The sequence below is a fragment of the Lathyrus oleraceus genome, chromosome 5 (genome assembly GCF_024323335.1).
Source record: "Lathyrus oleraceus cultivar Zhongwan6 chromosome 5, CAAS_Psat_ZW6_1.0, whole genome shotgun sequence".
NCBI classification, from domain to species: domain Eukaryota; kingdom Viridiplantae; phylum Streptophyta; class Magnoliopsida; order Fabales; family Fabaceae; genus Lathyrus; species Lathyrus oleraceus.
In genome coordinates, this window is record NC_066583.1 from 163,482,844 (window position 1) to 163,554,932 (window position 72,089).

The 72,089-nt window shown below is 38.7% G+C and overlaps 3 protein-coding genes and 1 non-coding gene across 4 annotated transcripts; 2 read left to right on the top strand and 2 right to left on the bottom strand.

The window, feature by feature from the left end:
• Nucleotides 1–25,374: 25,374 nt before the first annotated feature.
• Nucleotides 25,375–27,979, bottom strand: LOC127080508 (F-box/kelch-repeat protein SKIP6). Its single transcript, XM_051020819.1, has 2 exons — nucleotides 26,748–27,979; nucleotides 25,375–25,750 (listed from the first exon to the last, which is right to left on the bottom strand). The coding sequence occupies exon 1, from the start codon at nucleotides 27,818–27,820 to the stop codon at nucleotides 26,765–26,767; it is 1,056 nt and encodes a 351-aa protein (XP_050876776.1). The 5' UTR covers nucleotides 27,821–27,979; the 3' UTR covers nucleotides 25,375–25,750; nucleotides 26,748–26,764.
• Nucleotides 27,934–28,014, top strand: TRNAL-AAG (transfer RNA leucine (anticodon AAG)). The gene has a single exon. It is a non-coding gene; the product is annotated as a tRNA-Leu (tRNA).
• Nucleotides 28,015–28,124: 110 nt separating this feature from the next.
• On the bottom strand, nucleotides 28,125–33,032 carry LOC127080507 (4-alpha-glucanotransferase, chloroplastic/amyloplastic). The gene is made up of 15 exons (XM_051020818.1): nucleotides 32,477–33,032; nucleotides 32,304–32,392; nucleotides 32,141–32,201; nucleotides 31,575–31,653; nucleotides 30,593–30,729; nucleotides 30,325–30,483; nucleotides 30,136–30,212; nucleotides 29,653–29,792; nucleotides 29,540–29,571; nucleotides 29,387–29,461; nucleotides 29,195–29,267; nucleotides 28,998–29,086; nucleotides 28,751–28,795; nucleotides 28,508–28,660; nucleotides 28,125–28,433 (listed from the first exon to the last, which is right to left on the bottom strand). The coding sequence occupies exons 1-15, from the start codon at nucleotides 32,879–32,881 to the stop codon at nucleotides 28,329–28,331; spliced, it is 1,719 nt and encodes a 572-aa protein (XP_050876775.1). The 5' UTR covers nucleotides 32,882–33,032; the 3' UTR covers nucleotides 28,125–28,328.
• A 7,869-nt stretch (nucleotides 33,033–40,901) lies between these two features.
• Nucleotides 40,902–41,965, top strand: LOC127080509 (protein MIZU-KUSSEI 1). Its single transcript, XM_051020820.1, has one exon. It carries the CDS (start codon nucleotides 41,083–41,085, stop codon nucleotides 41,854–41,856), a length of 774 nt encoding a protein of 257 aa, XP_050876777.1. The 5' UTR covers nucleotides 40,902–41,082; the 3' UTR covers nucleotides 41,857–41,965.
• The last annotated feature ends 30,124 nt before the right edge of the window (nucleotides 41,966–72,089 follow it).

A 72,089-nucleotide genomic window follows, 5' to 3' on the forward strand; every position in this document is an offset into this window, starting at 1 on the left:
CGAATGCCGCTCTCCACCCGTTCACCTGTCAGTATAAGTTCAGTGAAACCTGATGAAGAACTCCCCAGTAAGTGGCTGTAGAATGGGCCAGTCAGGGTACCCATGAACAGGTCTATTAATTCTCGGTCCGTCATAGGGGGTTTGACCCTGCCGACCAAATCTCTCCATTTCTGAGCATACTCTTTGAAGCTTTCTTTAGATCCCATGGCCATATTCTGCAACTGTAGCCGAGTAGGTGCTAATTCAGAATTGTACTGATACTGCTTATAGAAAGCTGTTGCTAAATCAGTCCAGGTGCGGATGTCAGAGCTCTCGAGCTGATAATACCATTCCAACTGTGTGCTAGACAGGCTCTCTTGGAAGAAATGGATCCATAGCTTCCTGTCAGTGGTATGCGGCTGAATCTTTCTCACATAAGCTCTCAGATGCATCTGAGGACAAGACGCACCATCGTACTTAGTGAAAGTGGGGATTTTGAATTTGCGGGGAATGGTCACATCGGAGACCAGACCCAAACTTTCGAAATCCAGACCAGGTGTCTTCTGACCCTCCATGGCTAGCATGCGTTCCTCCAGCAATTTATACTTATCATCCCTTGGAGAGTACTGTTCATTTTCATACTCTTCATCGTCATCTTCAGGGTTAGAGAAATCAGCATTCTCCTCCTCTGAATCATTTTCCGCCCCCTCTTCAGGGCCATTCGGGATTCCAAATTTGATTCCCGTAGCCTGTCCTTTACGCCTTCTGCCCGGGTTAATGAAGCTCACAGCTTTCTTGTCTTTCTTCTTTTCGACCAAAAGAGCCTTCAGTTCCTCCTGCCCCTTGGATAAGCTTAGCATCATCTCCTTGAATTGAGCATTCTGAGTCTGGAGATCTTTGACAGTTTGTTCGAGATCCATTTTTCTGTTTAAGAAGCAGACCGTGAGAATATGGTCCTTTAGAATGCCTGTTATGCAATGTTATGTTATGCTATGCAATGTATGAAATGTTTTCAAGGACTTTTGAAATTTAACTTTGCGTAAATCACCAATAAGAGAGAAATGTTTATTGCTAACTTTTTTTGATCAATGTTCATTACAAAAGGAACAATAATAAAATACAATGAAAGCTCAAGTCGCCCAGGGGCGACTTCTTTTTGGGCGAAGATATGCATTGAGTCTTCGTTCCTCATTAAGCTGACTGGTGAGCTCTAGTACTTTCTTCCTTTCTGCATTGAACTGAGCTTCGAAAGTATCTCTCTCCTCTCTCAACTGGGTCCAGGATCTTTTCAATTCCTCAACATCAGTAGGCATATCTGGATAAGGAATGATCTGGGAAGTACCTCCTTCGACCTCTGATTCAACAATCAATGGTCCGACTGCAAGATATGGCATGACAAGTTCACGAGCTCTGGCGCGTACCCATCTGAGATAAGGCTCCATAGGAATAGAATTTTTCTTTCCTAAATTGCTTCTTTTCACCATGCCCCAAGCTCGTACAAACTTTTGACGGAGATTTTGAGGGTCATTGTCATAGTCGAACACTGTATCTTGAACAATCATTTCATGTGGACCATCCCTTCGAGCATACCCAAACTGACGTAGGGCTAAGGCAGGATTATAAGTAATACCTCCTCTTATCCCCATGAGTGGTACATTAGGGAATTCTCCACAACGGTCGATGATGATAACATTTTCTTTGAGGTTAGAACACCACCGGATGTCTGAATGAAAGAGTGCCATTATCCTTTGAGACCATTTCAGATTTTGATCATTCTTCAAGACTGATTGAGGAAGGTGCGAAATAAACCACCTAGATAGTAAAGGTATGCAGCACATGAGAGTCCCTTGCCTTTTCATAGTACGAGTGTGAAGGGAATGCAAGATGTCTCCAAGCAAGGTAGGCACAGGGTTATGAGTGAGGAATATCTTAATAGCATTCACGTCTATGAATTGGTCCGGATTAGGGAATAGCACCAAACCATAGATTAGCAAAGCTAGAACGTCTTCAAAAGCATGGACATTCATAACTTTTAGGAATTCTCGGGCCTTACCTACCAGAAATTTGGCAAGTAAGCCCTTAACTCCACTCCTTGTTACCCAGTTGGTCTCAATGTCAGACTTCGTCACATGTAGAGCTGCGGCAACTTCTTCAGACTTCGGCATTTTTTCCAGACCACTGAAAGGTATTTGATCAAGGATAGGTATCCCAAGCAGCTTGGAAAACTCTTCTAATGTGGGTACCAACTGATAATCTGGGAAAGTGAAGCAATGATGCTTAGGATCGAAGAACTGGAATAGGACTCTCATCATATCTTCTTTGAAACCAGTGGTAACCAAACTGAGGAGATGACCATGTTTCTTGTTGAACTGAGCATGATCGGGGAGTTCTGACACCAAATCCTTGAGTTGAGGAGAGATCGTTACAAGATTGATCCGGATAGTCTTCCTGGAAGCCATAACCTGTTCAACAGAGCAAGGCTAAATTCCTAAGTCCTTGAAATGGTTAGTATGATGCCATGATGTTATGATGTTATGATGTTATGATGTTATGATGTTATGCAACCACAAGCATGTCACACAACAATTATTCCTAGGTTTTAAGGCTTGCATGAGTTCCATAGGTAAATACCCTCCCCACTGAAGTTTGGTTGGTTCAACCTGTCCTAGAATAGTAACCGGGTTCTAGAAGGATCTCAGATCATCGACCTTTCTTTAGGTCCACTTCAGTGCAACACCAAGTGGTTGACCGAAGCTTCCCTAAAGTCCAATCTCAAAGAGTGTAGTATCGAGTATCAACCAACCCCAGTCGGAACCGAAGCCAGTTATCTCACTACTTTCTAATGGCTAGGATGAGTCAATTAGGGTTCTAAAGGTCTGGTTAATGCTTTGATGACACCACGCGGAAGCCAAATTTTTCCTCAAGTAAACATGAGGAACATCAGGACATCCAAAGTGTCACATTAACCGTAGCCATCATTTTGACCATTCCGGTATACGCCGGATAGTCGCGATGATCTATTGCTACTTACCTAAGGTACACTAGATCCGGGTGTAGGATCTTTCACTCAAAAATACCCCTTAAAAGAAGGAACAATTGAAAACATAAATGATTTTTTAAGGTGACCTCTCTTTGTAGTCCCCAGCAGAGTCGCCAGTTCTGTCATACGGTGAACTGGACTTTTTGTTTTAAATCGCAATGTCGCGGTTAGCAAGAGTCGCCACCGACTTTTCTTTTATCCAATCAGGAAAGGTGGAAAAGAACAGGAAATACCTTAATTTAAATTCTTAGGTTCGGGAGGTACTTTATACAAAGGGAAGGTATTAGCACCCTTTGTATCCATGGTTATCCATGGGCTCTTAATTGCTCAATCATTTATGTTTTCTAGCTTGGAAAAGGTGGTTGAGAAATGTGTGAAGGATGTTTTGAAAAGGGAGAATTTAACTTTGTAATGATTCTTGCATGAATGTATACAAAGTGGTTATCTCGTTTAGTGTTTTGAAAGTAGTTTAGAAAAATATAACTCGGCAATGATCCTAGTACGGATGTATGCTAAGTGGTGACTTTCCAAAAGGATGTTTGAAAGGTGTGAGGTGTGAAAAGTATTTTTTTTAGGTTATGAATGAGCAATTAAGGTTATACCTGTCCGAGGTCTTTCCGGGCATTTCCTATCCTTATGAGGGTAAAACTGTCCTTACTATTGAGAAGTGAGTAGTTTATCCTTTGGATGTTAAAGGGTCATCGTAGGGTCATCGATTGGTCATTGAAGGCAACAGTTGTGAGGATGCCTTAGCATTCGAAGGGACTATCATCATTTAACCGTAGGCTACACCGAAGGGTCATCGAGGGACAAAATCGTATTTCCGAAGGCAACATCCGAGGGACCATGATTTATTTTATGATGATTTAATCGAAGGGCCATTGCTAAGTGTATCCCCACATTCGCGGGACATGACCGTATTACGTAATCGTAGGGTAATAAAGAGAGGTCCGGTATGGTTTATTTATAGTCCATATTTTAAGTTCATTAGGTAATTATGATGATTCCGCATTAAATCGATACATTAAAATCAATACATTAAGAACCAATACATTAAAATTGGTCAGGCAATCAATATGAATTTTCACGTTAAAGTGAAATAATTTAGAATCCATCTCCATGAAAGTCTTCCACACATAAAGTGGAGTACCTAGCCAGCCACTTCCTTGGGAATATGCGAGCTTTAACACAAATTAAACACACGGGTGAGAATACCAAGTTAAAGTGCAATTGAAAATTGCGCTACAGAATGAACACAATAGTCACAAGGCCAAATAATGCAAGATTACAGTAAGACAAACATAAAACGAAACATGAGAACAGCTACTGGTACGTTCGCCTCTGCTTCGCCTAGCGAAGGCTTAGCGAACATTCGCTCCAGGCTCGCTTAGCGATGTGCTAGCGAGCGGCCACAGATTTTGAATTTTGGCAATCGTACCGTCTCCGGAACCTTGAATTATGACATTAAATTACAGGCACAGCATGGATAGCATTCATGATGTTCAAGCACACTTAAATTTGCATGTGAAATCAGGTTACATATCAAAATTTAATCATGATGCATTATGTAGGTAACGGTTATCAATTGGAAGCATATAACAGCGATAATACGCAAACCTGTTTGCAATTGCTATGTTGAACTGATCACTCTAGGTATCGGATTGAGCTGGGCGGTGGTAGCTTCGAGGCGGGTGAGCGGCCTTCAGGGTTTCCGTCTTCCGAATTCTCTGGATCAGCAGGGTTTCTGTGTTTCTCCCTCTGGGTCTGTGTGTTATTTTCGTGGCTGAGGAGCTGGTATTTATAGTAGTAGTGGTGGTGACCTAATGGGCTTAAAATGAGGTCCAAAACTTCAGATTTTCGCAAGCTTCGCTAGGCGAAGGAATTGCTCGCCTAGCGAGCAAGCTAGTTCTGGGCTTTTTCCTGGATCTGATGCTTCGCTGGGCGAGTGTCATGATGAAATGTTCGCTAGGCGAAGGGACTGCTCGCCTAGCGAGCAAGCTATTTTGGGCCGCCTTTGGATTGGGCCTGTTGTGAGCTGGGCTTTTGTCCATTTGATATCAGTGCCTTGCAGAGCAAGTCAGATGGTCTTGAGGAATACTTTGAAATATCGACGGGCAAATTTTGGGGTATGACACCATGATGAAATGCAAATGCTAAATGACCTAAAAATGAATGCATGCATGAGGTGTAAAGCTTATGCTTCCAGGAAAAATGAAGGGTAAATTTTGGGGTATTACACCACCTTGCTTAACTTTTTATGTAAGCTTCAAATGGAAAAAGTGTCTTCATCAAAGTTGTAGCTCTTTCAAATACCTTTAAAGTGGTCACCAATATCATGTCATTTTGATTTGGAATGATAGAGTTATGCATTTTTTAAGTTTGGAAAAATCACTTGTTCAATGGTAGAGGTAAAAAATGACCTATAATGTAACCTCATATCATATGCTCATAAAAGTTGAATTTACTTTCACTCCAAACATCAAAGTTGAAGTAGACATCTTGAATTTGATTGTGAAACTTGGAAATATTTCATATAATAAAAATTGAGCAAGTTATGCCCTTGGGAAGTTGACTTTCAAATTAGGGTTTAGACAAAATGACCTATAATGTTTCAACATAGAAAATGATTTTCCAAGCAAAAGTAGCTCTAGGTCTCAACATGACAGTTGTTTGAAATGTCATTTAGAGTAACTTTGAACTTGGAATCATTTTAATATGGTGACAATTGTAGGAGATAGGGTCTAGGGAGACCCAATTTTAATTAGATGAATTCATCTGGCTAACCACCATCAACCAACTTGCTAACCTTCAAATCTCTTGACTTTATTGGCTCGTGGTAGATCATATATGAATAAGATGGTGAATTTTGAAGTGTCCCTTGAGAAATTTGATCAATTGGTGAGGAATCTTGTTGAAGAAGTTACTCAAGATACCCAAACAAACTAGGGTTTCCAAGGCAAACCAACTCCAAACTCTTGAAGAAATCTTGATCAAAATATCATGTAGAAATTATTGGGACTCATACATGATGGTCATAACCATTCTTGGATCAATTCATGGTTGTGCTCTTTGTCATGGGGGTCTCAAACCCTAGATATGAACTTGATAGATCAATCGAGATCATGCCCTACCTACAAAAGAGTTAGGTAAATGCAAAGACATATTTTTGTATTTTGGCTAGTAAATGATGATATACAATTATGATACAATCACATAGTGCTTGGTGATCTCTCCCAAAATAAACCCAATGAAAGAGGGGTAAGGAGAATGCCAAGGTATGATCCCAATGCTAATGCATATGATGAAATTGCATGAGGGATCTTAGGGTCCAAATTGGGGTCTTACAAAAGCTATAGGACGGGTGGATATCCATTAATTGAAAAGTAATTTGGAAGTCACTCGGACCTATCTTCACTGGAAGGTCTACTTCGCCGATCACAGTCTTGCAAGAACCGTCAAAAGCCTTGACGATCACACCATTATATCTCATATGAGCACCTTGGTATGACAACTTTAAGAGGGTTGACTTCGGAAGCACATTTAATGAAGAGTCGGTGTCTACCAGCACATTCGACAAAGTGTCATCTTTACAATTCATCGAAATATGTAAAGCCAAGTTATGATTTCTACCCTCCTCGGGGAGTTCTTCATCACAAAAACTCAGATTGTTACAGGAAGTGATGTTAGCTACAATATGATCAAATTGATCCACTGTAACATCATGTTCCAAATAAGCTTGCTCTAGAACTTTCTGTAGTGCTTCTCTGTGTGCCTCAGAATTCATAAGCAGAGACAACACTGAAATCTTGGAGGGGGTTTGGAGCAACTGCTCCACCACATTGAACTCGCTCTTTTTTATCAAACAAAGCACCTCATCATCATCACTAGGCTTCAAACCATTGGATTCACCAAACTGACACTTTGAAACACTAGCAGAATCTACCACAGGCGCATCAACCTTCTTGTTAACAGATATATCTTCCATGTTCTTTTGGAACACCGGCCCGAAAACTCGACCACTGCAGGTCACCTTGGTAACATCAACTATGCTCACAACAGAACGGGTCGTAGCCAAAGGAACCTCTTAACCATTCTCTATCATAGTAGCATTGTACTGATATGGAACAGCCTTATCGGATGCATACGGGACGGGGCCCGCTAACCGTATAACCAACGACGATACTGATTTGTTGCTGACGTTGTTACTATTGTTGTTGTCATACTGGATTACTATTCTCTCAGGAGTCTTGAATACTTGGACTATAACATTCACATCATCATCTATATGATGGGACTGGACAATCTGAATCAAACCTTCATTCATCAACCTTTGAATGTCTCTCTTTACAACCATACAACCTCTGGGATTGACACTACAAATTGCACAACCATCATGGTCATGTTCGCAATCGCTTATCAAACAGATATCCTTGTGCATCGCCACCAAGGACCTTCTAATAAAGTGGACATCAAATACCTTGAACTCTCCAGGACAGCTATCCACCATATTAACAGATGAATTCCCATGGGCAGGTAGTAGATTAGCTTTAACGTTCGGCGCACGGTCCTCAAAGGATACCATTCCACTTTTAACCAGCTTCTGGACATCATATTTCAGAGGGTAGAAATTCTCGATATCATGACCGGGAGCTCCTTGGTGAAAAGCACAGCAAAGTTCCGATTTATACCACCATGGAAGTGGTTCAGGGATTTGAGGTGGGTTTCTTGGTTGCAACAGGTTCTTGAGAACCAATGATGGATACAATTCTGCGTATGTCATAGGAATAGGATCAAAAGAGACCTTTTTCCTCTCAAAGTTTTGTTGTTGTTGAAGATGATTGTTGGTATTGTTGTTGTTGTAGGTGTTTGTTCGTTGTTGTGGTTGTTGTTGTTGTTGAATTGGTGTTGACTGATTGTTAGAAAATATTGGGATCACAGATGATACTTGATGATGGTGTTGACAGGGTGGTTGATTTCTTCTTACATGAGGCCTCATTTGCCTCCCAACGGACACTGCATTAGTCTCTGCTTCCTTCTTCTTACCAAAGCTATTATCATACCTCTTGCTGGATGACGCTTCCTCCTTAGATAACCGTCCCTCTCTGACACCTTCTTCTAGCCTCATCCCCATGTTTACCATCTCGGTAAAATCACTAGGGGCACTGGCAATCATCCGCTCATAATAAAATGAGCTTAGGGTCTTGAGAAAAATCTTGGTCATCTCCTTCTCTTCCAAAGGAGGGGTAATCTGAGTGGCAAGCTCTCTCCATCTCTAAGCATACTCCTTAAAGGTCTCTTTGTCTTTTTGAGACAACGACCTTAATTGATCTCTATCTGGTGCCATGTCAACATTTTATTTGTACTGTTTCACAATGCTTCATCCAAATCATTGAATGTGCGGATACTCGCACTATCCAAACCCATGTACCATCTCAACGCGACACCGGCCAGACTGTCTTGAAAATAATGGATCAATAACTGATCATTATCGGTTTGCGTAGATATCTTTCTAGCGTACATCACAAGATGACTGAGTGGACAGGTATTCCCTTTTTACTTTTCAAAGTCAGGCGTTTTGAACTTCATCGGGATTTTAACATTTGGAACCAAACAAAGTTCCGTAGCACTCTTCCCAAACAGATCTTTACCCCTCAAATTATTCAACTCCTTTCGTAGCTCAAGGGATTTATCTTTCATATCATATATCTTTTCATACACATCAAGGCCCTCAGACGACTCAGAGTGATGGATGGTGTCTTCAACACGGGGTAGAGTATGCACAACAGGTGGAGGCACAAACAGGCTAGATGCCTGCATGGAAGCGAATGTAGGCGCGAATCCTTCAGGCATGAAATTAGGTGGCATTCCCCACGGGAATCCGGTAGGCATGTTAGGCGCAAAGTAAGCAACAATTGCAGGAATGGTAGAGGTAGCAACCTCATAAATGACAGTTCTCTGAGGAGAAGGAGGATTTGCAGGCGTTGGGGAAGACTGGCTCTGAGCGGCTAGCGCTGACTTCATCATGGCAGTCAGACGGGTAATCTCATCCTTCAAGTCTCTGCTCTCTTGCTCTAGATGCTCCATAATCTTTGAGTGATTCGCACGGGTATTATATCGATGAGTCAGATTGGCTGAAGCATAGAAGAAATACCAATAAGACATCTGGCGAAAGAGAAACCTGTTATGCAAATGATGCATGAAATGCAATGCTTAATTGTTTTTATTTTCAAGGAACTTACTATATTATTTGCAAAATATATATAATAAAAATTGTAACAATTTGATTGACCATAAAAAAAATCTCTTTTATTTATATAATTGGAAGGACTACACTGAGTACAATTTCAGAAACCAAATGATAATACAAGAGAAAAGGACACCAGTCATCCTAAGGATCCCTAATAACAACATCAGAAGATCTGACCGCAGGCGCGTACTTCCTTCGAATGCGTCGGATCTTAGTCTCAAAAGAAGCCTTCATCTGAGTCTTCTCGAGGACAAGCTGATCAACAATCTTCTTCCAAGCAACGGAAGGCTGAGGCATACTAGAGGAAGATGACACCTCTGGTTCTCTCTGCCTCTTCACCACTCGGTCTTCAAGTAGCTCAATAACTATATCTTTGTCCTTAGACTCAAGCTACAACTCCTCATGCTTTCGACTCAAAGCATGGAAACGTTTTTCCCACATATTCTTCTATTGCTTCATCTTGGCGAGCGCGTCTTCCAACTCCTCTACATCTTGGTTAGGGAGAGTTAATGGCTCAACCACAACCATAGATATAGGTCTCTCACAAGGATAAGGCATCTCCAACTCCAAAGATCTCTTCTTCACCCAAAGAGTGTAAGCTTCCAAAGCTACACAATTGCACGGACCAAACTCGGATCTTCCCTTCCTATGCACATTATGCCAAGCATGCATAATCTTCTGCTTCAAATATTGGGGATCTTTACCCTCTTGATAGAAAAGACCTTCTAACAAAGTGTTATTAGGTTTGTCTCTCAAGGGGAACCCAAGTTGACGGCGAGCCAAAGCAGGGTTTTAGTTAATTCCTCCTTGTGTACCAATGCGGGGCACATTAGAGAATTCACCATAACAATCAATAATCTCCCATCTACTCAATGTAGAATCATACCAAACTATATCATCATTAGTGAGATATATACGTCTCTGAGACCACCTTAGACATTGTTTGTTCTCCACAAAAGCAAGCGTCTGAGGCAAATGCAAAATAAACCACTTGTACAGAATAGGAACACAACATACAATAGTTCCACCGCCTTTAGAATTCCTTAGATGAAAAAAGAAGTACATATCTCCTAACAGAGTAGGCACAGGATTCCCAATCAAGAAAATTCTAATGGCGTTAATATCAACAAAATCTTCAATGTTAGGGAACAAAGCCAACCCATAGATGAGCAGCACAAAGATAGCTTCAAAAGCATCCACACTATCGGCTTGAGCAAAGGCAGTAGCTTCCTTGATGAGGAACTCAGAAGTTAACCCAAACAACCCTCCTTTCTTCACCCAATGAGCCTCTATCTTAGACTTCTTCAAGTGAAGAGCTTCAACAATGATATGAGATCTGGGAATCTCCTCCAATCCACTAAAAGGTACTTTGTCAGAAACAAGTATTCCCAAGAGATGGGCATACTCCTCCAATGTAGGCACAAGCTGATAATCAATGAAAGTGAAGCAACGATAGAGAGGGTCATAGAACTGAACCAATACACTCAGAAGTCCTTCAACCACATCAGCAGATAAGATAGACAGAAGCTTCCCATGACGTTGCTTGAAGTCCAAGGGATCGAATATAAAAGATGATAGCTTCCTTAACTCTTTCAAGTCGATACATATGAAATTGTACTTCTTAGTGTTCCTTCGTCCACAATTCATGGTCTGAAAATATTTGCAAATAAGACCTCAGTTCCTTGAAATTTTCGTGTGATGAATGTTATGATGCGCATGAATGCATGAATGCAACAATCACAAATAAGGGATCACACCCAAGGCAAACAAATGTCAATGGATGAATCAAGTCATTGTCAATATCAATCATTCATTATGGTGGATTATGGTTTTCACCTTATCAACACCCAAGTTCCATTGATATTGATAAGACTTGATTGAATCAACCAAGAATCAAGGGTTTGTTATGAGTCACGAGCATGGAGTCTGGGTAAGAACCATTCCAAAGGAGTGAACTACTAAGGATAAAAACATGTAGATCATGTTCTAAAAAGGTCCCAAAGTCTTAATTCCATCTATCGAATATTACAGGTTAGGATTGTTGGTGTAAGCCCTAGAGACCAATACTTTTGGTACTTGTATCGAATTATTTATTAATAATAAAAGGCTTTTTCTTTATTATGTTTGTTTAATAAAGTCCCTAGAATAGCTAGTTCGTTTAATGTATCAAGTGTGACTTAATCATGAGATCACATTAAACATAAGGACATTATTCTTAAAGTATTTGTGGTCGAGCTTTATTGTGAAGTGCGATAATATTATAGCATTAAGACTATTATGTATATAGACTGATGATCACATATCATGGATCATGGATAAGGAGTTATCAAGTCTTAAACATAGGTATGAATATTAAGAGTAATATTTATACTGGATTGACCCGCTATGAGGATACTATATAGAATGTTATACAAAGTGTCATAAGTTATTCTCATGGTGATAATGGTGTATACCACCCTTCGACCTGAAACCACTATGGACCCTAGATGTAGAGTCGAGTGCCTTATTGTTGATCAAATATTGTCCGTAACTGGATGACCATAAAGACAGTTGATGGGTACTCCACGAAGCATGTTGAGGGACATGAGTGACCTAGATGGAATTTGTCCATCCTGCGTAACAGGATAAATGTCTATGGGCCCAATATTGAACTGGACAAGGATGACACGGTCTATGTCTTGTGTTCAATATAGACATAAGGGCAAAAGGGTAATTGTACATATAAGTATTATCACAAAAGGATTTGTCAGATCACATGACATTTTCGTGTCTTGGGTAGCAGTGATGTGTTGTTAGATACCGCTCACTGTTTATTATGTTACATACGTGATTTAATATAATTGTCAATGCCGCAAAAACCTACAGGATCACACACAAAAGGACGGATTGATGAGAGATAGAGTAACTAAGGAACACCGTAAGGTACGGTGCACTTAAGTGAATTGTAGAACATCGTAAGGTACGATGTACTTAAGAAGAATACGAAATATGGTAAGGTACCACGCGCTTAAGTGATTTTGGCATATTATAAGATATGGGCCACATACACTTAAGTGGGCTTTTTAGCTTGCAGCCTGCACAAGTGGTTCTATAAATAGAACCCTTGTGCAGAAGCATTTGTGCAGTTGCAATTTTGTTTCTCTCTCTCACTCACTCAAAGCCTTCATTCGTAGCAGCTAGCACTAAGATTGAAGGAATCTGTTCATGTGGACTGAGTAGAGGCGTTGTCATCGTTCAACGTTCGTGATCGCTCCGTAAATCTGCATCAAAGGTTACAATTGCCACAAGAGGTAACGATTCTATCACTGATCATGCCCATTCGTAAGGATCACTAAAGGAGAAAATTTTAAATTCCGCTGCATTTTGGATCGCTCTTCTCCTTCAAGGATGATTGACTCATCAACCCATAATATTCTCAAGAGAAACGCGTCTGAGTGTAGTATCGTGTAACAACTGTTATCAAGTTTACACTTGAACAGTCTCCTCACTACGTCCTAAATAGGCCAAGAAGGGTTAAATATTCTACGTTCCTCAGCTTCTCGGACCCCAAATAAGAGATATTAATGTCTAACCACATATAACTTGTGTGACATTTCTAACTCCAAAAGGGTCTCCACTGAGTAGATAAGTCTCAAGCCAACTTGTTAAGGACTACTCCACACAAGTCGAACATGACTATACCATCCTCTTATCTTAATTGCACTCAAGTTCGGGTTAGAACTTATCTCACCACTCAGAGATCACCAAGCACAACAAGCAGATTATATCATACAAACAAATATACAAACATCAAATATACAATTATATACACATAAAAAGTAGACTAAACCCACTGGAGACTCCTCCCCAGTAGAGTCGCCACTTAATTTATGTAGTAGTAAATTCATGACCATCAAGCTATGGATAAGTTAGACGTCAATAAAACCAGAGTCGCCACCGCGCTTTTATTATTTCCAAGGGAAAGGGGAAAAGTACGAACAAAATCCAAAAATAAGAAGTTTTCAAATCAAAACTAATAAAATGCCAGAGATTACAGGTAAGGGGGTTGGTTACACAGAGGGAAGGTGTTAGCACCCAAAGTGTCTTAGGTACTCCTAGGGAGCCCTTTTTTGTGTGCATATGGGTTTTTGTACAAATGATGTTTGCAATAAATAGAATGAGGGGGATGAGAAAAAAATCATTAATTATATTTTTGTGTTTGACAATACCTTCGGACTTGTGCCTACGTACCAATATAAAAATGAGAGATCAAAACCCCATAGTTCGTGGTATCAATTTCAAAGTGGATGCATTGCTTTTAACAAAAAAATTAAGTTTGACAAAGGCACAAAAGGCCTAAAAATGGTTTGAATGTGTGTTAGTTCTTTTTTACTTTTGAAAATTTTAAGTCAAGTATAGTTAAGTTTATTTACAAGTTTATTTAAGAAAAAAGTTTGAAAATGCAATGACATAAGGCCAAAGTTTCTAATTTGCAAAATGGTCTAAGCTTAGAAACAAACACAACCAAAGAAGATTTTAAAAGGAGATAGAAATTTAAAATTAAAGAAGTGGGGAGGAGATGAAGAGACTAATCCTAAGCAAAAATTTAAAAGTTGAGAGTTGAAAAGATCTGACCAATGGGCTGCAATCCAATAGACAAGAATGTCATATAGAAACCCCAAATTCCCTTGGACTTTAGAATCAAGCAATATCAATAAACAAGTAGCAAGGTTAAGATCAAGGCATCAAATAAAGATGGTCACATCCAAACTTAGCAACCCCATGATCTTCTTCAAAATTCCATGTATCAGATGACTTCAAAGATGACATTAGACACATGTTCAAAATAATAGCTTCAATATGATTATGTTGCAGATGAACTTAAATGGATCTTCAATATTATATCAGATGAATGTTCACTTCACAAGCACTTGATTTCATGAAAGTTGGCATTGGTCAAGGCCTTTGCATAGGGAGCGTTACCTAAATTCTAAATCCAATAGTCTCAAATCAAACCAACAGTCCACACAAGATGTTTTTAGGGTTTTTGTTCTTATTATGTACATTAAGGTCAAAAGACCAAACAAACAAACAAGTATACACAAATACCATATATCACAAAATATGGCCCAAGTGGGCAAAGGGAAAATAGCACTAAAGTAAACAAATTGAATGGTATGAATAATGACAAATGAATTAAAAGCTTAAAAATTAAAGTGCATAAAAGTAAATGACTTGAAATTAAATGTTAGTTGTTAGTTGATTAGAAGTTAGTATTGCTTTTGCTTTGTTTTGTTTAAGTCATTCTTTGGAGAACACTCAACCCACTTACCACAAGCATGAATCCTTGAACCAAGACATCTTCCAAAGGAAGGAAAAAAAGGCCAAGTTTCCACATAATACCATGAAAGAGGGGAGACTTACAATCTCACTAACTAGAATGTTATGCCTTTTTATGTCAAAAATTTAGCGCTATGTTAAGCAATCATAATTGGACTTATGTAGAAGTCACAACTATTTGAGGTCGGGCAATAGAATTTTGGTGTTAATGCATGTCAGAGACATAGTATAGTGGACTATGATCATGAAACATACCACACACAAAAAGAATATGCAAAGAGGTAGACCTAATCTCATTCATACTCATGTTGATTTTGCAATCAACTAGTCTTAGGATATAGAGATATCATAGGTCCATGACATGGATGAATAAAGAAGAGGAATGAGATGAAGAGGGAGGGGGAATGGATTCAACACAAATTGGTCAAATGAGGATTTTTACCAAATTAAGATCATTCATTCATTTTGGGAGATGGAATGTATATTCCATCAATCCCTTAAATCCAATGATCTTAACCTAACAAAGTCAAATCAACCTTGACCAAGGCCTAACAAGACAAGTCACACTCACAAAGTCAATTAAAATGGCTCTACACAATTAATTTGACATTTAAACAATTAAAAATAATAAAAACATGCATTAAATTAAATAATGGTTGGTTAATTTCCTAAAACCTCATCAATACACCAAAGAAATGGCCATGAGATTTATCATATGTCAAACAAGGTCAAAGGACCTTGGAGAAAAAAATTCATAATTTTTGGAAACTTAAAAGTATTTTTAAATAATTAAAAAATATTCACAAAATCAATTAAATCATGAAAAATATTAATAATGATCCAAACAATAATTTTAATTCAGAAAATGAAATAGGATTTTATTTTAAAAAATTTGGTGAAATTCTCATATTTTTTGGATCAAAATTAAAATTAATATGAATTAATGAAAATAAAGGAAATAAAATGAAATTCAAGTATTCAGAAAAAACGTGGACCACTTGATCTCCCTCATTAATTGAGGTGGCAGATCAAGTGGATCCAAACATGTGTTCCACCATGTACACGAGTCAGTGCACCACACAAATGGTATTTAAAACTAACGCTCATGATTAAAACATAATGGAATGATCATGTGGCTCTGGATAGTCCAGCTCATCACCGACGCAAAACACCGGTCATCTTCTCAGGCGACCTTGGCTGGACTGGTCCACTCATCACCATCACAAAAATGAAAAAGAAAGACATGATTTTAAAGTAAAAATGGCACTGATCACGAATCTGGCCTCAATTCATCCTAACTCCAAGTATATTGAGAGATACATGGAGTTGAAATTTGAGGTACATGAACTGAGTTGCTTCGATTTGACCTCAAAGCAACTCAATCTTCTTGCCTACATTGGTAGGATCCAAGAGAATTGAGAGAAAATCGAAGAAAAGAAAAAATCTGGAAAATACCTTCAATGTTGTGCAGAACTTGATTGCTCTTGCTTTGGTTCTTGCTTGATCTCACTCAGGAAGCTTGCAGAAGTGGTTTAGAATTGAACAAAAGCTTTGGATCCCTGGAGTTTTGAATCTCAAAACAGTGAGATTCATACTCATTTTTCAAAGAAAATTCTCAGGTTTCTCCTTTCAAATGTGAGGGTTTGAGGTATTGGAGCAAATTTGGCGCGTACGGGTCCTTAATTCTGAAGCTAGATGCCTCTATTTATAGTTGCAGCTTGTGATATTTGCACCTTCAAATTCAATTTCCAAATTTGGAAATGGATGATGCATGCTTGCATGGGCATGTACAGGCCCATGAAGTCACTCAATTAGGTCCATAATCAAGTGCAAATGAGTCTGAATGTGAATTAGAATGTAAGGAAAATGTGTACAGCTATTTGAAGTTTGATCTTTGCCAAATGATGATGCCCTGTTCAAGCCATGCGCAGACCCTTCAAACCTTGTCCAAAATGGATGAAATTGGACTCTTTGGAAAGGTTAGATCAAGAGGAACAAATCTTATGTTGAACACTTTGCCATTTTAAGCTTGTATCATGATGAATTTTGAAGTGGAAGTTTGGAAATTTTAACATATCAAAAAAAATTCTAAGTGTCAAGCAATATGTTCACTTAATCCACTTTGGCTAACTTTTTATGTGAGCTTCAAATGAGAAAAGTGTCTTTATCAAAGTTGTATCTCTTTCAAAGTCCTTCAAAATGGTTATGCATTTTTAAAGTTGGGGAAATCACTAGTTCAATGGCCTTGGTCCAAAATGACCTATAATGTATCCTCATATCAAATGCTCATAAAAGTTGAATTAGCTCTTACCCCAAATATAAACATTGAAGTAGACACCTTGAATTTGATTGTGCAACTTGGAAATATTTTATCTCCTAAAAATTAAGCAAGTTATGGCCTTGGGAAGTTGACCTCCAAATTAGGGTTTAGACAAAATGACCTATAATCTTTCACCATAAAAAATGATTTTCCAAGAAAAACTAGCTCTAGACCTCAATATGAAAGTTGTTTGGAATGTCATTTAGAGTAACTTTGCTCTTGAAATAATTTTCATATGATAAAAATTGTAGGAGATAGGGTCTAGGGGACCCCAGTTTTGATCAGATGAAATCCTCTAGTTAACCGCCATCAACCAACTTGCTAACTTTCAATTCTCTTGACTTTTGGGACTCATGGGAGATCATATAGGCATAATATGATGAAATTTTAAGTATCCCTTGAAACCTTTGATCAAATGTTGAAGAATCTTGGTGAAGAAGTTACACAAGATACCCAGATGAACTAGGGTTTCCACTGCAAACCAATTCCAAACTCTTGATGAATTCTTGATCAAAATAACATGTGAAGCTCATGGGGATCCATATATGATTCCTAGCGCCATTGTAGATCATTTCTTTATTGAGCTCCTTGTATTAAGGGTCTTAAACCCTAGATATGAACTTGATGAATCAAAGGTGATCATATGCCCTACCTACAAAAGAGTTAGACAAATACAAAGACATATTTTTGGTATTTTGGTTAGTAAATGATAAAAATACAAAGTATGTTACAATCACATGGTGCTTGGTGATCTCTCCCAATACAAACCCAATGAATGAGGGGTAAGGAGGATACCAAGATGTGATCCCAATGCCAATGCATAAGATGGTATAGCATGAGGGATATTAGGGTCAAAATTGGGGTCTTACACACATGCTAAAGAAATCCGCTATGATGACATGCTACTCATGGTCAATACTCAGTCGAAGAATGAACAAACAAATATGTGGTATCTGGATTCAGGATGCAACAACCACATGACTGGTAATAAAAATTGGTTCACCAAGTTAGATAAATCGATAAAGAAAGCGATCAGAGTTTCAGATGGCATGTAAGTCACATCAAGTGTGAAAGGAAACATAGTTGTGGTTAGAGATGGCTAGATGGCCAATATTACTGATGTATTGTATGTATCTTTAATGACAAGTAATTTGATCAGCAAAGGTCAATTACTTGCAAAAGGGTATAACATGAAGTTAGAAGAAAATCATATGAAGGTGTATAATATTGATGGAAGGATGATCCTGAAAGCACCATTGGCATATAACAAAACCTTCGAGATTGAGATCGACATGGTTGATCATCAATGTCTTGCTTTGGCTTCTCTAGAAGACAAGAATTGACTATGACATCATAGGTATGGACATCTAAACTTCATAGGTCTAGGTATGCTTAACCTGAAGAATATGATGTATGGCTTACCTCAAGTGAAAGAACCAAGTCAGGCTAGGAAAGCATTCAAACATGATTTGTCTATGAAGTTGAAACAAAAGTTAGAGCTTGTTCACTATGATGCATGTGGACCTTTTGAAATAAGATAGGATGGAGGTAACTGCTATTTTCTAACCTTCATATATGAATTCACCAGATATATGTGGATTTATCTTATTGGAAAGAAGAGTGGGGTATCCACACAATTTAAGAAGGATAAATTGCATGTCGAGAAACAAAATGAATGAAAGTTAAATAAACTGAGAACTGATGATGGAGGTGAATACACCTCTATGGAATTTGAAAGATTTTGAAATGAGGAAGGTACAGGGCATGAGGTCATAGCACCCTATACACCTCAGCATAGTGGTATAGCTGACAGAATAAATAGAAGCATATTGAACATGATTAGGAGTATGTTGAAAGCTAAAGAAATGCCAGTGAGATTTTAGGGTGAAGCAACTTCGACATCAGTATATATTCTAAACAGATGTCAGACTAAGAAGATAATCGACAAGACACCTTATGAGGCTTGGACAGGACTAAAGTTAAATGTTAGTCATCTTAGAGTATTTAGATCAGTATGTTTCAGGCATGTACCTGATAAATTGAGGAAGAATGTAGATGATTGAAGTCAAACCATAGTGCTCATAAGTTATCATTTGATTGGTGCGTACAAATTGTATTCACCAAATGATGATAAATTAGTCATCAGTAGGGATGTTCTGGTGGATAAAAGCAAAGGGTTGAATTAGGCTCGGGGGTCAGTTCGACATGAGCAAGATACAGTCACAAATGTGCTTGAAAAATACCAACAAAATGAAGCCACAACCACTCGAAATGAAGAACCCCCCCCCCCCCTTGAGCGGAATGTTAGAAGATCTTCAAGAACGAGAACTAAGTCGACAAGTCTAGTTGGATGTGAAAGATTTCCATATCAAGCATTCGATGCAGATGGTGACTGTAACACCCGTTTTATTTAAATTATTTAATTTAATTTAATTTATGCTTTATTTATTTAATTAAATGAATTTTCTTTGCATTGGATTGATAATTTGGTGTTTTGACATGTTTATGATATGTTAGGGTTGGTAGAAAGTTGTTAGCTATATAGTTAAATAATTAGTTAATTAAATAATATTAAAATTAAATAGACATGTGAATTTTTGGTGGAAAATAATAACTAAGAAGGAATAAGGGAAGTGGTGAGAATTAGGAGATGAGTTGGGCCATAGTGTAATTAGTATGAAATAAAATTAAGTTTTCTAATAAAAAAGGATAAGAAATGTAAGAGTTGTCAGTATGTATCTTTTTGGAGAGAAAAGGCAAGAGAGGCAGCCTAGGGCTTAAGGAAGATGAAGATGCCTCCATTGCTGTAGAGTTTAGAGTTGCTGCTGGAAATCCAAGGTAAGAAGGATTACTCTAAATATGGTTTCAATTGCATGATGGGTAGGGAGAAGGCCTTAATCTCCAATAGGTTTTCCCTATTTTCTTCCATTGTTAAATATTTGACGATAGGGATGAAATTATTGTGATAATATGATGTAATTGTTATAATTATTCTGAAATTCATGTACAAAATTACCATGAAAGTTAGGTGTTTGAAATCATAATAGTGCTATGAGTTGTTTTCATATGTTTGGCATGAGTATGTTGAATAAATTGTTAAAAATTGTGATTAATTGATCAACTTGGGTAATAATTGACTAGTATGTGAGATTGTGATCATAACATGTTGTTTCCATGTTGTTTATGGTCGATTGGAGGGTCTGGAGCGAAAATAATCAGAGTTCTGAACTGAACTCCATAGTAGAAAACAAATTATGCTTTTGTCAATAGGATGATGGACGTCATCTACGTGATGGCCTGGTTGTCATGTGCTTTAGGACGCTGACGGGTGTCACTTGTCTGACAGGGAGACCGTCATGGTCTCCAAGCAAACATGGAGCCTTATCGGTCGTCACAGGGGTGACGGTTGAGGGAAAAGGGTGGTGACAGGCATCACCCATCATTGTGCCAGTGGACGTGTTTTGGGCTACTGAGTTGGATTTTTGATGTGGTTTTGTAGTGTGATTGATGTTTGGTTGTTGTTTGGTGTGTTTTGATGAATATTGGTTGATTAATTGAATTTTTTTGGTTAATTTAATGGTTTTACCTTGTGTTGATGATAAGATAAAAATGTAAGGATCATATAATTGAAATTGTGGTGAGTAGTCCAACTATGGGGATTACTTTGATGTTGATGTTGATATTTACATTTAGATGTGGAACTTTAAATATGTTGTTGAGTTATTACAATTGTGGATTATATAGTACATGCATCATATGTTGTCGCTGTTGTTAAATAGGCGAGTCACGAGTTTAGATGTTAGGACTAGTGATTTGTCCCAAGCTCAGATGTTGGGGTTTGGAACTCAGATGTTAGGGCTCGGGGTTCGGATGTTGGGACTCAGTTCGTATGAAGAACCTTTATTGAGTTGGTACCACATGCATGAGTTGAGTCGTTGTTGCATTGTATTACATGGAGTTTGTGCATATGAGTTGTTTTAGGTGTTGTTGAGTAAATATTGTAATAATGTATGTAATTGGAACATATGGGAGTTGGTTGTTTGTCGTTAGGTTACCCTTGCATTCTCTTGCACCATTATATATTTTGAGCGTATGTTAAGCTCCTTTGTTTTGTTGTGGTGTTCTCTACTCCTTCTTGGGTTAAACACAAGCAGGTAGATGAGTAGCTACTTTAGAGCTGAAGGATGGTGTTTTTAGATTATCGTTGCTTTGATCTGTAACACTAGGTGAACGAATGTTATGTTTTGTTTTATTTTGAGTTACTATTATGAGATTAAATGCTATAACTTATGGGTTTTTAGTTGCTTTGATGTTGATTGCATATTGCCATGATTGAGTTTAATTTTAAACAAAAGTTTTGTTTGAACTTATTTGATTGAGTAATTATTTTAATGGTTAATTTTGTTGCGATGTGGCTAAGTAAAGGCAAGCATGTGATGACGGGTGTTTTAAATTAAATGCTTTTTATTAATAAGTGTTGTAGAGCAGGTTGAATTCGGTGATTGCGTGACATCCTAAATGAAATGGTTGTTATAATTGATTTATTCCTCATAATTTCGAGTGTGGGGTTTTAGGGTGTTACATAGTGGTAACAAAGTAGGTCGGTCCATCCGACCACGTTTTTGTAATGTGGTTTGTCCCCTAGTATGTGGCATGTGTGTGAACAATGTTGATGCATTGTTTCTTCTAATGTTTGTTTGCTGGTATGCATAAATATGGTTGGTGGAAGAAACGACTGAGCTATTGTTAATGCTCTAGAGGCGATGGCTCAGGCACTACAGGGCCAGCAGAATCAGGTTGGCGATGAATTTTGTGGATTGGGGAAGTTTCAAAGGAACAATTTGCCTACATTCAAGGGAAGATGTGATCCATATGGTGCACAGACATGGCTTAGAGAGATTGAGAAAAAAAATTGAGTAATGGCTAACTCTAAATTTCAAAAGGTGTAGTTTGGTACTCATATGTTGTCAAAGGAGGCTGAAGACTGGTGGAATAATGTGTGTCAGAGACTGGAGGTTGTGGGTGCGGAGATTACTTGGGATGTGTTCAGAACTAATTTCCTAGAGAAGTACTTTCCATAGGATATACGCAGTAAAAAAGAGATCTAATTCTTGAGCTGAAACAATGGAATTCGATAGTTCCTGAATATACTACTAAGTTTGAAGAGCTAATGAAGTTTTGTCCACTCTATAATAATGTGCTTATTGAGGGATCAAAATGTATCAAGTTTGAGAGTGGGTTACGTCCCGAGATCAAGCAAGGTATTTGGTATCAAGAGATCCGCCAAATTTTTATATTGGTAAATAAGTGTTGAATATATGATGAGGATAACAGAGTCTGGTTTGCTCACTATAAGAGTCTTAGTGAGAAGAAAGGGAAAAATCAGAATTATGGGAAACCGCATAGTGTTCCAACTGACAAAGGGGAGCAGAAGGCTGCAGGTGGGAAAGAGCGAAATGGGGGAGGGAAGCGAGTGTCAGAGTAGTTGCTTTAGAGATGAAGAATGGTGTTTGAGGTTATTCTTATTTTCCAATTTTATGCGTTTTTAGATTATCGTTGCTCTGATCTGTAATGCTGAGTGGACGAACGTTATGTTTTGTTTTTATTATGAGTTATTGTTGTGAGATTAAATGCTATAACTTTTGGTTTTTTAGTTGCTTTGATGTTGAAGGCATATTACCCTGATTGAGTTTGATTTTAAACAAAAGTTATGTTTGAACTTATTTGATTGAGTAGTTGTTTTAATGATTAATTATGCTACAGTGAGTCTAAGTAAAGGCGAGCATGTGATGAAAAATGTTTTAAATTAAATGTTTTATATTAGTAAGTGTTGCAGATCAGGTTGAATTTGGTGATTGTGTGACATTCTAAATGAAATGGTTGTTATAATTGATTTATTCCTTATAATTTCGAGCGTGGGGTTTAGGGTGTTACAGTGACTTCATGTGAGAAGTCATGACGATGGCTGAATCATAACCAATTTATTTGGATCAAGCCATGAATGATTCAAATTGGTTGGCAGCCATGCAAGAAGAATTCATGGTCATCAAGAAGAACAAGACCTAGGAGTTTGTCGAAAAGTTAATCAAGAAGTCACTTGATGTAAAGTGGGTCTACAAGTTGAAACTAAGGTCAGATGGTGAAATTGTCAAGCATAGGGAAATACTAGTGGCAAGAGGTTTTCTACAAAAACCTTGTATTGACTTCGACGAAATTTAAGCACCTGTTGCAAGGCTGGAAACCATCAGGGTTGTTGTGTCGACTGCAACATACAAAGGATGCAAGATACATTAATTAGATGTAAAGTCAGTATTTCTGAATTGAACATTGGAAGAAGAGGTTTATGTCAGTCAACCACCACAATTTGAAATCAAAGGGCATGAGCATAAGGTGTACAGATTGAGGAAGGGTCTATATGGCTTAAAGCAAGCCCCAAGGTCTTGGAATAAGAGAATTGATAGCTTCCTGATCAAAGCAGGTTTCATAAAATGTGTCTCGAGACATTGAGTATATGTCAACAATGCAAGCAGGCTCGTCGAGTCATCTTATGCTTGTATGTGGATAACTTGTTGATTACAGGTGCAGATGAGGCAAAAATAAAAGTAGTCAAGTCTGAACTGATGTAGGAATTTGTAATGTTCGACCTAGGAAATTTCTCATATTTCTTAGAAATGGAATTTAAAGACACGTGTGAAAGAGTGTGCTTGCACCTGAAGAAGTATGCTCAAGACATCTTAAAAATGTCCAAGATGAGAAATTGTAATGCGGTTGTCACACCATTACAGACTGGAGCAAAATTGAGAAAGGATACAAATGATGAGTTTGTAAGTGCAATATTGTACTAGCAAATAATTGGATCCTTAAGGTATTTATGCAATACCATACTCGACATTTGTCAAAGTGTTGGACTATTGAGCAGATTTATGGAGAAGCCACATGAATGTCACCTCATTGCACTAAAAAGAGTGTTGAGATACATAAAGGAAACAAACAGTCATGGTGTGTTAATGCTAAGGCAGAAGAATACAAGCACATATGCAAATACACATGGCTACACTTATTCAAATTTCATGATTGGAGGTGCTCTAATCTCTTGGAGCTCAAAAAAGAAAAACATTGTGACATTATCCTCTTATGAAACTGAGTACATAATTGTATCTTATGCAACATGTCAAGCGGTATGAATAGAGATGTTGCTGGAAGAGCTCAAGATCATAGAACCTAAAAAAATGAAGTTATTTGTAAATAACAAGTCAGCAATCGACCTGACAAATCATCATGTGTGTCATGGTAGAAGTAAGCACATAGAAAAGAGGTATTATTTCCTTAGGGATCAAATAAATAAAGGAAAGTTTGAGCTTGAACATTGCAAGTCAAAATGGCAACTAACTGATATACACACCAAGCCCTTGAAGAAACTCAAGTTTTATGAGTTGAAGAGAAGCATTGGGATGAGAATCCTTGAAAACATGAGATAAGTGGTGTCTTAAAAGATAGTGATTTATGATTTTAATAGGAAAATTGTATTCAACAAAGTTATGTTCGATAGAGTCAAAGTAGTTGTAGACAGCTTAGTCGAAGATAGTAGAATATGAATTAGTTTTATTCGACAGTATTCGACTCTATCAAATGCAACATATAATTGTCAAAGTATGTAAGCATGTATTCGACATTGTAAAATATTGCAGTTAACAAATAATATGTGTGATTGCCTATATATACAGGTGACGATGTAAATCAAATAACATAACCACTTCATAATAAAATTCCCTTTTTCATAGAATTTTTTTTTCTTCTTCTTTATTCTTCTTAAAACCCCTCATTATTCCGACAATTCTTTCCACTCTTATACCTTCCACACTTGTATAACTCTGGTACTTCAATTTAAGATGTCTGAAAATATGTGAGTTAAAATGTGGATAAAGCATTGCCTTATAATTGGGTGACTTTGACATTTAGTGGTTTTGGTAACTTTAATGTATCTGAATGATGAATGAAGATTGACTCAATTGATAAGGAGTTGACTCACACCAAGAGATTATGAGTTCAACTCCTATTATCGATGTGAGAATCTCTTGGTGGATGATTTGTAAGTATCTCTATAAGCACTTTGTGAGCCTTGAGACCTACTCGCCTAAACTTTTCCCTTTTCAAAAAAATCATGGGTTCAACTTGTGTTGTCGGTGTGAGAATCTTTTGGTGGATGATCTATAAGTACCTTTATAAACACTACCAGAGCCTTGAGGCCTGCTCATCTAAACTTTTCCCTTTTCAAAAAAAAATATATCACCTCACCTAAAATTTTCCCTTTTCAAAAAAAAATACATCACCTCACCTAAACTTTTACCTTTTTAGAAAAAATATTTTTTGTGAGAGATGACATTTGATTTAGAGAGACATAGACAAAATTACAAAACACTAAAGTCATCCTTCCATGTCCTACATTGCGAACATCACTAACAAGTAAGATGAAACAAATATATAAGTCATGTGCATAACTTGCAACTGAACACACACCAGCAGTTTTGATAGATAACTCATAAGCTCACATTTCCCACGTTGTGGGAATTAGTTAAACCTCGCCATTTACTAACTATGTGCAACATATGGATTGCCAGATTGGCAAGGATACACAATGCAAATATCGGGAACACATAACTATGCAAGTGCAAAACTGTACATACAAACATTACAGCTCCTGTTTATCCATACACCAGGGGAGCAATAAATGACATCCGATCAAACTAGAAAGAATTTGCAAGACCAAGAAAAAGAAATTTAGTGTTACCACCAGGTGTTTGAGGATCTTGATCCTGCAGGACATGTAATGGTAGAAACTGGTGACCTGAAAAAAAGAAAGAAAAAAAAGAAAAAATAATTTCACCACAAGCATAACATAACACATAAATCAATACTCGTTGCCTACAAGGGAGAGGAAAAGCTAGTATAACTTCTTAAAATTAGAACAGATATCATTTGAACAGATATCAAAAATGTAATATGCAGAATCTGTTGAAGATAACTGTCGGCCATAAAGCTACACTCTCTGGTAACTAGCAAAATTCTTATTTTCAGATTCATTGAATAACTGTTTGACCCAAGATATTTAAACTGCATGACTTGTGGGATGACATGGTCTCCAATTTTCACCTCTATGTTAGAAATGTTTCTCCTTTTGTTGAACTTACATTTCATGTACTCCGTCTTCTATGAAATGTAAATTCGGCAAAAGAAGAAGTATTTCTGAATCAGATATTCAATGAACCTGAAAAAAAGAATATTTGCTTATAATAGTGATTAGAGGGTGTATATGCCAATCAGAAGTCAAACCCAATTCACTATGAAAATTTACCAAAAACATGTTTCATCATTTCCATCCTAGTCACAATAAAAGCCTTGAACTAGCTAGTAGCTACCTTTTTTTGCTATTTAATCAAGCTGAAACCTTGTCAAATTCGTGTTAACCAACATGTTTTGAAAAGGTGATCAATATTGCAATTTCAATTTTGAACCCACCCACCCCATCAAAAGAATGAAGGAATATATTGAAATTTGAAAGAAACACATATCACTCATGGTAACTCCTCAATACCAAGTCTTCATCCTGCAAAATCATAACACAACATGTCTGTTCTAATGAAATAAGCAACCCACTATGTTTTTCAACTGCCACAGGATCAGTTGCTTAATGTACAAAATTATTTAGTAACCTATGATCTCTAACCAGTGACAAGCAGAAGAAAGGTTTATAGCACCAATTGAACCATTCCAATTTGTACATTTAATTTAACTAATTCAACATGAAAGGATAATTAATGAGGAAGAAAACAAGATTTGAATACCTGGTGAGGCACAATAATCACAAGGCAACCGAAGAACAATGAACAATGGAGGATCCTTTTGGAACAGAGAGAACATTGTTCAACCAACAAACTTCACCCCACAATTCCCCATCTCTGTTCTTGTTCACATCAATCTCAGCGCACCAAATCTCCATTTCTTTCCCCTTTTCAGTCGCATTCCCTTGGCACTCCCAAACCACAACCAATTTTCCACCAACATCAGCCATTGTTGCCCCACAAAGAAACCTCGGCAAACCCTTTTCCACACCGTTCAACTCCTTCCACAACCTTTCTTTCACGTCGAAACCTTTGATTTTCCCCAAGTAATTGTAGCAATACAGAATCCCATTAACAACGCAAGCTCTTCCACGCCACCCTAGGTCAAGTTCACTCTCCACACTCTCCCACGCGCTGCTACAAGGATCAAGGGAAACACCACCGCGGTCAGCCATGGCGTAAATCTTACCGTCTACAACTGCACTGGCGTGCATCCACTTCTCGCGAATCTCCGGCGGGCTGGGAATGCCTTCCCAGCTGTTGGTAGCAGGACTAAATACCTCCGCCCAATTAGCTGACCTAGACCAATTATCAGGAACGCAACCGCCGATGACGTAAATCTTGCCGTCAACGACGCCAGCAGCGGCAAACTCACGTGAGACGCGCATGGAAGGACCGGGATGCCAACGGTGGAATCGGCAATCGAGGATCCATACATGACGGGAGGGGATATCATTGATTGAACCGCCGATGACATAGATTGCATGTCCAATGACTGCGTAGGCAGAGCCGATCGCAGGGGAAGGGAGAGGAGGAAGAGGAATGAGGTGGTGGTTGTTGTGGAGCGTGAACCATTGGAGAGTGGAGGCGCGTGTACGAATAGAGAGGTAGAGGATGTGTTGGGTGGAATGAAGGAGAGAGCGAGCGGTGAAGAAGAGTGGAGAAGAGAGGAGAGAACGGAATGATTTCGAAACAAGAGAGAGGGTTGTGTGTTGAGAGCGTGGAACACGTACGAGACAGTTCACAGCAACGTCGTCCGGTAGACACGGAATCAGGTTCAAGCTCAGGTTCTTCATACCTATCTTTTCCTTTCTCTTTCTCCTTCTGAGATGCGATAACTACATCTTTTACTTTTGTTTTACATTGTTATCACTGTATAATAATGTTTTTCGGTAAGACCAAACAACAAGTTGAGATGGCCGAGTTGGTCTAAGGCGCCAGATTAAGGTTCTGGTCCGAAAAGGCGTGGGTTCAAATCCCACTCTCAACAAAATTTTTCCACATTTTTGACATTTACACTGCAAGCCCGCCTATTTCTGCCAATAATAAAACATTTGTGCACTTTAACTGGTTTTTTATCCTCTTAATCACAACACGAAATGACACAATTATTGAATTCATAAATTTATTTGGGAATATTGATCCTCGTACAAGTCATATTACAAATGTACTATGAATTCAAAGATTTTTTGGACATTGCAGAATTGCTTTTTTAAGTGAACTGTCAGGATCCATATTTTCCAATTAAGTGCTGTTGCATGGAAAACTCTTCTTCTTTGTACACTTAAAAAGGGATTTCATATCTCAAAGCCGGCCATACAATGAAAGCATCTCTTTTAATCTGGTTGCCTCTGTATCTAACCTGTCAAAGTTCACAGAACTTGGAACCCTCCATCCCCAGTTTCCAAACTGCATAGGTCAAAATATTAACAATTGATTTTCTTAGTTACACTCAAGTAAACTATTGTCGCTAGAACTTTTACCTGAGTTGCAGGAATATTCATCCTGGCAGAACTCCCAAGTCCAAGAACATCTTGCATAGGTACTATTGCTGTTTGAGCAACGGAAGCCAGCGCTGTCTGGATTAGTGCCCAAGGAATATCATCTTGCTCGGTTAATGAAATATAACTTAATACCTGAAATATGAAAATAAAGGAGGTGATGTACTCATCCAACTTGATTAAGGAAATAACACTTCACTACCACATATCGGCTATGCCACCCACATGTGATTTCTCTTCTTGGTTTAAAGCTTCCCACCAACCCTTAATCTGTAGCAGAAACACATCTGTTGTCAAGATTTGTTATCGTTGACAGGAGAAATTATTCAAGACAGTGATAAAAGTATGGAAATAAAACAACTAACATATTATAAGCTAACATGTTAGTAGCTCGCATCTACAAAGCATGCCCATGTCCTTTCTAAGGAGATATATGAAACATCAGCAAATACAGAGTAGAATATATTCTTACCGTGTCATTGTCATGAGTCCCTGTATAGACAACTTGATTGCACTCGTGATTATGAGGCAAATGAGGGTTATCGGGACCACCTCCAAACCCTGGACAGAGTAACAATGATAATAAGAAAATGTTCAGGCTCTCATAATTGAGATCACTTTAGAGTATGATAGTTTGGATGGTAAACAAAATTAGCAATTAATCATTACCAAACTGGAGGACAGCCATTCCAGGGGCTCCAATGGATTTCCTTAGTTGCACTACATCCTCAGTGATAACTCCCTGCCGTAGATTTTAAAATACCCAAAAAATTTAAGCAGTGGCCCGGAAAGAGTTATTTATGAATTAAAAGCAAATGAAGCAATATGGTAAAACTTATAGCTTGTTTCGATAATATGTACCAAGTCTTCTGCTGTGATATTAATCCTTCCCACAGCTTTGGAAATGGCACTAAAGAAGGATGTTCCAGGTCCTACCTATGAATCATTTAAATATGAAGCTTTTAATAGTTTGATCAAATAGATCAAAGATAGAACAAAATGACAGGACCTGACCTTCCACTTTCCAACCAAAGCTATTTTAGCTTCTGCAAATTCATCCAAATTACACATGTTACACAAATATCACATCGATCAAAAAAGGTGAAATAAACTCATTGTAGACTCACCAGAGGGAACAGCCCAGTATCCAGCAAGTCCTCTAAAGTGGTCAATTCTAAATTCGTCATATATATCTTGTGCACGTCGTATGCGGCGTATCCACCATGAATACCCCTCTTTCTCCATGGCTTTCCAATCATACAGGGGGCTTTTTTCATTTAAATGTGAAAATGTTAAAAAATAAGAAATCAGTAATTTGAACGAGAGGAGCCTTCTACAATGTGTAAATGCTGAAAACCCAAGGGAAAATGCTGAAAGCGGGCTTATAGAATCAAACCAAGCAAGATAATAAAGCACAGAAAGATGAAAGGGACTAAAATGACATATCAGGGGACAGGGGAGACTCGTGCTGGTCATGATTACATAATGAGCAGATAGATACCTTTAAGGAAACAAAATCATTTTATGTTGAGATCAGGACAAGAATTGAATAAAGAACATGGAAAATTAAGACTTATGACTAAACATTTATCATGGGATTAGCTTCAAACCTTCCCCACAGCTGACCAGTTTCGCTGAATGCATCAGGAGGCACACCACTGACTAAAAGAGGAAAACCTTTCTTGTTCTGCCAGATAAATAAGTGGAGATGGTTTATTGTCAAAAGTTACAAAATACTCCAAAAAAATGGTTGGTTTAGACTTCATATTCCAGAGACACGTTTATTGGAGACAACTAACCAGTGCAAACTGGTTCTTATTTGCCCAAACATCTGCACTGTGATAACCAACATAAATGGGCATGTCTCCCATTATTCTGATTCCCCTACTCTGTGCATAGTTGCGAACCTTCTGCCATTGTCTTTGGAACAAGAATTGTTGAGCAATAAATACATTTATCTGCATGAAAGAGTATAAGTGATACATCAAGAACACTTCTTCCTATAAGCAGGGCATAAAACGAGAAATTATTAATAATTATAGCAAGCAGGATTCTTTATGATCTTACAAAATCTCGCTTTTGTTCATAAATATCTTCTAGAGCCACAAGATGACGGTTTTTTAAGGGTTCGGGCCATTCGTACCAACTGAGTGTGTTCAAGCTGTCATCAATAGCAGCAAAATAAGCTGCATCTTCAAGCCAACCTACAACGTTAAAAGATATTACTTCTTTACAAAAGAAAATTCCCAGATGAGTTGTTTGGAAAAAAAGAATGTAGGCAATGCTCAAGAGTAAAGAAATCCTACCCATTTCTCAAAAGAAATTAAAAGCTCCATTACTATGATTTTGGGTGTATAACTTAATTGTGACACAACTCACAAGTTCTAAAAATGTGTTCTTTGTACACCCTAAATTAGAGTAATGAAACCTTCATTCCTTCTGAAGAATGGAGAGGATCCCTACCCAATGTTCAGCCCGATGCATCCTCTTATGAAAGAAATGCCAAACAAATTCTCAATGTTCAAGAAGTCTTTTGTTCCCTCAGTATTTTACTCATCACAGTCACAAATCCTAATGATTCTTTTCGTCGAACCTCTGCATCACATAATCCTAGAACCCTTAAATTATCTCCACATTGCAAGCATCAGTAACAAATTCTCACACGTTTTCAATTATTAGCTTGTTTCTAGCTTGAATTGATTGTCTTGGCTCGATCATAGATCAGAAATGAAGGAGAGTTTCTAAATGTAATTGCACCGTGTTTAATTGAATTTTCCCATAAGAGAAAGTTTCTATAAATTGGTATTGTCCAATTGAATAATTTTAGATAAATGAAAAATAAATGATAGAAATGTAACAAAACATGATCAAGGATGCTTTTCAAATCCACTGTACAATGCATTCACGTGTAAAATAAATCAACTTTACAATGCATTCACATGTAAGATAAATCAACTTTATTTATAAGTTGCTGTCACTAAAGTGAAACATTGAAGCTAACATGAAACACGGGTATAAAATTAAAATAGCAACTAAATGAGTGGCTCACTTGATATGTTAGGATCCCTGCGAAAATTTTCAAGCTGTGTTTTGAGTTCCCCTTTGCTTGAAATAAGCCTCTCCGCAGCCTAGGAAAATTAACATAAAATACCATATGCACACAAGGCGTTGAAAAGTTCAATGATGTAAAGAAAATAAGGAAATGCTAGTATGATAAAAGGAAGAATCTCAAAAGACCGCCAAGAAAGTCCTAGGATCAGGCTAACCATAGAGCACTTGTGGTCTATTGCAATTCACCATTATGAAGCTAAACTTTTCCAAGAAAATAAAATCATATTTGTAGATTATTACTCAAGCAAAAACTACATGCATGTTCCTTGACAAAATTATATTGATGAAACTAGTGTGGCTGATGAAATGACTAGAAAACTGATAAAATGCTCCCTTACTAGTGACGAAATAGACCCGACAAACCTATACAAGATGGAAAGATTTCTATAAAGGATAATTATATCAACAAATTACTCAGGGATAAAAAATATTCAATTCGGTGCATGATTCAGCCAATTTTAACCCCTAATTACATTAGCAATAACCATGCTTCTAAGGTCTTACTTTAGTTATCAAAGGATCCTTAAGATTAGCAACAACCGAAAAATTCACACGCTCCGCCTCACTGCATTCATTTAATAAAAACTATAAGATGAACAAACCATGAACAACAAAAAGAAAATAGTTCAAAACTAAATCGGTTATAAATAAAACGAAAAACTCTCACATTGGTTCGGGAAGCTCGTGTTTTTCCAACAATCCATCCTCAACAAGCTCCTCAAGAGAAATCAAAAGTGTGTTACCACAATTCGCATCCTGAAAAACCAAAATTCAAAACCACATTGCCTAAAAGAGTAGAAACTCGATGATATAAAACAACTCTAGAACAAAATTAAGAACCTGGCCTGAGTAAGGAGATCCTTCTTCGTTAGCCTTTCTTCCCGGAGGCACGAGAGGAAGAACCTGCCAAAGAGAGCAACCGGTTCGGTGAAGCCAGTCAATGAAACGAAATGCCTCAATTCCAAGATCGCCGATTCCGTATGGACTTTGAAACGACGTCGGATGGAGAAGAATGCCGGCTCTTCTACGGAGGTGAAGTTCGGGTTTGGGAAGCCAGTCTCCGTAATTTGGCGGCAAATCTTCGTCGACGCTGAGATGAGATAAGGATGTGGTTGACATAGAGGAAGATGCACGAGTGAAGGAAAGTGGTGAATTGTGTTTGAATTTGAGAATGGGCGATGAGTTCCGGTGATGTAGTTGTGAGAAACGCGGTGTTGTAATGGTGAGACTGAGAGTCAAAGACATTTCTTTCTCAGCTCTGGTGAGTTGTGTTGTTTTTTAGCGAGAGACGTGGGAATGAAGAGTGGCGTGGACGCAGGAATGGAAACACGTGAGTTAAGAGAGGTGACAAATACGTGAGGTGTTTGATTCGAGAGAATCAACATACCGCTCTCTTTTCTCGCTTTCTATTCACGTCATTCATTTTGTTTTAATATTAAAGTTAATTTTTTATTAGTTTATTTAACGGTACTCCTTCCGTCTTATATTATAAGCAAATTTCACCTTTTTAGATTCATTAAATAACTAATGTATTTAATCTATATATAGACTAAATACATTAATTATTTAATGAATCTAAAAATGTGAAATTTGCTTATAATATGAGACAGAGGGATTATGTATTTTGTAGGAGAGTTACCCTCTTTTTAACTTTCATTTTTTATTTGATAAATTTGAACCTAATACATCATTCTAAAGATAGATATTGTCATGAGTCTAATGCGAGAGCCCAACCATGCATAACTCAATTGAAATGATTTAATGTATAGAGACAGAACATGTGAGATTTAATATATATTTTTATGATCTTGACTTTTTATTTCACATGTCTTGGACTATGTAACTAACTTGAGTGTTAGAGTGTTAAAACATTATAGGTTCACCTTCGTATCATCGTATCGGAGATCAATATTACCGCTTCAAGAGTCCAACATCATCAATCAACGTTAATTTTGGTTCCCACGCGGAACAATAGGGTCATATGTTGAAATCGACATCAAATTCCCGTGAAAGTCCACAATCAAACCCCAATTGATCCAAAGCCAAATCACGAAGAAATCACATTTGAATATCATCGCATTCCTAACCTTACGGCGGAATATATTTTGTCTGATTTCCCCAATCTAATTACTGATTTTGATGACTATAATTAACAAGATCTAGAAGGAAACCTTAGGACGGAGACGATTCTTTCGTTATCATTAGATTTCACTCTATGTAGAAAGGAAAACGATAGAAGATGTGGATTAGTGTTATCACGGTTGGAGGAACGAGCATTTATTATGGATTCGATATCCTTATCTTTCATAGCGATAAGTTGTATTAGTTTGAGAAACTTAATTTATACTATAAATGGGCAAGATTCATATATAACTCGAGATGAACAAGAAAGTAAATCGCATACACACTAACCAGAATAAAGGGAGAAAGTAAACCCCGTGGATCCAACAGATTTGGCGATCGTTTATGTATTAGCTGTGATTTTTTACAAGGGAAAAAATCTCAACTGCAGGTCAAAGTTAAAGATATTTTGAATTTTGATGACGTGTACGCAGTTTGAGTCTCAGGCGAAAAGAAATTGGAACTTAGTATTTTGGGGGAATATTGTGGAAACATTTCGACAGCAAAGACTCTCGACAACATCAAGTGTGTCAAAGAATCGGTCATTTGGGCACGCTGATATCACATTCAAATATAGATGACTACTTCTAAGGTCCATTCTGAAGGACATATGGAGAGAATGCAAAAGCAGAGGGCATGCAGACTGTTACGTGGCAAAAGCTGAAGATGTGAACGTTTGAAGCAGTTATTTTGCACTAGTATAAATAGGAATTTTATTTGTAGAATTTGGGGTGTTCATTTCATTAGAAAATCTCACTTGCACTCGAAGTACCAGCGTCTAGAGGAAAGAGTTATCATTGAGATAATGTATGAACCTTGAAACACCACTTTCATTTCAATGCAAAGTCTTTAAATTCAATTTATCATTCTTGCTCAGTTACTTTCATCTTTACTCAATTGCATAGTTTCTTTTTACTTTCGATTTTTACAAGTCATCTCATTTTTAATACTATCGAAATCTACATTTCTACGACCCTTTTTATCATTATTTCAACCAAGTTGAAATCAGGTTTTTCTCGATTGAAAACTATAAAACAAGGTTTTAACACTCTGTCCTAGGATTCCCTAGTTGATCCTGCAAGTAATATTTAATTAAGAGACTAGTGGTTATTTACCAATTTTCAGTGTAAACAAATTGGCACGCCTGGTGGAACATGTGCTAAAATATTTATCTTTTGCAAATTCATAGTTTTCTCTTATAAACTTATTTTATATTCATGAATTTTTCTAGGTAGTTTGCATGCGATTAAGAAGTGGAAAATCTTTGTCCAAAATGTTGTGTCCTCCCGTAGATAAGATCAATCCCCAGAATAATCCCCAAAATATAGTAGAACAACTAGCCACATCGACGGTTGAAGAACCAATTATCTCAACACCAGTTAGGACAACTGCTCTGGTGGTGTCAACGACGTCAGTCGCACCGATACCATCGCATGGGATAACACCCCCACTGTAACCAGGGAATTCCTCATCGCACATGAGGATACGTATGAGTAAGACTCGCAATCTTGTCAAGCACCCTAATAAAAAACTTATTTTTAGTCCTTTTCTTTTTCTTTTCAACTTTTAATATTAATAAGAAATCATAGACATTAAGCTAACACTCTATTCGAAAAACTACCTAGATGGTTCCCGTTGAGTATAATAAATGTGTGGAATACCTTCCCCTCGCATAACCAACTCATAAACCCGAATTTGATTGTGACAACCATTTTCTTTTTTTAGGGCTTTATCTATATTTTCCTTTTCCTTATAGAATAAATAAACTTTGGTGGATACTCTATTATTATTTCGAGCGCACGAACGGCAGAATATTTTTCGTGTTGCGACAATCCCCTCTCCCATTTTCTTTTATTGGTGGTAGTAGAAGGTTTGGCCAAGATGGTACAAAAGGCTTCTAGATTAGGATAGTTAATGGGTTTTCAAGTGAATGATTCTATTCACTTTGAAATTCTCCAATTTACGGATGATATGATAATTCTATGTGAGCCCTCGTGGAACAATTTGTAGAGCTCGAAAGGTATTTTAAGGGGATTCAAACTGGTTTCAGGTCTCTGCGTCAATCTTGCAAAGAGTGAGTTAGTTGGTTTAAATGTTAAAGATGACTTCATCCAAGTTGCGTCAGCATTTTTATTCCGCAGTATAGGTATAGTTCCTATTCTTTTCTTAGGATTCAAGTAGGAGATAATCCTAGGAGAAAGGAAGTGCGGAATCTGGTTCTGCTCAAATTGCAAAAGTGATTATCCTTGTGGCATGGCCTTCATCTATCCTTGGGTGGTATAATCATTTTGATTAATGTTGTTTTATCTAGTTTGCTTATGTACTACTTCTCGTTTTACAAGGCTCTGAAAGTGGTTTTGAAAGAGATAACAACGATTCATGGATATTTTTTGTGGGGAGGTTTTGAGGATAAGGGAAAAGTTAATTGACTCGGTTGTTCTTAAACTGTAATCCGGAGAAGGGGGTGACTTAGTTTGTAGCATAATGGAAGGTTCAATTTTGAGTTATTGAGCAAGTGGCATTAGTTTATTCTCAATGATGAAATTTCCTTCTGGTTTGATTTTTTATCTTATAGGTACAATGACTTAAAGATGAAGATTTTGGCTTCCAATGCACCGATTACTTCCAAGAATGATTCTCTGTGGTGGTAAAACATTTGCTCTATTGTTGATATGAATTGGTTTTGCTCTTCTATTCATTGTAGATTAAGGAATGACGGTCAAATTGAATTTTGGAATTTCATAATGATTGGTATGAATCCATTAAAAGTATAGTACCCTTCTTTGTTTGCAAATTCTTCAAATGTTGATTCTTCAGTAGAAAGCTCAAATGAATGGTAAGGTATTGTGTGGAAGTGGAATCTAGGACTCCAAAATGCTAATCTTAATTCAGAAAACAGAGCTCATGTATCTAACTTGATATCTATTCTTGCTTCGGTTAAACCAGTCAAATGGTGCAAGGATACATTCATTTGCTGGCGTGACAGTAGTGGTTTTTCGGTCAAAAATAGTTACAAGCCCCTTTCAGATCAGAATCGTGAGTATGATGTATATGATGACTTGAGGTTGGTTAATTTTTGCAAGGTTTGGAAGATGAAGTTGTCGAGCAAGGTTTAAGCTTCTTATTGGAAGTTGCTGCATAATCAGATTCCAATGAAGTTTCAATTAGCAAAATGGGGAATTATTCAAGGAGCGTCTAATTTGGTTTGTCCTCTTTGCTTCAATGACGATGAAGACGGTATGCATATGTTTTTAGCTTGCAAAATGAGTTTGAAAGTTTAGGATCATATATTTGATTGGCTGGGTTTTCATCGTGTTTTCGGAATGACTTTCGTCGCCTCTCATCGTGTTCTTCTATAAGTTGGTAAAAAGTAAGTTAGTGGGGAAATTGTATTCCTTCTTTTGGTGTGTTGTTTGTTGTATTTTGTGGCTTGAAGGAATTCCATTCCATTCAACGGAAGTTTATTTCTTAAGATGGATATCGTTATGTCTATTAAACGTATATCTTGAGATGGGTACCTATTTACGCTGAAAAATGATAAACAATCGATGGTCTCCAAATATATGGGTTACTTACAGAATCAACTAGTGAATCCTATGACATAGTGCCTAAGAACTTAATTATTGTTGATTTCTTTGTATCTTAAGGTTACTGGTTTCGACTAGGTCGAAGGGAATGTGTGAAAATGATACTATAATGAGTATATCGACTTCTTGCAAAAGGTATAAATAAAAAATGACAATGTTAAATGTACTTGAATAAAAGTAAAGGCTGGAAAAGAGATGAAGATGAAGAAAGAAATGCAAATTGAATAATTTAGAAAACTTTCCATTGAAGAATAAACATGGTGTTTCATGTGCGTTTACATTCTCTCAGCCATTCGCTCGTTTCTCTTAACTCTGATACTTTGAGTTTTCAGCGAGATTTTTGTAATACAATGAACACACCTAGTTCAACATAATGAACTACTATATATACAAGTGTACAATAACTACCCCTTAACGTTCCTTTCTCCCTGGTTTTCCACCTTCCAACTTCCTCCATGTGTCATCTTGAGATAAGAACCCAAGTAGTTATCAAGATTTGAACGTGACATAATCGCGCCCAAGCAACCGTTTCTTCTACCAACCTTATTCGCGACAGAACGCATGCCTAGTCGAAACAATTGTTGTCAAACTGCTTCTTTCAACAACCAAAATTTCTCTAAGTCCCAGAGCATGGTCGAACCATAACTCTTCCAAGACTTTCCCTTGTTTTTTGGGTCTTCCTCATTGGACGAAAACCCCGGCTAACAAATTATCCCCCCAAAAGGCCTCTTTTGACATTTTTAGGAGATATGGGCATTTTTTACCTAATTGTTCACCTAATGGGATGACATCATCTCACCATGACGTTTCTTTTCAACCGTCACCTCGAGACCACACTTTTCCCACTTCCCATACTTCTCATTATCACGACGCCAGATAAATAGGGTAGGGTCAACTATATGCAGTAAACCCTACCAACTACGGCTTCCATTTTGGCGACACGTCACCCCCCATTTGTACAGCCCAACAGAGGAAACTAATGAGTTTTTTTCTCACTTTTCCCTATAAATAGGTCATCTTCAACCCTTCAAACACTTTCCCCCCATTTTCTCCTCACATCTTCAACTGCGAAGAAAATCTTCAGATAACTTTCTTTACTAGAAACTTGGATTCTTGCAATGGTACCTTCTAACAAAAATGCTCCAGCAAAAGAACTTGTTCCTCAAGCTTATGCATTGGACCATGCCATTGCGGTTGAAAATCGGGAATATGTACTGGAACCGCCTAATCTTGAAGAAAAACTCAGGATCTTCAAATCCAAAGTACTTAACCTTTTTACCCTCTCTGGTAATGAACATGCTTTGATGGGTCTCATGCTTGACCCTAAAGAGGAGCTTTCTAAACGCAAAGACTTTTTCCCCTCGTATCATAAGAATAAGCCTGCGACTAGCATTAAGAAACCACTAGATTTAGAGTGTCAGACTAATGAATTGCGAGTTTTCGGCTTCGCTCCCTCGAACAACAATAGTGACTATATCTCTTGGCTGGACAAGATAGAAACCAAGATGGGCAACACTTGGAAAGAAAAGGGTATCTTTGACCTGATTCAATTGTCGAGAGTTGGCCTAACATATTGCCAGAATATGTTTGTCGCCTCAGTTTACTACTAGGAGAGTACGACCAATACTTATCAACTTCCACGTGGAATGTTAACCCCCACGCTTTTCGATGTGGCGGCCATAACTGGCCTTCGCCCGAATGAGGATGACTTCGACCCTACCAAACTTGACAACGACACCATCGACTTTGACGACAATCATGTTGGTTTCATGAATTACATCGGAGACCACTATGTTGATGGCAATCCTGAGGTGACTATCGAAGAAAACATCGCCTTTCTGGCTTTATGGTTATCCAGGTGTGTTTTATATTGCAAATCCTTGAAGGTGGTAAAAAGGTACCTAACTCTTGTCAATCAGCTGCATGAAGGCAAGAACGTCAACTTTGGCCAACTGATTTTAGGATCCTTATACACTGCACAAGGTGAAGCGACTAAGGTTTTGAGGAATATCAACCCTCAAGACAAGTTCTTGCTTACTGGACCCTTATGACTACTCCAGTTGTGGCTTACTGCCACTTCTGATGATGATGACCTAGTTATTAACGGACGAAGATGTGAAGGAATTTGACTGAACCTCCTTACTCCAACTGACAAAAGTAGAACAGACCGGGAGGCCTTCACACAATACCTGTTGATGTTTTCCAAGCTCCACAATTTTACTCCAGCCATGGCTCCCTTCGCCAAGAGGATTCATGGTCCTGAGTGGTTTACTCGACCATTCTTAGGCAATGGTGACAAAGATAAAGAAACCAAACAAATATGGTCATCTTTCATAACACCCAGACTCCTCTCCATTCGCCTTGAGTCCATCATAGAACACGTGCGGATTATTTCCTACCAACCCAATTTGGTGTCACGCTAATTCGGTATCTGCCAAACCATTCCCCGCCCTTTTTATAAGAAGAAGAATGAACTTTGTCTGAGTACCGTTATTTACTCTGAGGATGACTGACTGTAATGGTTTACTCGTCATGTTGATGGTCGACCTCATCTTAGTCCTTTAAATTCGAGCCCAACCATTATTGCACCTCCGCATTCGACACTTGGTGGAAGGATTATTACACCAAATAATTCTTGGATGTTGCTACCATAAGACAATATCTTATTGATGCTTTCGCTTCCTTGCAGAAGAAGTTCAACAAAGGTAGATCGACTCATATTAAAGAGATGAAAGTTTTCAAGAAATACTTTGAAATTGTATACGATCCAAATGATCTTAGGCAGACAATCAACGAGACAACTAAAACTCTCAAAGACAAATTGATGGCGAAGCTTCCAGATTTAAGCATTCCTACTTATGTCAAAGATAGGTATAGCTTCGCTTTCAAAGCTTATATTCCAAAATTTTCCCCTAAAATCCCAACTATCAGTACCAAACTAAGTTTAAGTGCTCTAATTCTCATTCATTGAAGGAGTGGAAATCTAATTTGTGGACTTGTTTTATCCCATAGTAAGTTTTTTTTCTTCCTTCTTATCATTTATAATTAGGACCGAGTATCCCTTATACTCATTCTATTTTTTTTTGCTTATCTAAAAAAACATTTGATTGTATTCATAGTCATTAAACATTTTATGAACCAATGAGAAAGATAGTTTACTTTTTAAAGATTTAATGAATAATAAATATATTTAGATTATATATAAATTAGATATAATTTAAAAAGTTAGCCATCTCTTATAAAAAGGACGAGAAGTAGTAAATATTTTCTCTTTTCTTTATTATATATATATATTTTTAACTTTTTTAGATTTATTTAAAAATTAACATATTGAGTCTATTTTTTTTTTTTATATATATATATTATATATATATATAATATATATATATATATATAATAATTATATATATAATATGAATTTAAAAAATAATTTTTTCTATATATAATAACAACTATAATCCACCTTAAAAACAAAACTAATATATAAGTTTTTTTTCTTCTTCTATTTAAAGCTTTTTACACAACTTGCTCAATTAAGAGCAGTTGTAAAATTAAGACAAAAATAGGTTGAAAAACAAATTAAGGTCCGAAGAACCATCTTAAGCCTCAAAAAATCAAGACAAAACGTTGAACGTTCAATTCTCAAAACTTGTTGCAACCAATTCCCTTTCTCTTGTCTCTGTTTCTCTCTTCTCTGATGGCACTGATCTTCTCTTCCCTGTTCTCAATCACCATCCAATGGGGGAGCCAAGATCTTTATCGGAAGCCTCAACATCTCAAAATTCTTCAACTTCATCAACAACAACAACAACAACATTACCATCTCCACCACCACTTCCTACGAATATCTCCCTCATTCAACCCACTCAAAAAAGAAAACAGAAACCTAGAGTCATTCGTGTCTTCCGATCCGTTTTCCGTTCGTTTCCCATCATAACACCCGCTTGCAAATTCCCAACAATCCCAACAGGACCCAATGACGCCCACCACCCCCACAAAAACATCGGTGGAAACATCGGGACAAAGGTATCTGGAACGTTATTCGGTTACCGGAAAGGACGCGTTAGTCTCTCCGTTCAAGAGAATCCAAAGTGTCTACCTTCATTGGTTGTCGAACTTTCCATGCAAACAAGCGTGTTACAGAAGGAAATGGCGGCAGGAATGGTGAGAATTGCACTGGAATGTGAAAAAAGACAAGAAAAAGACAAGACATTGTTGATTGAGGAACCGTTATGGACAATGTATTGTAATGGGAAGAAAACGGGGTATGGTGTGAAGAGAGAAGCTACAGAAGAGGATCTACATGTTATGGAACTTCTTAAAGCTATAACAATGGGTGCTGGTGTTGTTCCAATGAAAAATGAAGTTGATGATGTTGATGGAGAATTGGCTTATATGAGAGCTTCTTTTGAACATGTAATTGGGTCTAAGGATTCTGAGACTCTTTATATGTTGAGTCCTGAGGGAAATAATCCTGGGCCTGAACTTTCTATATTTTTTGTGAGGATTTAAGAATTCTTGTCTAATTGATGATGAGGATATATTGGTAACTTTAGAGGTTTGAGGATGAGTGAGTGCAAGATGACTACTTGATTAACTAGAATAAGATTATCCAAAGCTAGGGTAGTAAAATTTAATGTGTGTATTGGTGTTATTATATTTATATATGATTCGTGTTTCATCTTGCAGAGAATTGATTTGTAAATATAGTGTTTGTGTTTTACCTTGGGTTGCTCATATTTAACAACTGTCTCATCGTATGCGATGTTTCTTATAAATATTATTATAATTAGTCGCATAGTTTGTAGCTTGATATCACAATCAATTTTCGAGACATGTATCTCTCTCACAAAGGTACATCAGTCACACTAAGTCCTTGAACCATTACGCTTCTATGAAATTAAGGAAGCTTGTGCCTACCCACATTAAATCAAGAAGCTTCCAATCCACTATCATCCACCTAGTAGAGGTCACATAACAGAATGCCCCAAAATTGACTAGAAAATCCACCTCCCACGTGATCCTAAATGTCTTGCAACTGCCACAATGCAAAACTATACAAATCTCCACCTTTTCAAATTGAATGAGATTTTCAACACAAACTCTACAAATATAATATTCACCTTGTTATGAAGTCTAGGGATGCTCAATGGTTAGTTTTTTCACATAACCATTCTATAACAATAAAATCATTTATATTCATAACTAAATTTATATTCACCTTGTTTGAGAGGATTTGATCAAAGATTTACTTGTCAATTCCGGAGTGCCAAAATCCAGCCATATCGCCCGCTTTGCTGGGCCGTTATAGGTGGTGAAATTAATCAAGCTATTAAAATAAATTTCAAAATAGTTGAACATTTTTGTTTCTTTTTTTTTTTTATGCATGTTGCATTAGTGCTTCATAAGAATTGGTTATTTTATTGTCTTTATCTTCGTTGGTGTTTTGTAGTGGAAGATTTCTCGCTTCCAATTTGTTGTCATGGCTCTAGTTAGCAAAATTTTGTTTTTTAGGGTTGCTGGATCTATGCTTCCTATGGAAGTTTTAAGCAGTGCAATTGAATTTTCGTGTATTTATACTTCACTCTGTTCCACAATTTCGATATCTAGATGTTCTTTATGGATTTGAGATATTATCTGTTTCATGATTTGTTTTGGCATCTTTATGTTGGTGAGATTTTGGGTGATAGGTGATGATTGATGATAGTGTGTGTTGCCAGTTGTTAATAACTCAATTTTACAACTATATTGAACATTGATGCTTGGGTGGTTTGAAATTTGAACATTGATGATAGTGGAAGCTTTTGTTTTATATCTAAGAATTTTTTTTATCGGATGTTTATTAACACGGAGAAGATTTAACAAGGTTATGGAACAATATAATGATAGGAAGTTTAATCAAAGTTATATCCTTTTTCTCTTTGGAACTAGCCAAATAAAAAGCCACAAACACTCTTCATAAGGACTGTGTTTAGATGTTTACTTTTAACAATCCCTTAGGAATTTCATTTGGCACTATTTAAGAAAGTTTATAACATTTATCACCAAGGATTAAAAACCATTTTGGGTGATTACTTAAATCAATACACATTCATAACTATCAGTATATGCAACAGTCCTCCATAGCTGGTCTATCCTAATTTTCTGGTGATCACACTCCAAATGTGGGGCCAAGTATGTAAAGTTTAAGTCTAACAATCACATAAAAGCAGTTTTTAGGGAAAATCTTTCTAGTCTAGGAACGATTCACATTAACCACATGAGCCATTGAGTAGTTACTCGTTAACTGCTCTTTGAATACTATTAAATTTTTGAGTAGTTTAGGACATTTTGTTGAGAAAATATTTCCTGTCTTCACTTTGAGCTACACATAAATTCACTTTATTTCTTGTTTCTAATGATTTGTACAAAGATGGTTAAAACACTATTTTTTGCAACAATTAAGTTACAATTTCACAATTTTCATATTGATATACTGAATTCACTATGGTTTTACAATTTTCATATTGATGTTAACATTAAGCAACTTTGATGCTAACATCATCCAGCTTCTTTTAAGATTTGAGACTGTTTTGAATCAAAACACCTCAGAGTTGGATATATAAGCTCTAGTAGCTTCGATATTGTCTCCTGCAACTGATGATAATAGTGTCTTACGTTCTTCTACATCAGCACATACTTCGACAAATGATAAAGTAAGTTTGAATGTTTCATGCTTTACATTATAACTTTAAAGCCTTCAGATACTATTCTTATTTCAAATATATTTTATTTTGAAGGTCATGGATGATGATATCAATGAAAATTTTAAGTCATTCGAAGATGAAGAGACATAATGTGAAAATGTAGATGTTTAAGTTTGCTTTTATAGATTTCAGATGTTATTTTGATTATGAATGATGATTGATTTTAAAATATGTATATTGAAGATGTTTTGTTGAATGAGAACCATGATTGACATTATATATATAATATATATATATATATATATATATATATATATATATATATATATATATATATATATATATATAATGAATTATGTTATTTTGTTGTGTAAAATTTTTTATATTGTAACATTATTTTAAAATTATTTCTGAATCATATCAAAAAAGAAATGTGAAATGATGATTCACATTTATTACTAGGTTTATAAAAAAAATTCAAGTTTTAAAAAAAAAACATTTGTTGCAACGGATATAAAGAGTTGTCGTAGTATAGAGAGCGTTGACGTAACTTCCTTATAAGAAATTAAGATATGGCTCTATTAGAACGGTTTTTAATGAACTACGGGTCCACACCGTTGTTATATCTCGTAAAACAATTGTTCTCTAACACATGTCAACAACAACGGTTTTAATCTTAAAACATAGTTGAACCGTTGTTGTTGAAAAACGTTCTCTAAAGAATGGTCAGACAACGATTCTCAACAAGGTGTTTTCGTTGGATAAAATTACCGTTGCGAAAGGTTAAAGCAACGCCTAGGTTGGACACGGTCTGGAAACCGTTCTCATAGGAAAAGGCAACGGTTTTTCACGATTTCACAATGGTTTCCTGGCATTGTTGTAGAGTCAAAATGTTGTAGTGAGGGAAATGTCAACAACCCAAGGGCCCGACCAAAAATAAGTCTAGAATATCGATTCCACTCTTTTAGAGATATCATCCATGAATCAATTGGAGGTATTGTCCGCCTTGGATCCAAGAAGAGATACTCATTTTCATTAAGTGGAAGCTGAACGAAAACTAACCTCTCATAAAGTAAGATACAACTGAAGCACCATAACTAGCTTCAAAATTTAATACCAAATGTCAGAAGCACTCGAGATCAAGCTTCACCTCAATTTGGCCAAATGGGCCAAATTAACCAAACGGGGATCCTTAACCCCCCAAGTCACATTTACTCTTAGATTTACAAACATCTTAGAGTCATCATTCACTCCACCCCAAAGGAACATTCTTTGAACCCTAACTAGATTCTTCCAAACTTTCACATTCATTTTATAAATAAGACAAGAAGCAAATACGAATAAAATTAAACATACAATTAAGTAAGATCACTTTGGCCCCCTCGCTAACATACATATGCTTCCACAAACAGAGCCTCTTAGAAAGCAGACTAGCTAGGGGATCCCAAGTGGTTTCAAGACATATATTATCTCCCCACTAGAAACCAAGGATACGTAAATAGAAGGGATTCAAGTTTATAATGGAAAAAACACTGGTTGAATCCAAAGATACAAGATCTACATTGACCCTCTAATAGATTACTCTTAGAAAAATTAATCTGAAGGCCGGATGCCAACTTAAAACCCCTAAAGACAACCTTAATAACCCACATGTTCTCTATAGAAGGATATACCAAGATTAGTGTATCATACACATTTAAAGATGAGAGACCACTAAATTAAAAAGATTCCACCCCATGTCCAGAGAAAAGATTCAACTCATTAGTCTTACTAAACAATCCATTAAGACCCTCTGCCACTAGGAGGAAAATTGACGAAGTTAGAGGATCCCCTTATTTCAACAATACTGCAAGATCTCTTGGATTGGACAACCTCATTTCAACAATACTGCAAGATCTCTTGGATTGGACAATTATTCACCAATACTGCAAGATTTCTAACAAACACATGAGTTTCGTATAATACCTCCATGTTTGGTGAAAATATGAAGTAGAGAAATAGTCTAGAGGGTGGGGTGGGGTGGGATGAATATACCCTTATTAAAATTGCGATCGGTTTTCCAAAAATAGAATATCAGAGATTTTTTTTTAAATGCACGAAATTATTAAAGTGAAAATAGAGATCTTATGCATATATTAAAATTCAACACGTTGACAAATACACAATTCAAAAATCTTATAGACTGTTCAAAGACAATGATTAATTAATTAATTATAGATTACACGAGATATATCATGTATATTGCTTTAATCAGCACTAGAGTTATATTAGGTATCAATTCTAACAAAATCGAACCTTACGTAATAAATTGTTACCAACTAAAATATACGATAAACAACGCTAAAAATTGATAACCTAAGCATGGAATATCCTACGAAAATTAAAATGCATGAGAGAGAGGGAGAGAGAGAGAGAGAGAGAGAGAGAGAGAGGAGAAGAGAGAGAGAGAGAGAGAGAGAGAGAGAGAGCACATCAGGATATATAATGGTTCAGATATATCATCTTTGCACGAGTCTACTCCATTTTTCAATGGTTTCCCATTAGAACTTGTTTTCTTTCACTATGTTTTGACAAATACTACAAGAGTTCATACAATCAACAATCCATAATAATGCTGACAAAAATAAATCTCATATCTGAATCTTTACTTGTATACAACTTAATGCCAGATTCTTATGTGAAATCTTTACTCTATTCTTGCTTCTTGAGTCTTCCAGCTTCACTAATCTGATCACAGTCTTCTTGTGTGACAATCACCCCTTAACAACCTTAAAAGACTTTTGATTAAAGATGATATCATAACCATTATCGCTAAGTTGACTAATAGAAAATAGGTTATGCATTAGACCATCAACTAAAAAAACATTAGTAATAGAAGGAAGTTTACTGTTACCAATGGTTCTAGAGCCAATGATCTTCCCTTTCTGGTTTTCTATGAAACCAACGAAGCCTCCAGGCTTAAGTTACAAATCTTGGAACATAGACCTTTTGCATGTCATATGTCGCGAGCATCCATTGTCCAGGTACCATGTGTCATACCCCAATTTTGTCCGGGTAAGAAAAATCTTTCACCAACATTCACCACCAGATGTTATAAGGCATAAACTCTATCTTAGGGTTTCTCAGCCCTAAACTACTCCAAACTCCCCATCATTTCTAAAGACACATTCAATACTCACATGATTATTCTAAAGAAAACCTTTAGTGACATCAAATTTTCAACAAAATCTTTCAGTGGCATTTCATCTGTTAAGTTCCTTGTACATGACTCAAGAAAACATTTGTTACGTTTGTTTCTTATTGTTATTACTAAAGCATGGGATGGTATGCGCATTTTTGGACTTATTGGTTAACAAAGCCCATTTTGGGTTATCCGTAAGATCTTTTGGTTTTAAAAAAAAAGGGCCCACTCCTATCAACATATTGGAAGTTCAAAGTATGGCTCAAGTCTTTTTTTTACACATTACTAATCCAAGTCCACTTTCTTATTAGTAAGTATTAAAAGCCATGTTATTTTTTATGATCACTTGTTATTAGCCCATTTTTTTACATCCCAAATGTTTGTGCCAAGTCTTGATCCTTCATAAGTGTCTAATTTCACGTTGCATTTTTTGAAACATGTATGTGTTTGATTTAATCTAAGGTCAATTGTTGGAAGGGACTATGGTGATAGACAACGTTTTAAGGCTCATTTTGGTTAGAATTGAGATTTATGGTGTGTGTTTCATGTTGTTCCTTTAATGATTATTTAGCCACACTAAGAGCAACCAATTTAAATGTTCATTCATGTATTTAGTGTGGCCCAAACAAGTTTTCAAATAAATATTGAGATAAGATTTAAATGTTTAAAAAGATTAATTACATAAACGAATTCTAAATCTCAGATGTTACAAACAGTCCAAAAGCTAATACATTTGTCCTAAAAGTCTATGTGTTACATCTTAATATTTAAAATTGAATAAACAAAGCTGCTGCAAATCCAGCAGATTGAAAACAAAGCTTTCACAAACCATCGCCAAAACCATCCTTTAGGCCAAAGCACCCTAAAATCCCACTGCCTCATAGAGCTGGCACAACCAATCTTCTCCTCAATTAGGGTCATTTCACTTGTGTGACCTGCAAAGAAATCAACTTAAGTCAAAAGTCTTATCATAAGCACTTAAAAAGCTGGAAAATAATTAATGAATTGAATAGGTTAACGCTTTGCATAGAGGACCACCATGAACACCCAAAAATGTGTTTCGCTACAAGTTCAACAGCAATGAATCCACAAAATAATAATCCCACGAAATCTGGGATGAGAAAGATATCCTGACAAATCATCTTAGGACTTAATAAACTCATCATGAAAAGGATAAATAATATAACCTCACGATTAGTACACAGAACATTAAACAGAGGACGATGAATAAAAAAGAGGAGAAATCAAAATAGCCTTTCCATCAACACAAACATAAAAAGCAGAAAAGAACAGAAGAAGAAAGAAAAGGTTTAAAAGTGAAGAAGGAGCTTATCTAAGTCGTGACGGAGAAGCTCGCATCGCCGGCAACGTAACTCGAACCAAGTAGCTTTCCTCTCCCTTTTTACTTAAATTTCGTACGCCATCTCATTCGTCCTTGTGAACTGAGTAAAACCCCCTTTGTAATTTCTTTAAATTGCAACTGTTGAAGGTTTAAATTCAAAATTAGGGTTTAGGTTTAATTTGTTTTGTTGTTGTTTGGTTTTTAATTTGTTGGTTGAAAGGAGTTTAGGTTTGGTCGCTTATTTGAGTTTTTCGGTTGGTCGAGTTTTGGTTTCATTTTCGTATCGATCCGGTCGATTGAGGATGATTTTGGGGAAAGGAAGGCCGGATTTGGATTCTCCGACCAAAAAGAGAGGGAGTTAGTGTTTGGAGTTAGGGTTTTTGGGTAGAGGTTCGCCGGAGAAGGAGGTGGCGCCGCCGCTGTTGGCCGGCCACCACCGTCTTCTCCGGCAGGTCGTGAGCGGAGGAAGAACGGAATTGCATAGCACATTGTTGCTCTGGGTTTGAGAGAGAGAGTGAAATGAGACGTTTGGTTTGCATGGCCCAGGTTAAAGCACTCACTCACGTCCGTTGGTTGTCCAAAGCAGTGGATGACAAGTGTCCTTGGCCTTGGACACTTGTCGTTGTTAGGTGTTGGCTAATGTAGTGTTCCCATGCGTTAAGGCATACCAGGATACCGTGCGCCCTCCCCTCTCCATCGCATGATCTAAGGACCAAGTCAGACTTCTTGATCTGACGGTCCAAGGCATCCCCACGAGTCAACACGGTTGACCGATTTTTTAGGGCCTTGTGTGACTCGTTTTGGGCCAGTTCAACCTGGGCCTATACTCGTTTTCCTATTAAAAACCCCCCTTTGCCCAGTTTTGACAGACTCTGTTTGGGCTTGGTTTCTATCCCAAGGCCCAAACTGTTTTATTTTTATTTTTATTTAGTCCATTTATTTTACTTACTTGATTTAAATAGAGTTTTACCAATTAATTAAATTTCTATCATCATTTCTAAAAATAATTAAAATAATTTGATTATTTATTATTATTATCACCATCATTAGTTATTTTAAGTATATAATCATCCAAAAAAAAAATAAGGATTTAGGAGATTTATTTGTATTAATATTTATTTAGTCATTTGTATAAGTGTTCGATTTTATATGCGTCTCGTGCTACCTTTATGACAAACCATTCCCATACCATCAATTCAAACCAATTTTTAAACAAATTAAACTTCTCGATTCAAAGTCGATCCCATTTTAAATGCCTTTGTAAGTCGATCGCTTTTAAAGCATCGCCATCAACCTCACATAGCTTACTCTTGGGCTTTCTTACAATGAGACCCATTCGATTTTATTTAATCGAGTAGAAAAATAATACACTAAAATAAAATTTGTTTCATTCATAGACATAGATTTAAAACCTCGGTCCGACATCGAGTAGTCTTTACTAAAATTAAATTAAAATGCCTAATCACAATTAAATACTATTTCATTTAGAAATAAAAAAGGAGATGGTTTTGAGTTTTCAACTCCTCTCCTCGATTATTTGAATACGAGTTCTCTTACTCGATTATTCAAATAGTTGTCATTTCTATCCGATCAAGCTTAACCTAATCAAATTATCTTCATAATAATAAAATGAAAAGGGAGATGACTTTGAGCCTTCAACTTCTCCCCTCATATGTTTGAATATGAGTTATCTTACTCGGTTAGTCGAACGATTGACATTTTATAACCTAATCAAATCATTTATATAACAAACTATACGAAAAAGGAGATGGTTTTGAGTTTTCAACTCCTCTTCTCAAATACTTGGATATGAGTTGTTTTACTCAGTCATTCAAGTACTTGTCGTTCATTCTAAAATACGTCAACCATATACAACCTTATTTTCATAAATACTCAGGTGAAAAAGAAAGCGGTCTAGAGTCTTCTATTCCCTTTCCCGATTATTAGGGTACGAGTTGTCTTGCTCGATTATCCGAGTAATCGTCATCCAACCAAAATACTTTAATTATTATCAAAGCCTTTCTATAATTAAGGATGAAAAAGAAAGTGAAACCTAATTTAGTTCAGTTAATGTATTGTGTGTTAATTTTGTTTATTTGTTTGTTATTTATTCTGTTATTATTATGCTATCATAATTATTGTATGGTGTTTTTATTGGCTATGTATTATTGGGGTTCTCTGGTTGGTGATACTTTGTTAGATAGGCTCTCCACCCGAGTCTGAGAAAAACCATAAGATTAAGTTGTTGGTTGCATAGTGGACGCCCACAAGGAGTATTCCTTGTTGGGAAGATACGAAGACCCCGCCTAGTGGAGATTCTCTTGAGATATTATTGCCCGACGAGTTTTCGTCACGATGATAGTATTCTCAAGTTGGATCAATGACTCTTGGGACCTTTTAACCCATTATATTCGGTGGTTATGTAGTATTTACCTGAAAAGTCCCAGACTTATTGGGTTAATACGAAAGCCCCAATCAAATGAGATCCCTTGGGCGTATTACTACCTTATAGTAGTATTCCCAACCTTGATCCATGACTCTAAGAACCTTATTAGAACCTTGGACTCGAGAGTTGTGTAGTATGGACCCACTAGGAGTCTTTCTCTTTGGGACCATACGAAGGCCTCACCCATACGAGACTCTTTTTGGGGATGTTATTGGCGGATGAGCTTTTGTCATGACAATAACCTTCTTAAATAGTGATTGATGACTTTGGGAACCTCTTAACTTTAGCATCCTCCTAAAAGGGTTTTGTTTAGTAGCCAAGGATACCCACTCTCACGGCCTGTATGTTGACCTACCTGTGGCATGCATAACATCATTCATAACATGACATTCATATTATTTTATTTCCAAGGAATCTGAGTGTCATAAGTTGCAGGTGTTGGTTCTAAGTGTTGGCAGCAATTTTGGTAAAACAAAGAGTGTTCACAAGATGTTGCATGTGATGTCTTAACATAAGATATCTATGTACCTGCTAGAGTTTAAAAAATATAATTATGCAGGATTGTTTCAGGATGTCATACACAATATCATGGCATCTGATATTATGTACCTGCTGGAAATTATAAATGGAATTATGCAGGATTGTTCCAGGATGTCAGGCCCGATGTCTGACATCATGTACACAGAACATTCAAGGAGAATGTTATGTGTTTTTTGATTATGCATTTAATGGCAATCTATGTATGATTGAAGATCTGATTTGCAGGCGCATTCAATCATTAATTACAACCTGATTTACTTATTTTCCAAGGAGATCTAACCAGTTGTCATGAGAAGATTTAATTGGAAAATAGTTTTAGGGTTTTCAAGATGTCCAAGCCCAGCTGAATGCTTCTATAAATAGGACATGGAAAACCTGATTTGGTACACAACCAATACTGAGCGAAATATTGAGAGAATATAAGGGTTTGTGTCTTGTTTAGTCGTGAGACTTGTAAGCCATTCAATTCATCCATAGATGATTGAATTGGTCTGATTTGTGGGTTATAAATTGTCACTCTAAGCTTGTAAGCAAGAGTGTGTGTCTACTTGATCAAAGATGTTAAGCAAGATCAAGTGTTTGTCTACTTGATCAAAGTTGTTAAGCAAGATCAAGTGTGTGCCTACTTGATTGAAGTTGTTAAGTAAAATCAAGTGTGTGTTATTGAAAAGTGTCTTCTTTTCACAAGGAATTGTTGTTTAAAATCACAGGTGTGATTGAGGGGGAGTGAGTGGGTTCTCATATCTAAGAGTGCTTAGGTAGAAGTTGCACGGGTAGAGATTAGGTGAGAAAGACTGTAACTTGTTGAAGTGTATGGAGAGTCTTTGAACTGATTCTATTTAGTGGATTTCCTTCCTGGCTTGGTATCCCCCAGATGTAGGTGAGTTGGACCGAACTGGGTTAACAATTGCTTGTGTCTCTTGCATTACTATTCTTTATCTTTATCCTGTTTGTTTTACTCAAATATTAGTGTCGTGACATTACCTTCGACATCTCATATCTGATACCAGAATTTCAGCTGGTTCTGGGTGAGATCTAGGGACAATACTTTCTGGTACAATGGAGAGAGATGGAGGATCTGTTCACAGGCCATCAATTTTGGATGGATCTAACTATGACTATTGGAAACCTCGAATGGTAGCTTTCTTAAAATCTCTGGATAATAAGGCTTGGAAGGTTGTGTTAACAGGCTGGGTACATCCAGTAATTATTAAGGAAGGAGAAGCCACAACTGACAAGAAGCCTGAAGAACAATGGTCCAAGAAGGAGGATGATCTAGCCCTTGGAAATTCTAAAGCATTGAATGGCATATTCAATGGAGTAGACAAGAACATCTTCAGGTTGGTAAACAACTGTGAGGTGGCTAAAGATGCTTGGGACATTCTCAAAACCACTCATGAAGGCACCTCTATAGTTAAAATGTCTAGACTACAGCTGCTCACCTCCAAGTTTGAAAATTTAAGGATGAAAGAAGATGAAAATATACATGAATTTCATATGAGCATTCTTGAAATTGCTAATGCCTCGGGAGCCCTGGGAGAGAAGATGTCAGATGAAAAGCTAGTAAGGAAAATACTCAGGTCACTCCCTAAGAGATTTTCTATGAAGGTGACAGCCATAAAAGAGTCTCAAGACATCTCCAACATGAGAGTTGATGAGCTAATTGGTTCCCTCCAAACATTTGAGATGGGAATGAATGATGGATCTGAAAAGAAAACCAAAAGCATAGCCTTCATATCAAACACAGAGGAGGAAAATAGTCAGGACGTTGATGAGGATTTGGCAAATGATGTAGCAATGTTGGGAAGACATCTCATCTGACATCAGTAAATCCAACAATGCTGGAAGAAGAACAAGGTTAGATGATAAGCCCAAAGAAGGAAAAGAAGTACAGTGCTATGAATGTGATGGGTATGGACACATTAGAACTGAATGTGGAACCTACCTCAAGAAGCAGAAGATGAGTCTTGCTGCCACTTGGTCTGATGAGAGTGAAACAGAAGAGTCTGCAAATTTGGTGTCTGCCTTGACTGGAAGATAGGGTTCTGATGAAGACTCAAGTGATGATGAAGTAACCTTTGAAGAGTTGGCCACTACCTACATAAAGTTGTGTCACAAAAGTGCAGAGGTATGTAAACAAGTTGAAAGCCAGAAGAAGGTAATAACTCAACTTGAGAATGAGAAGGTAGAACACTTGGAAACCATCTCCAAATTAAAATCAGAAGAAGTGGTTCTGAATTCCAAGCTAGATGAAAGTCAAAGCCAGAAGAAAGTGATAGTACAGCTGGAGAATGAGAAGGCAGAGTGTCGCATTACGCGAAAAACCGGCGGGAAAAAGAAACAGAGCCGCCATCGTGCGTTATTTATCCCAAAGGAGGGAAAGAAAATGCTCGAAGTAAACCTGGAAAGGACATGGTCTTGCGATCAGAGATGCAAGGATCGGGAGTCGGTTATGCGAAGGGAAGGTATTAGCACCCCTACGCATCCGTCGTACTCGACGGGATCCACGCTCAGAAAGAATAGAAGAAAGGCTGCTAGATAACTGCTCAAAACACTGCACACACACTGAACTGAAACACAGATGAAAGACGGAAGAAAGTAACTCGGCAGGATGTCGCATCCTGGTCCTACGTAGTCTGTCAGACACAGACATCAGAGTCGACGTAGTTCGGAGAAACGGGGAACGTGCTCGCTAGGATGTCGCATCCTATGCATACGTATCTTCTCTAACCAGAGAAGAATCAGAGCACTCGTAGCTCGGCTAATACACACCAAACAAAACACACAACTGGAAACGGAATGCAAATCGCTGGTCTTACATCCAACTTCAGACACATAGGCCAACATGGAAACCGAATGCCAATCGCTGGACTTACATCAGATTCCGAACCAACAAACACACACAGGAAACCGACTGCCAATCGCTGGACTTACGTCAGACTCCGCACAAACAAACACACACAGGAAACCGACTGATAATCGCTGGACTTACGTCAGACTCCAACAAACAAACAAGGGGGGTAAAAAAGGAAAAGGGCGCCCGGAGAGATCAACTCATCTCCTGCCTACGTACCTCATCTGGTATGAGGATCAGGGCGACGTAGTTCCCCTTAACAGGGAAAGAAACTTCTATCCTAACCAGAGACTAGGGAGATAACAAGCTACTAGGGAGACTACGACTCGAGCCTAGAAGTTGTCATGCAAACGATCCCTAAGTTGAGGTCTCTAATCCTAACTTGCACAGGAAGCAAGCTAGCCTAAACAGCACATCAGCAAACCCAAGCACAAGAGAGCAAGCACACACACTATATGCAAACAAATGGCTCATACAAGGCTAGGCTTTAGTCAAGGGGTTAAATCAACCTCGACAAACAAGCTAACTGGAAAGGGGTGTTTTGAGCTCTTAACCCTAACATTGAGAGTTAGGGTGAAGCAGATGAAATGGGAAGTGAGGGTAAGACCTCACAGCTCTCATCCCTGGCCTGGGAGAGCTTCAATCAATAAAAGTGTGGGAGTTCAGAATCAGGAACTCTATTCCACATGACTGACACAACAAGATCTTGGGTTTTGATTCAAAGTGCATCAACACATGGTGTGAGCAGGATGAATGACACAACTGAATAGAAGGGGATGGATTGCACATCCCTTCTATCTGCCAATGCCTCTTCACTTAGGAGGTCTTTGAATGTACAAGGCACAAAGATAAACAACCACAAACATTGCCTCTTAAGGAGGGCTTCAGACAGGTGCCTGCCAAAGTAACATGACAGGTCTTCCAGACTACATGAAGATCAGGGATTATACCTAAGTGGTATGCCAACCACAAGCAAAGCAAAGCAAAGTTCAAATGAACTTAAAGCAACTTAGGTAGCTGTGTAAACAACTAAACAAATCAGTACAGTGTTCAGACAAACAGACAACAGCCAACAACACACAGACAATCCAACATGCACTATGAGTAAACCATAAGGTAAACACTCAAGTGAATTATCATCAAAGCCTACAAAACAGACAAGTGTTAGCCAACAATAACAAATGACCAAGATCAAATGAAGAAGCAACATCAATCATGGAGATGCACTTGAACCTGAAATTCACAGCTCAAATGTAAGTCCAAACCACTAGGTCAAAGCCTAGGGTCAAAGGTTGATCAAAAAGCCAAAACAGGAGCTCATATTCAACACAAAGCATCACTATTCAATTAAGAACAAGTCCTCAAAAGGACCAGACCAAAAGCATCAAGCAAAGGCATGTAACAGGCAAGAGAAGTCAAAGACAATTTCAATGCATTCAAATGGACATTGAGAATGAAAATTCCAAATCAAAACAGAAATGATTCAAATAATTCTGGAAAAATTCATGAGCATTCAACACATCCAATATAATCATCATACAGAAATTCAGAATCAACAAAGATCAATTGATATAGAAATTAAATTGCACAAGTTGATCAACCAAATGTGTGACACACATTGTCACACCATACAAACATGTGTGTAAAACAGAAATGGTAAATGAGAAAAATACCAAACCAAGCCTCAAACATCCATTAACATGTTAGGAACAATCATGCAAAATTTCAATGCATTTGGATCAATATCAAGCATTTCACAATGGAAAGAATGGAGCAATATCACAAATGTACACATGTTCACATCTTCTAACACAATTCAAAATCCAGGCATGGTAAAAGTCAGGAGATCACACCAAAAAAAACTAGACATCACAAGGATCATTTGGCAAAAAATTGGGGATCATTTGGATTAATATTTAATGAGATATGAATTTTAGAAGTTGGCTAAAAAAAAGAAATTAAAATGAAGCATGGCATGTGAAGTTTGGAGGGAAATGTAAAAATGAAGAAGTAATTTGAAAATCATGAGGCGCCAGGAATCGAACTCGGTTGCCATTCAAATGTGAAGCGCGTTACTTATATGAAACACTGCCGTTTCATTTATTCGCTGGCAGTCAACAGCTTATGTGGCGCAGTCAAACAAATGCTGGCCAATGGAAAGGCCAGCGAGGCGCTCGCGTGGGCGAATAAGACAAAAGCCCTAGCGCCAACTGTGCAATAACCAGGCGGACGCCAATCTATCGCTATGTGGACGCTACACCGTCTTCCCCGTGAAGACGATGATGAACAGTGGACCTCCATACAAAAATTTCCAGAAACTTGAAATGAATACATCATCATGAAGCTTTTGCAATGGAGATCATAGATCGACCAATATTTCAACCAAAAACCTCATGAATAGAGAGAATGGAACACAAACATTTATGAATGCAAAACTTCAATTGAGCATATCTCATGTTATAGTGCACCATTTCATGTGAAATTCATACCAGAATCATCAGTGTTAAAAGATCTACACAAATATGTACATAGATTGGCAAATAATGGAGATCGAATTTTCACCTTCTTGAAGATCAATGTGAAGAAACAGTGTGTTCAAGCCTCCAGTAACGTCCAAATCCACTCTATCAACTCTGATATGAAGCTTTGTGTATGTATGGATGCCTAATTCCTCTTGAATCCAGCTCAATTTTGAATTTCCATTATCACCTTCAAGCTTAGTGTGTGTATGGTTCTGGCACGAATTGGACAGAATAACAGTTGATTCTCACTCTAAACTTCACCAGGATCAACAATTCACCAAGAGAAATGGTGCTTATGTGAGGAATTTTGAAGTTCTTTGTGAGAGAAATTTTGGATGAAAACTCAAATTCTAGATCTGAAACTGTGTGTTCTGACCAATACAGTTGCAATTAACATTATATACCACCTGCTAATTAATCTGAAATCATCACTAAGCCAAGGTTAATTGAGATTATGAAAATACAAGGTGCATGCATAAATTGCCATTTTCACCTCATGCATGGAATGGCTACGTGAACAGTGCACAATGAAGACCCAAAATCACTCAAAATCAGCCCATGCACACATTAGAATTGGAATTATATTCATATGATCAACCAATTTTGATTTTGGCAATTTTCCTTCAAAAATAGCATGCATGAGCACATGGTTGTATGAGTGAATTTCATGCCAAGTAATGAGTGATTTGAAAAATTCATGTCATGAGGAGAATTATGCAAAAAGGAGCACTCAAATTGGAGTCTTGGTTCAAAAGATATGGCCATTTGAAGTTTCAAGCACACTTTGCAAAGATTTGATCATAACTCCTTAACCATTCATCATAAATTCATGATCTTAGACTTTTTGGAAATGGGAGAGAGAGATATTCAACTTTCATGTTGGACAAAAATTCATTTGAAGCTTCTTTGATGTTGGAAAGTTGAGTTGAAGTTGGTCCAAAACTTGCCATTTTTGGAAACTTTGAAATTACAGGTCACTTTCCATTTTTGGAAACTTTTGATCTGGCTTCAAAATCTTCAAGGTAGACACTTGTCATGATGAATGAACCTCTTTGGGATATGAATGAAGTGTCTCAAACCATTTCTCCACCTCCTAGCCCTCAGTTGACTTTTAGTTGACTTTTATGGGCCTCAGATGACTTGGACATGTACTTATGACTTTTGAGCCTCTAGCCTTTGGTCAAGTTGCTTCAAAATGATCCTTAATTCACTCAAACTCTCTAGAACAAACATAAGGCCTTCATCTCATGGAAATGCTTGGTCTCTTGCACAGATGAATCCTCTTGATACCAGTCTTGACTGATGAGATACAATGCAATGCAATGTTAAGGTAATGTCAATGTAATGTCAGTGTAATGTCAATGACCTAAAAATGAAATGAATGTACAAATGGGGGTGCAAATTTAAGGTGCTACAGCTGCCCCTATTCAATCAACTGGGAACCTGAACGGATGAGAGCAACGGCTGTCAGACCTTCAAGGTACACAGGGATTGAATACCAAAGAACCGTAGGAATTTGCACTCTGCGGGGGATGAACCAAAGAAATGTGAAGCCATTTACCGATGGCAGATGCACAACAAAACCTCAGGAAAGCGAGGCCATTTACCGATGGCGGCTTTACTGGAAACTTGATATTTATCGATATCAACATCAGCGATGCCATTTACCGATGGCGGCTGGGAAACAACATCCAAAGGAAGCGGGACCATTTACCGATGGTGGCTTCAACTGGGAAATTGATATTAAAAGGAAGCAAGACCATTTACCGATGGTGGCTTCAAAACAACCCTTGATATTTACCGATATCAACGTCAGCAAGACCATTTACCGATGGCTGCTGGGAGAACAGATGTCACAGAAATCAAGGCCATTTACCGATGGCAACTAAGCTGGGCATTCAATATTTACCGATATCGAAGAAAACGAGGCCATTTACCGATGGCAGTTTGGAATAGTCGACTTGATATACACTGATACCAAGGAAAGCGGGGCCATTTACCGATGGCAGCTCCAACTGGGGAGGAAAAAGATATTTACAACTGGAACCAGACAAGACGTTTACCGACGACTTTACTGGGGATTTGATATTTATCGACGAAAAGATACAGGACCAGACATTTACCGATGACTGGAAAAAACACAACACGACATTTACCGATGACTGGGAAAAAAACACAACCAGACATTTACCGATGTCTGGGAAAAAGATACCTAACCAGACATTTACCGATGACTGGGAAGGAACTCGATGTTTACCGACACTGAAACAATGGTGTTTACCGACATCAAAAAAGATTACCACCATACATTTACCGATGACTGGAAAAAGAAGAATCACGACCAGATATTTACCGATGACTGGGAAGGAACTCGATGTTTATCGACACCGAAACAATGGTGTTTACCGACACCAAAGAAAGAACACACACGGGTGTTGACATGACACTTACCGGTATCACAAGGATGACATCTTCATGTGTCAGGACAAGGCCAGTCACTTGCCGGGGACCACGCTAGGGAGTCACGCTTTCCTTTCACGGACGGGTAAGGAAATAAATCTCTCTGGGGATTATCAGTCCTGAATGCTGCCAGGAACAACTGCTGCAAATGTGCCATACAGATGTTGAAATATGATTTGTCTCTGCTGGGAATACCATCCAATCTGTTGTAACACATGTATGCATATGTTTGAGTTTTTCGATGGCGTAATGCTCCATATTGAATGGAAATGCTACACGATTTGAGGATGCAATGATTACTACATGCAAGATGCAAAGGAGGAAAACTCCTGCTGGGGAGTAAATGATCGCTTCGCTGAGCACACAATTCTGATTAGATTCTCCAACTCTGTGGGGAGTCACAACAAATCTGCTGCGGATACTTGCTGATTTGACACTCTGGGAACGACAGAGAAACCAACTCAACCGGGGAGTCAACTGTGGAGCAAAACAACCGCCTCTCAATCAAGCTGAGGAATAGCACTGCTACTGGGGGGAGCAGATGATCCTTACTGGGGATGACCCCTATTGAACCCGATCCGCTTGGGGATTCCGCTGGGGAAATAAACAAACAATTCCACCTCCGCTGGGGGAACTGCCACTCAACCTTGCTGGGGATCACAATCAACTTCAAACCTGACTGTCGAGGCAACACTGATCTTGAAACTGCTGAGGAGACAAGTTCTGAACTTGCTTTGGACGACCCAACCTCTCACACTACTGGACAGTGTTGAAACATCTCTAAACAAACTGTGGCTCATCTGCTCTAGCCAACAATCAAAGATAATGACCTGCAAAACAGCAAGACATACATGCCCCAGGGGATAGTATGGACAAAATACACCCAAGTATACTCATCATTCAGAATGATTTTCAAATGTTTCATCTTTCTGCACGTTATTGTCTAGCCTTCATGTTTTTTATATGTAATGTTTATCAAAAATTCGGACCTTTTTGCAAACAAAACAGTAAAATAAAAAACAAGAGAGCAATTTAACTGAATAACAACTTTTATTGATTGGAAATGGGCCTGAAAAGGCAAATACATCAGGAAGTAATTCCTAGGAAGAGGTAATTGCGCACAAAGGAAATAAACTATCCTATTGGCAATGTGAATGCGGCATCCACTATTTTCCAATTCTGTAATGACTCACAGATCCTCAATTCCCCCCAAATTCCTTGCCTTCTGAGAAGAATGATTGGACTGGTCATATCCTTTGAGGTGGTAGACGATGAAGTACAAATAACTTAGACTGTAGTCTTCGCTTTAATCCCTCTTTTGCCTGGATCGCCTTTTCAGGTTTTCAATCCACCGGGATACCCATTTTTGCCTAAGCCGCCCTTGCGGGTTTTTGACTTACCGGGTGTACATATTCTTTTCATTTTTTATCCCTAACTTTTGCCCGAACCTTTTCTCTTTTTTTTTCTTGGTTCGCCGGGATGCCCTTTTTTGCCTGGACTCTTTTATTCTTTTCGTCCAGCGGGTCAATTTATGCGAAGTATTTTTTGACTACATCTGAGTTAACAGGGGATGGAAAATCTTCACCATCCATAGTTGTAAGCATCAAGGCTCCACCAGAGAAGACCTTTTTAACAACATATGGACCTTCGTAATTCGGAGTCCATTTGCCCCTGTTATCTGTACCGGGAGGAAGGATCCTCTTCAAAACCAAATCACCTGCCTGATAGCTTCGAGGACGCACTTTCTGATCAAAGGCTTTCTTCATCCTTCTCTGATACAATTGCCCATGGCACACAGCCGCTAACCGTCTCTCCTCGATAAGGCTCAACTCGTTAAACCTTGTTCGAATCCACTCAGCCTCGTCCAGCTTGACATCCAGCAGGACTCTCAGAGAAGGAATCTCCACTTCAACAGGTAGGACTGCTTCCATACCATACACAAGGGAGTAAGGGGTTGCCCCGGTCAACGTACGTACTGAGGTACGGTACCCATGCAAAGTGAAAGGAAACATCTCATGCCAATCCTTGTATGTCACGACCATCTTCTGCACAATCTTCTTGATGTTCTTGTTTGCCGCCTCTACAGCACCATTCATCTTTGGTCTGTAAGGAGAAGAATTGTGATGTTCAATCTTAAAATCTCTGCAAAGCTCTTTCATCATCTTATTATTGAGATTCGAACCATTATCAGTAATGATTCTCTCAGGAACCCCATAACGACAGATAATCTCCTTCTTAATGAATCGGGCAACCACTTGCTTGGTAACGTTGGCATAGGAAGCTGCTTCCACCCACTTGGTGAAGTAGTCAATCGCAACCAGGATGAAACGATGTCCATTAGAAGCAGTAGGTTCAATCTTCCCAATCATATCAATACCCCACATCGCGAACGGCCAAGGCAAATTCATGACATTCAGAGGGCTTGGTGGTACATGCACCTTATCAGCATAGATCTGACATTTATGGCACTTCCGAGCGTACTTGAAACAATCGGATTCCATAGTCATCCAGTAATAACCGGCTCTCAACAACTTCTTGGACATTGCATGACCACCAACATGGGTACCGAACGAACCCTCGTGCACTTCTTGCATCAACATGTCTGCTTCGTGTCTATCCACGCATCTGAGCAGAACCATGTCAAAGTTCCTCTTGTACAACACATCATCCTGATTCAAATAAAAGCTTCCAGCTAGCCTTCTCAGGGTTTTCTTGTCATTCTTTGATGCTCCTTCGGGGTACTCCTGGCTCTTGAGGAAATTATTGATATCATAGTACCACAGCTTCTTATCAACAACAGACTCGGCTGCAAACACATACGCAGGCCTCTCAAGCCGATTCACAGCAACATGTGGCACATGATTCCACCAAGGACTTTGATCATAGAAGACAAAGTAGCCAAAGCATCAGCCATCTGATTTTCATCTCGGGGGACATGATACAATTTCACCGTCTTGAAGAAAGTCAGGATCCTTCTGGTGTAATCTCTGTAAGGAATCAAATGCGGCTGATGGGTATTCCAATCTCCATTGACTTGGTTAATCACTAGAGCGGAATCTCCATATATGTCCAGAGTTTTGATCCTTAGATCAATGGCTTCTTCAATCCCCATGATACAAGCTTCATACTCAGCCTCGTTGTTGGTTACATCAAAAGTCAATATGGCAGAAAAAGGTATGTGAGCACCTTTTGGATTGATAAGTACTGCCCCAACACCGTTGCCATTCACATTCACAGCCCCATCAAACATCAATGTCCACTTGTCATCAGGATCCGGTCCTTCCTCGATAAGAGGCTCTTCACAATCCTTCATCTTTAGATACATGATGTCTTCATCAGGGAATTCAAACATCATCGGCTGATAATCATCGATTGGTTGCTTGGCGAGGTAGTATGACAGAATACTACCTTTGATGGCCTTCTGCGACGTATACTGGATATCATACTCAGTCAAAATCATCTGCCAACGAGCCACACGTCCAGTGAGAGCCGGCTTTTCAAAGATGTATTTCACTGGATCCATCTTAGAAATCAATAAGGTAGTATGGTTCAACATATACTATCTCAGTCGGCGAGCAGCCCAGGCCAAAGCACAACAAGTTTTCTCGAGCTGCGAATATCTTATTTCACAGTCGGTAAACTTTTTGCTAAGGTAGTATATGGCATGCTCTTTTCGACCAGACTCGTCATGATGTCCCAATACACACCCCATCGAGTTCTCAGTCACTGAAAGATACATTATCAGAGGCCTCCCAGGAATTGGAGGTATAAGGATTGGAGGTTTCTGCAAATACTCTTTTATCTTATCAAAAGCTTTCTGACAATCATCATTCCACCTGATTGCTTGATTTTTTCTTAGCAATTTGAATATCGGTTCACACGTGGCAGTTAGGTGAGATACAAACCGTGCAATGTAGTTCAATCTCCCTAAAAACCCACGAACCTGCTTTTCCGTTCTTGGTTCAGGCATTTCTTGAATAGCTTTTACTTTTGCCGGATCAACCTCAATCCCCTGCTCACTGACAATGAAACCCAACAGCTTACCGGATCTCACTCCAAACGTACACTTGTTTGGATTCAGCCTCAGTTTGAACTTTTTCAGCCTTTCAAACAACTTCTGCAAGTTTACCAAGTGCTCCTCTTCTGTCTGAGACTTCGCAATCATATCATCCACGTACACTTCGATCTCTTTGTGCATCATGTCATGAAAGAGAGTCGTCTTAGCCCTCTGATAGGTAGCACCAACATTCTTCAGCCCAAATGGCATCACCTTATAGTAGAACGTGCCCCAAGGTGTAATGAATGTCGTCTTTTCCATGTCCTCTAGCGCCATCTTAATCTGATTATAACCAGAGAATCCATCCATGAAAGAGAAAACCGAGGATTGAGCAGTGTTATCAACCAATACATCAATGTGAGGTAATGGGAAGTCATCTTTCGGACTGGCTCTGTTTAAATCCTGGTAATCGAGACACATCTTGACTTTACCATCCTTCTTCGGCACGGGAACAATGTTGGCCACCCAAGGGGGATAACTGGTAACTGCCAAAAAACCCACATCCAACTGCTTCTGAACCTCTTCCTTGATCTTAACCGCCATATCAGGACTAGTTCTGCGAAGCTTCTGCTTTACCGAAGGACAATCTTCTCTGAGAGGTAGCCTGTGCACCACGATATCTGTATCCAACCCAGGCATATCCTGATATGACCAGGCGAATATCTCCACATATTCTCTCAGCATCTCAATCAGCCCTCTCTTGACAGATTCCTCTAAAGCAGCCCCGATTCTGATCTCTCTCCTGGCGTCCTCAGTACCAAGGTTAACAACTTCCAACTCCTCCTGATGAGGTTGGATAACCCTTTCCTCCTGCTTCAATAATCTGACCAGTTCTTTGGGGAGTTCACAATCTTCCTCACTCTCCTCTTCAGCTTGGTAGATGGGATTATTGAAATCATACTGAGCCATAACAGAATTGTTTTTAATGGAGTCCGCAAGATCAATTCTGCATGTTTAATGCTTTATTTTAGAAAAAAGAGTTCAAGAAAGTCATAAAAAACAAAAACATTGCCATTTTTATTATTTTGAAAGTGAAAAATAAAAACAGAAAGACAGTGAGCACAAAATTGTTTGCAAAACGTCCTTTATTAATGATAATCATTGAAAACATGATGTGGCCCTACAATGAACCACTACGCCTTGGGCAGAGCGTAGGGCTTTTATGCAGAACGAAAAACAAAAGAAAATTACTCTTTCTGAAGAGTAACTTGGACCATTTCTTCGGCTGTCCAATTATTCACCATCTCCCCGGGAGCACACGGGCGCACCCAGTTGTCCACATCATAGTCATTGTCACCATCTTCACTACTGGCTGCAAAGACGTCTCCATGGTTCATCAACCCAGCGCTGGTGAAGGTACTCGGCCCTGTCTGAACACCCTGCTCTGCTCGAAGAGGCTGATAACCAATACCGAATTTGTCTTCTTTGACGGGCAGGTCAACCATCTTTCCCCATCCTTCTGCATTACCAGACTTGACCACCTCCACAGCCTGCTTGTAAGACGCAATTGAGTCACCTGGCTTCTTCTGCTCAGCAAAAGCCACCTTCTCGATAGTAACGGTCTCAAACGCTTGGCACAGAGTTTCATGGATCTCACCATCCACCTCCACATACTTGAAAGAGGATAAATGACTCACCAGAATGTCCTCCTCGCCACACACAATTACAATCTGACCATTCCATACATACTTCAGCTTCTGATGGAGAGTTGACGAAACTGCCCCAGCCCCATGTATCCAGGGACGCCCCAATAAGCAACTATATGCTGGTTGAATGTCCATCACATAGAAGACAACATCAAATACCTCCGGGCCAATCTTCATTGGCAACGTGACTTCACCAAGAACAGACCATTTGGATCCATCAAAAGCACGAACAATGAGATCGCTTGGAGTGAGGACAACCCCTTCAACATCAATCTTGCTCAGAATCTTCTTGGGCAGCACGTTCAAAGAAGAGCCAGTATCCACCAACACATGCGATAATACGGCGCCTTTACACTCCATGGTGATATGTAGGGCTTTGTTGTGATTACGACCTTCAGGCGTCAGATCCAGATCTGTAAACCCCAAACCATGTCGTGTACTGACATTCGCAATAACACCCTCCAACTGGTTGACAGAAATCTCCTGAGGCACGTAAGCTAGATTCAACATTTTTAGCAAGGCATTACGGTGTGCCTCAGAGAACAATAGCAATGAGAGTATAGAGATCTTGGACGGAGTTTGATTCAGCTGATCCACAATCTTATAATCACTCTTCTTAATGATCTTCATAAACTCCTCCACATCTTTCTCAAATGAACCCTCGGGCGCCTCCTTCTGTACAGGTCCTTCTTCAACCACAACTTTCTTACCTTTTGCTTTGGCAAGAGCCTCAGCATTGTTGTCTCTCAAAGTCTGCGGTGCAAACAGACGCCCACTCCTAGTAAAACCCCCAGGTCCTCCCACATTGTCCACAATCGGACCAACGGTTACAGGAATTCTATTTGGCACACCAATTGCCACTGGAGCTTGATTCACTGGCCTTGCCTGACTTTCTGCTCTTCTGTTGTTACGGTAAGCATTATCATACTTCCACGGAACGGCCCTACTATTCTCAACAGGTCTTCTATTAGAAGCAACAATGGTAGTAGGAGCACCCACAGTTACTGGCGCAGATATGGTCACCGGAGTACCAACAGTTGTGGGCGCACTAACAATTCTCAGGGCACGTCCAGGACCCTCGGACGACTTGAAATAAATGGTGACAGTTGAGACCACCCCACGACCTTTCTAAGCCCGGGTAAACTGAAGGCAACCCTCATCAATCAGTCCCTGGATACCTTTCTTCAACTTTTCACAACCATTCTCTCGATCAACACAGTCTGAACAACCCCTATCACAGCCCGTGAACACTCCCCCTTTCAACAAACGTTCTTTTACCATAATCAACGAGGTCTGAACATCATCAACACTGACTACCAGATCCACAGCTTCCCCATCTTCCACATTATTCACCCTATGCCCACCATGCTGAGGCATAGGATTATTCACCACATTCGGCACCGGATCAAAGTTGATTGTCTTGGCATCAATCAGATCCTGGACCTTATGATGGAAAGCCCTACAATTCTCAATATGGTGCCCAGGTGCACCGGAGTGACAGTCACAATGGACATTGGCATCATACCCAGCAGGTATCTTCGTTAACGGAGCCATGGTGCGTAATTCAACAAACCCCAACCTGAGCAATTCGGGCAGCAACTCAGCATATGTCATAGGTAACGGGTTGAAACGACGATTCGACATTCTCTGTCTCGGCTGAAATGGACGTTTGTTGTTGTTGTTGTGGTGGTGGTGGTGGTCCTCCTCTTTGTTGTTGCTGTTGTCGTGGTTGAGGTGTTGGGACAGTTACAGCAGCAATCTGGCGATAATGTCCTCTGTTTGTATTCCTTCTGTGTTGCACAACATTAGTCTCACCCTCCCTTCTTCTGGGTTCCCCAGCAAATGGCTTCTTTGAACTTGAAGATGAAGAACCAGAATCTTGAATCTTCCCTGCTTTAATGAGGCTTTCTGTCCTTTCTCCACAAATAACAACGTCAGAGAAACTACCGAACGGGCAACTCCCCATACGGTCCATAAACACACCTTGCAAAGTTCCAATAAACATATCGGTCAACTCCCGCTCCAACATCGGAGGTTGCACCCTTGCAGCTAATTCACGCCACCTTTGGGCGTACTCTTTGAAACTTTCGCCTGATTTCTGACACAAGCTCTGCATTGGGTCCTGCTTGGAGCCATATCCATATTATGCTTGTATTGCCTCAGAAAGGATTCCCCCAGATCTCTCCAACTCCTAATGGATTCCCTTTTCAACTCCATGTACCAGTCCAAGGAAGCTCCAGACAAGCTATCCTGGAAAAAGTACATCCATATCTTCTCGTCGTCAGTGTATGCGGAGATTTTTCTGTAGTAGGCCATTATATTTGTCAAAGGAAGGCGCTTTGAACTTGTAAGGAATTCTCAATCCATCCACCAAACCCATATTCGTAACATCGAACCCCAAAGAGTTCTGACATTCCATAGCACGAATTTTCTCAGCTAGGGCATCAACTTTTCTATCTCTCTCTTCGATCCTTCCAGCCTCATCATCATCACTGAGGAGAGTAAACATATCTTCCTGTCTGTCAACTAACGGAGCAGGCTGACGAACTGGAGCACGGGTCACTCTGGCATTAGCAGTCTCTGGAGCAATCGGTTGTCCGTTGATTCTGATACCCCTCAACTCATCACCCACAACGTAGTTGTTGACGGGAACATCAGCAGTAACAGTGTCATTGATTGGGCTTCCCTCTGGCAAAGTATGGTTGACGGGTGAAATTGCAGCTTCCTGTCTCTGAACCAGGGCTCGAAGTTCCTCTTGACCTTGCGCAACCCCTTGCATCATATTCATAAACTGGGCCATGTTAGCCCTCATCTCAGCCAACTCAGCTTGAACTTGATCCATGTCTCTTTGTTGATTCTTTGGATTCAACCTGGTCGCGTAGCGGTGCGGACGACGATCAGCAATCCTGCCTGAAACAGGAACCAGAATGAGAAGTCTTCTTCAAAGATACCTGTAATGCAAGAATGATATGTGTATGATGCGCATGATGCATATGATGCATATGATATGTTTTATCATTTCCCAAGAATTCAAGGGCCTTATTCACTTTTGACAAATGGCAACCTGCAACATAAACAACAAAGAAGCAACCTACACAGGATAATGAGCACAAGGTGAAACATCAACAATCTCATCTATAGACATGAGCAACAAGGGTTATACAAACATAGTTCAATCAAAAAGATCCAAATGATCAGAGTACAACAATGAATCCCATCCAACAATCCTGGAGGTGATTCTCAAAATAAACAACAAAATAAACGAAGAGAGATGTCCTCCAGGAATGAGAGTCTTCAGGTATTGGCACTGGTCTATCAACAAGTCACATTCTGAACACTCGGGTAACGGGGTGATCTTCTCCTTCAATTGCCTTCTGAGCTCCACAACTTCTTCTCCAAGCTGGCTCTCTGATGCAAGCCTCAGGTCTACCTCCTTCTTCAACTGAATATCCTTGTTTTTAAGCTGCTTTTCCAAGTCTCGTATCTTCTTCTGGTAATTGGCTTCCGCTCTTTGCAACCTCAATCGCTCACGGTGTTCTCCATCCAACATTGCTTCTACTTCCTCATAGGACCTCTTTTTGCTTCCCAATCTGCTGGCACTTTCACCTTGCACTCCTTTGAGTTTATGGGCCAGACTCAACTTATCAGCTTTGGCTTTGTACAGCTCCATCTGGATATCTTGTTCCTTCTCTTTCAACCGGCGATTCTCCATCAAGGCTTGCTTGTAATGCTCAGCAGGCACATTCTCAGAAAGGGTCAAAGGCGGTTGCTCCTGCAATGGCTCCATCCTATCATAGGGCAACAACAAGGTCTCAACTCTCTTCTTGACCCAATCAATGTAAGGAGGCATAGCAATAGCAAACTTCTTCCCTAGAACAAATCCATCTTTGACACCAATAGTCTTCCAAGCTCTTCCCACTTGCTCCAATCTAGCCGGGTCACTCCGCTTCTCAAAATACACACTCTCAGCTATCTCAACATCTAGTGGTCTTCCATTCATAACAAATCCCAACTGACGAAGAGAAAGAACCGGATTGTAATTGATGCAACCCTTAGTCCCTATGAGTGGCACATTACGAAACTCTCCACAGCTCATGATGATATTACGCACATTTATCCGGTAAGCCTGCCACCTGATATCATAGGATGTGAGAGACATAATCCTCTGAGTCCACTTATGAGTGCTCTGAGTATCCACAAAAGGTCCACTGGTTGGTAGGAAAGACAAGAACCATCTGAGTAGCAATGGGAGACAACACCTGATAGCTCCACCCTTACCATGCCTGCTGTGTATAGCATAGTAAGTGTCAGCTAACAAAGTAGGAACCAGGTTTCCTTCAATGAAAATAGTGATAGCAGCAAGATCCACAAAATTAGGCATACTCAGGAACAAAACAACTCCATAGATCATGATAGCCAACTGAGCATTGAAAGCTTCCCAATTCCCTTTCTTTGCTTCTTCCTTAGCCATTCTCACCAAGAACTTCAAAGGAAACCCCATAACATCACCACTTGACTTCCAATTGTCACCCCCTTCTGTGATACTCAAATAAAGAGCTCTGGCAACAACCCTGAAATCCACCTCCTTTGGCACATCTAAAAAGGGCACCTGATATCTGATCGGGACATTCATCAGGATGGAATACTCTTCAAGAGTGGGAGCTAACTGATAATCCTGAAAGGTAAAGCAGCGGAGCTCTGGATCATAGAACTGTAGGAGAGTCTGCAACGGTACTGGGTCAACCATCATCTTCAAAAACATCAGAACATCCCCATACTGATCATCAAACACCTTCTGATTACCGCTGGCCACAAGATTGCTCAACTCTACCAAAGGTGTCAATGGCTCACGGTGAAAACTGTAGGTGCAAGTCTTCCTCTTCAACTCTGGAATGGTTTCCATCTCTCACAGTGAACGAACTCCTGAATGAACCTGGGAAATGATATGCATGATGAGATTAGTTTCTTTTCTTCTTTTTTTTTGTCTTTTTTTCATTTTTTTTTGCATTTTTTTTTTGAAAATAAACATGTTATGATGCAAATGATGCAATGATGACTGGTTGGCTGTGTATCACGGAGCACAGGATCAGAACTTCGGCATCGGAACCGGAACCCACAAATCAAAGTCATCTGAAACCCATGCTTCAGAACCAAGTCACCAACAGGACCAAACAGAAGTCACCAACAGATACGATCACCAACAGATCAAGTCACCAACGGTACCTGTAATGATTCATTCCCTCCCCACTCACGGGTGTCGTCTAGGCCAGGGTAAGGTCAAGAGAAACGCAAGATAAACAACCCTTTCAAGAATATCATCATGTACACACCAGATGTATGCAACGATAATACCCCATCAGGAACTGAACTGCTCGTGATATCATGTTCCGCTAAGTGGCGCTATACCACCCGCTTCCCATGAATCACTCTATTCCTAGGTATCCTAGAGTTCACTCATAGCCTGGGTATTGGGCCTTTTACCTCTTGTAACTCCCACCCCACAGAGAGACGGACATACAGCCAGTACAATGAAAGTATGATGCGTGCAAACATAAATGCAAACGTAAATGCACACATATACAACCACAACATAATCATAAATGCAATAAATGAAACAGTAAAAGCAACCAAACCCAATCCTAAAGAGTGCTAGGATTGACTCGCTTAGGGAAGATGGACCAGCAATAGGTCAACTTCTCGGGATGGTCCCCAACAGAGTCGCCAGCTATCGCATTACGCGAAAAACCGGCGGGAAAAAGAAACAGAGCCGCTATCGTGCGTTATTTATCCCAAAGGAGGGAAAGGAAACGCTCGAAGTAAACCTGGAAAGGACATGGTCTCGCGACCAGAGATGCAAGGATCGGGAGTCGGTTATGCGAAGGGAAGGTATTAGCACCCCTACGCATCCGTCGTACTCGACGGGATCCACGCTCAGAAAGAATAGAAGAAAGGTTGCTAGATAACTGCTCAAAACACTGCACACACACTGAACTAAAACACAGATGAAAGACGGAAGAAAGTAACTCGGCAGGATGTCGCATCCTGGTCCTACGTAGTCTGTCAGACACAGACATCAGAGTCGACGTAGTTCGGGGAAACGGGGAACGTGCTCGCTAGGATGTCGCATCCTATGCATACGTATCTTCTCTAACCAGAGAAGAATCAGAGCACTCGTAGCTCGGCTAACACACGCCAAACAAAACACACAACTGGAAACGGAATGCCAATCGCTGGTCTTACATCCAACTCCAGACACACAGGCCAACATGGAAACCGAATGTCAATCGCTGGACTTACATCAGACTCCGAACCAACAAACACACACAGGAAACCGACTGCCAATCGCTGGACTTACGTCAGACTCCGCATAAACAAACACACACAGGAAACCAACTGCCAATCGCTGGACTTACGTCAGACTCCAACAAACAAACAAGGGGGTAAAAAAGAAAAAGGGCGCCCGGAGAGATCAGCTCATCTCCTGCCTACGTACCTCATCTGGTATGAGGATCAGGGCGACGTAGTTCCCCTTAACAGGGAAAGAAACTTCTATCCTAACTAGAGACTAGAGAGATAACAAGCTACTAAGGAGACTACGACTCGAGCCTAGAAGTTGTCATGCAAATGATCCTTAAGTTGAGGTCTCTAATCCTAACTTGCACAGGAAGCAAGCTACCCTAAACAGCACATCAGCAAACACAAGCACAAGAGAGCAAGCACACACACTATATGCAAACAAATGGCTCATACAAGGCTAGGCTTTAGTCAATGGGTCAAATCAACCTCGACAAACAAGCCAACTGGAAAGGGGTGTTTTGAGCTCTTAACCCTAACATTGAGAGTTAGGGTGAAGCAGATGAAATGGGAAGTGAGGGTAAGACCTCGCAGCTCTCATCCCTGGCCTGGGAGAGCTTCAATCAATGAAAGTGTGGAAGTTCAGAATCAGGAACTCTATTCCACATGACTAACACAACAAGATCTTGAGTTTTGATTCAAAGTGCATCAACAGAT

Bases quoted from the DNA above. Each gene is read 5' to 3' on its own strand.
- LOC127080508 (XM_051020819.1), bottom strand. From the start codon at position 27,820: ATGAAGAACCTGAGCTTGAACCTGATTCCGTGTCTACCGGACGACGTT.
- LOC127080507 (XM_051020818.1), bottom strand. From the start codon at position 32,881: ATGTCTTTGACTCTCAGTCTCACCATTACAACACCGCGTTTCTCACAA. The intron at 31,654-32,140 runs GTAAGACCTTAG...TAATTTTCCTAG, and splicing joins AGGATCCTTTGATAACTAAA to GCTGCGGAGAGGCTTATTTC. The intron at 30,213-30,324 runs GTTAGTTGTCTC...TTTATCTGGCAG, and splicing joins ATAAGAACCAGTTTGCACTG to AACAAGAAAGGTTTTCCTCT.
- LOC127080509 (XM_051020820.1), top strand. From the start codon at position 41,083: ATGGGGGAGCCAAGATCTTTATCGGAAGCCTCAACATCTCAAAATTCT.